This window comes from Protomyctophum parallelum, assembly GCF_964188405.1.
Source record: "Protomyctophum parallelum genome assembly, chromosome: 5".
In the NCBI taxonomy this organism is placed as follows: Eukaryota; Metazoa; Chordata; class Actinopteri; order Myctophiformes; family Myctophidae; genus Protomyctophum; species Protomyctophum parallelum.
In genome coordinates this window covers 51,997,669-52,058,616 of record NC_139702.1, presented here as the reverse complement: position 1 = coordinate 52,058,616, position 60,948 = coordinate 51,997,669, and the positions used below count along the sequence as shown (strand labels likewise).

Below are 60,948 nucleotides of genomic sequence, written 5' to 3'. Positions count from 1 at the left end.
ACTATGGCAGATGGACACACAAAACTAAACAATCTTTGACAGCTCACGTAACTCCTAGTTTGAATAGGAGTTACGTGAGCTTCCCTTGCCAAAATAAACATAACCCACTTTATAACGTTCATGGTCATGGTCATACTCTTGACCTCAGACCTACATTTTTTACTCAGCTCTGCTGTTACTGACGCAAAGGAGGAGTGGTGGACTACAAAACCCCGCCCAACGCTAGAAGAGTGACTTGCTATTGGCCACGTGCAAGCACTGTCTCTTTGGTGATTGGCTAACCTCCCATCGATCACACTTGTGAAAATGTGCCTTGTGGATGGAACGAATGAAGGAGGAAGCCACGTTGACACAGAAAGTGGTGGTTTGTTTCATCAGTCACAGACTGAACAGCGGTAGTAAACGGTAAATACTCCAAGTCGACCAGGAGGCACAAAGAGTTGGAACATCTGGGATCAGCCGAGCAGGTAAGGTAAGTTAATCACCTTTACGTAATTTACAATCTTAAAAAAATATGTGCTGTACTGAATTCAAGCTAGGTTAGCATGTCTGCCGGGTTGGTGGCATACTCTATGGTTGGTGGTCACTGGTGGTCAAAATTAGCTTAGCAAAGTGATTTAGTGATGCTAGCAAACTGCTAGCATCACTAAATCATTGCTTTTGATGTTCCATTTGCTGCAATCAAACTTAGGTTAAAATTCACGTTTTGTTTGCATAGCGGACATGTGGTTGACTCTTTGAAATGTATGAATGACAATGACCTAGTGTTTTTGAATTAGCATTGTAGGGGCAAATAAGTCACACATCCCAACAAGATGAGCGTCGGTTTCATCGGAGCTGGCCAGCTGGCTCACGCACTGGTGAAAGGGTTCACCGCTGCAGGTGAGTCAGTGATGACTGATCAGTGATCACTCACACCCCGCTGGAGAAATCCACCCATTTACCAAAATGAGAGATGAGATGTACTTTATTTATCCCCGCAGGGAAATGGATACGTACATATACACTCATACAGTACCACCAGCATCATGACAAATGACAATTACAATTTACAATTTAGCAGACTCTCTTAATCCAGAGCGATTTACATTAAGCAAGAACAAAAAAGCATGGGAATACGTCACATAAAAGCATTTATCATGAAACATGCGTAAGCTAAGAAAGTAACAGTGGAATATCTATATAATGAAACTATACATATAAACTATACATATATACTACTATGCTATACATATGTACTATGGCGTGCTATGACTACATACAATGCAATTATAGTGCTGTCTACATAACATGCTATAAGTCTGTATCAAATGCTACCTAAGTCTACAGAAATGCTATCTAAGGGGGTAGGGTAAGTGCTATGGGCCATGATGGAGTCTGAAAAGGTGGGTTTTCAGACTACGGCGGAAGATTGGGAGTGATGCTGCAGTTCTGACTGCAATGGGAAGTGCATTCCACAGTTTTGGAGCCAGAAGGGAGAAGAGTTTGGGACGTGTGGAGCGTTGTCCCGGCGTTTTTAGTGAGGGTACTTACAGCTTCCCTGCATTGGCTGATCTGAGTGCGCGGGAGGGTTTGTATAGGGTTCAATCATACTTGCAAGATATGGGGGAGCCATACCTTTGGTTGCTTTGAATGCCAGCATCAGAGTTTTGTATTCTGTGCGGGCAGCGACCGGGAGCCAGTGGAGGGAGCGGAGCAGGGGGGAGACATGTGAGAATTTTGGCTGGTTGAAGACCAAGCGAGCTGCGGCATTTTGGATCAGCTGCAGAGGCTTAAGTGCACATGCTGGTAGGCCAGTAAGGAGGGAGTTACAATAGTTGAGTTTTGACAAGACTGTTGTCTGGATTAGGAGCTGGGCTGATTCCTGGGTGAGGAACGGTCTAATTTGTCGTATGTTATAGAGTGTGAACCTACAGGATCGAGTGACAGCTGTGATGTGAGTTTTGAACGAGAGCTGACTGTCCAGGACAACACCAAGATTCCTGGCTGTTGGGACAGACGTTACCAGGGCGTTGTCTACGGAAATAGTTAGCTCCCGCATAGGGCAGGACTTCTCTGGGAAGAAGATAAGCTTAAGTCTTGTCTGGGTTCAGCTTGAGGTGTTTGGAGGACATCCACTGTGAGATGTCAGCCAGGCATGCGGTGATGCGCTCTTCCACCTGAGTGGCAGAGGGGGGGGAAGGATAGAAACAGTTGTGTGTCATCGGCGTAGCAGTGATAGGATATATTGTGAGCAGAGATGATAGTGCCAAGGGATTTAGTGTACAGTGAGAAAAGGAGGGGACCAAGTACAGATCCCTGTGGGACCCCAGTTTGGAGGGTTTGGGGGGCTGATAACAGACCTTTCCAGGAAACCTGGTAGGTCCGGTCGGTGAGGTAGGAGGAGAACCACTTTAGTGCCGTTCCACCGATGCCTAGATCCGCTAGGGTGTCTAGGAGCAGCTGGTGGTTCACTGTGTCAAAGTAGCGTCACGTGAATACAATTAAGACAGCAACAAAATAAAGGCTTATCATAAAATGTATGTATTGTGTTATTTTTATGCTATGTTGAATTGGATACATAGGATCACAATGGAAACCAGTCCCCATGTGTCTTATCCATTTAGCCTAATGTCTGACTGTACCATGTGCTGTTTGTTTACATTTCTGACAATAAAGTATCCAATCAATTACAAATATTTGCTTGCACCATTTGATTGGATACAGCACCCAACTTTAGCGCGCACACACACACACTTTGTCATGGCAGCATTCCTTAATAATCAAAGTCATTATTTTTTATCTTCCTCTCATCACACTTCACCTCACTCCAGGTGTCATAGCTACGAACAGGATCACAGCCAGCTCCCCAGACACAGACCTGCCTACTGTAGCTGGATTAAGGGTGAGAAGATAAATGTATGCAGGATGTGCGTGTTCTTTATCAGTCCATTTGTTTACTCCTTTCTTTGTTTTTATGGTTTATGCACCATATACCTGTGATTAGCCTATATTGGGGTGCATATTTACTAGTTTAGACTAGTCATTGTTTAGACATGGGTTTAGGTGTGCTGCCCCGTGGGAGGTGAGGGTTTGAGATAGGTTTTAGTTGTAGGACTAATGACTGGTCTAACCAATGACTAGTCTAAACCAAAAACTGTCTAAACTAAGTACTTCACCCGCCTATATTTTGATTTCATGGCCAGATGAACCAATCAACTTCATGAAAGATTTGCACTGCCACAGACCTGGCTTTTATTGCTCATTATCCTGAAAAACATGCGTTGGCAATGAAACTAATGCTGCAACATGTTGTTGAGAAATCATTACGCACACAGCCACAGACACAATCTGTGTTTGAGAAGCCTAAAGTAGATTAGATAATGAATCTTTTAGCAAGTTGAAGCTGTACATTTCTTTCCCCATAGCCTTCTCCTATACACCAGCTCAGTGACCTTGCGCTTAGTGTCCACCCTGAGCTTTGGGGTTTGATCCCCCAGGTCATAAAGGTCATCATTTCACAACAAAATGGGACCCAATGCCTCTCTGTTTGGCACTCAGCATCAAGGGTTGTATTGGGGGTCAGTCCCTGCGACATACTTGCGTCATGTCCAGCTGCCTCACGCTACAGTAAAGGGAGATAGGCTCCTGCCCTATAGGCTTTGTGGCCCGGCAAGGCTTATTCCTTTTAGATTCAAATCATTTTCAGTCTCACATTGGATACGCCTATGCACCTGCTTGTCATTCATGCATTGAAAATGATTGTCTGTTATTTTTTTATCAGACGCTATAAACTGTAACTGAATTGTAATTATTCCATGATGACCAGGAGTTTAAAACCTAGTGCAATCTCTGAGATAGATAAACTGTATCTGTGTTTTTCTTCTTGGTCTGTCTCATCGGAGCACACATCAAGACGTTATGATGTTTCTGTAGCTTGATGTGATCAGCCATGACGGAACTGAGTTTCCCAAATAAAGTGTCTGCTGCTGATTCTATGATACTCCTTCTGTCAACATGTGTAGAAAATGGGAGTGAACCTGACCACGAGTAACAAGGAGGCAGTCTGTAAGAGTGATGTGTTGTTCCTGGCTGTGAAGCCCCACATCATCCCCTTTGTCCTGGATGAAATCGGACCTGACATTGAGGACCGCCACCTCATAGTATCCTGTGCTGCAGGAGTCACCATCAGCTCCATAGAGAAGGTCAGCTTCAACTGTTACCATCTCTACTCTTGTCTTCACTTTCTCAGCCATTTTCTGGCTGAAGATTTTGTCTCCCCATTTCTCTCTCTCTGTCAGCAGCCTCTCTTTCTTAGTCCCTCACATACACTGCTGAAATATCACAAGTCTGGTGGCAGAGATATGAAGAAAATGATGCTTGGTGACTGTTGATCTTTGTTTGTATTTGTTAAGTCACCATTTCCACAATTGCTCAAAATTCTTTAGCAATTTGCATAATTACCCTATCTGTTGTTAGAGACTGAGCCACACAACAGCTCTTCCTGTTTCCTTTTCAGGCTTCTCCAACTCCCTATCGACATGTTTGTTTTCTCCCTTTCACTCTCTCTCGATATCATGTTCAGTTCAATTAAAATTGTATTGGCATGTGTCCAAGTGACGGCACTGTGCGGCAGTGTTCTGATTAGGCCCCATCTCGGTAGAGTAGAGGTACTCTCGGTTCTCATTCTTTGTCGTGTTTATCTACCCTGTTGTCATCTCACAGAAGCTACTCCAGTACCGTCCGAATCCTAAGGTGATGAGGTGTATGACTAATACTCCAGTGGTGGTGAGAGAGGGGGCTACTGTCTACGCCACAGGAACACATGCAGAGGTGTGGAGGGAGCGAGGGAGGGATGGATGCTGCAATCGGGGTAATGATGAATGATTCGAAAGACACTTTACTTGTGTCTGTCTCGGCAGCCAACCGATCACTTTATATAAGGGCTGTCCCGATCGGATCGGGTAATCGGAAATCGGTCGATTTTCAAATGATTGGGAGCCAAAAAACGTATTCAGGACAAACCTAGTATCAAAGTTATATATCCATATCATATTAGACTGGAAGTTGTCTGATTTGGGATATTGCACTATTGTGATATGACATAAACGTGTTCTATAAAATATAAATATCGGACAGGGAAAGATCAGCATCGGCAGATGCTCAAAATCGAATGATTGGAATCGGATCGGGAGCAAAGAAACGTGATCGGGACATCCCTAATTATTATTATTATTTTACCAAACTCATTGACGGGTCAGCTGGGAAATGATGCCTGAGGAAGGCTGTGTGTCACTGAAACGTTGCTTTAAATAAATTACCGGTATCCTACGTGTACTTTGCAAGTGACGGATTATGTTTTATTCACCGTTTCACTTAACACTTAACGCTTTTAGACGTTTAATCCAGTTGTGTGAGTCATGTGTCGACAGATGGGAAATGTTAAATGTGTTAACCAATCACATTGCATTGTGAAGGTCATTGTTATTGACCAACTCCGTTGGAATAAGAATATCGCAAGCTAATGTCCTTTTAGTGGAAGCCTCATAGGGTTATTATAACTATAATCATGAATAAAAAAGTAAGTAATTGAGAACCTACACATAAAGTCCCACAACATAATCCTCCTACGTATTCCCATATTCATATAATTATATAAATACACTTCCTGACACCCAAGTGCATCATGGTAAATGCACATATTGACCTTCAGTGGGCATGCGTTCAGAGCAGAGAAAATACTGTTCGTTTAGTTTTTTAAAGCAAATCTTGTAACCTTACCAATTGTTTTTGTCAATCAAATTTGACTGGGTTGTGTTAATTAGTTACACATTATTCTGTGGTGTGATGAACTGGGTTCATCACACCACATCAAGTACGAATTGCTTTGTATTGGGTGAGGGATTTCATCTACTGTAGGAATTGTTGATATCGTGATATGTGATGGTAGACTCATAAGGCACCATAGCAGTGGTGAATGAAAATGATTGAATTGTCACCTCGCAATCGGTCGAATCATGGGTAATACAAATGACAAAGAGGTTTTCCTGCTTTGTTAAATTGCTTGTCTCCCATCCTCTAGGTGGAAGATGGCAAGCTTCTGGAGCAGCTGATGTCCAGTGTGGGCTACTGCACTGAAGTAGAGGAGGACCTCATTGATGCCGTCACTGGACTGAGTGGCAGTGGACCCGCCTATGTAAGTGACTGTCTGTATGACAGAAACGGGGAATAGGGTCGCCTATGTCTTCACTGTCCTGTCTAATTAGAAATACTTCCCTGGTAATCCCCAAAATAAAGAGATTGTGGGACAGCCAGACCCAGAATCGAACGAAAGAGGGATAAATGCGTTATCTCCATGCCATGCTGGAGGCGGAGTTTATGTTTTTCACATATCTGTGTGTGCACAGCTCATATTTCAAACCGATGGAACACATCAGCATTTCATGCCCACTCCACCACAAATGTCTAAATGCATGGTGGTGGTGCTATACCGTGCTAAAACTGTAGGTCGTGCAATCAAAATGTTTCCCTGGATTCTTTGGATCATGACGCGTCTCCCCTTGTAGACCACTCCCGTTTCAGCCTTTCTAGATTTTCCACCGTTTTGCTCACCCAAATTGCTACACATTATCTCTATCATACTGATTTTCATTACATTCCAGTTAGATAATTGATTTTACATTGCCAATAACTTGCATTACCCAATCGACCCACAATTTGAATCACAAGGGGCCCGAGCTCTTCTTTTTTACAAGTTTGGTAGCTCTTTTCTTTTTATAAAAGTTTGCATTCCTGTGTTATACTCTGCAGCGGTTCTCAAACCCCTATTACCTCCTGACGTAGCTGTGTGTGTGTGGTCTCTGTCTGACTCACTATATTGTATACGTGCTGGCCAGGGGAGGGAACTTTGATACATTTCAATTAGGGATGGCAGCTTTTAACATTGGTCCAGTTGCTGTGGCAACACCCCGTCACCATCAGCTATGGGACGTAAAATCTGATCACCGTTTAAATCGGTTACAAGCAGGATTTTCAAACCTCCATAAGTCGGAGTCCAGGAGAGCTGTCCTTGGTGGATCTTCTGCCATCCAAAATTCGGATGTAATTTGTGCCTTCGTCGCTCCCGACAAATGCTTCTGGCAACAGGTAAACGGTGTGTGCTTCTTCCAATGATACTAAAGTGTGGGGGGGGGGCGGGCAAACTCCTTCTCTTAAAGTGAACGTGGATGGTGGCACTGGGAACTTCATAAATGCTAATAGCTAGCCGGCAAAGAGAGAATTAAGACAAACAAAAGCAACATTTAACAAGTAATTTGTTTAGGCTTAATCATCAATAAACAACGCATTGTGATCTGCACTGCACACGTGCATCTGCGAGTCCAAAACATACATTTAATTGTCCATTCCACATCTGAGCTACCTACCTATAAAGCCACTGGCCGCTTGGGCTAAGCCTTTGTTTTTATTAATACACAAATTAATAAATTGACCCAAGTGAAAGTCAAAAATATTTTCTTGCTTACGGTAATGAAAGTATTCCAAAGTTGGTCCTGCAGAGTGCATCAAGTCTCCTCGGAAACAAGGAAGTCAGTGTTTATCAAATGGAATCCATTTTCGTGTACTGCATCGTCTATTTCTCGCTTCAAATGTTTTCAAAAACATTCTTGAAACCATGTTTAGTTAAATGACATTGAGTGTTAGTATACATGGCTGTCACGTTGGGTACATCATAAAATCCAAACAGCACAGCGGCTGCACATCCGACACACCAAAGGTCCGAAGCGCGGGGACATGCGATGGTGCGACATGCGCTGCTCCCGTGCTTGTGCTTATGGTTAGGTTAGGTTAGGGATTGAGGTTTCGGATCAATAGTATGTCGGAACTAAAGCCTGTACCCGAGAAATGACACAGCTAATTTGGCGATTGACCAATCAGAATCAAGCATTCAGCCAAGCCGTGTAATAATCATTGTGTTGGTATATGTTGACAGGCTTTTACGGCTCTAGAAGCCCTTGCCGATGGAGGAGTGAAGATGGGCCTCCCCAGAAGACTGGCAATCAGACTTGGAGCTCAGGCCCTTCTGGTCAGTTTGTGTGTGTCTCTTGCTGTTTCTGTCTGCACTGTAAATATTAAATTCCATGCTACCAGTTTGTCAGGTGGTAATTGCTGGTATTTGGTCTGTAAGTAAGTCAGAGAGGCTTATTGTCTGTATCAACCGGGAGTCTATCCCCGTTTCAATGCGCTAGACCTCTGGGAGATGGAATAGAGGTGGATCGCAACACCTACCATCGTCTCTCAGTACTTTCCGCACAACTTAAAGCTGTGCTCCTCATACGCTGAGTTGACGGTGCCTGGAATCGAACCCATGACCGAAAGACTGAGCTACATGTACACAAATGTGGTCTGAAAATGTCAATTTAAACCCTTACTGTGTGTAAAATAAATTAATTTTTATTTGTGTCTGTGTCTGATGTATTTCTGACTCCTCTGAGATATGTGACTCAGTTAACCCATTCTGACCGGGCACGCATTTTGGTGTTATGCTTTAGCTATTGAAAAATAGCAGATCTACAAGCTCATATCGCGCCACCGAGTGGCGCGATACGAGCTTGTAGGTCTGCTATTTTTGAAAAATCGAAGACACTTTTAGAATCTGATCTCAGGTCAGAATGGGTTAATAATGAAAGTGTCAGGATGTAATAGACATTTTTAGAATCTGATCTCAGGTCAGAATGGGTTAAACTAACCTCTTCTTGTCCTATGGTTCACCCCACCCATTCCTTTTAAAGGGAGCAGCTAAGATGCTGCTGGACTCTGATCAGCACCCAGGCCAGCTGAAGGATAATGTGTGCTCCCCTGGGGGAGCCACCATCTTCGCCCTGCACACCCTGGAGAGTGGCGGCTTCCGTAGTCTGCTCATCAACGCCGTGGAAGCTTCGTGTATTAGGACACGGTGAGCTGGGATATTCACGTTATTTTGATTTGGACATTTAACCCATTCTGACCTGAGATCAGATTCATACGAGGTTTCCGCCGGACACACACTGGTCTGATGAACCCATTCTGACCTGAGATCAGATTCTAGAAATGTCAGTCGCTCTTCGATTTTTCAAAAAATAGCAGACCTACAAGCTCGTATCGCGCCACTCGGTGGCGCGATATGAGCTTGTAGATCTGCTATTTTTAAATAGCTAAAGCATAACATGATGCTAACACCAAAATGGGTTCCCGTTCCGTTCAGAATGGGTTAAGCATACGGACATTTGCACAGTGAGCTGAGAAATTCACGTTACTATGATTATGAAATTATACTGTATATCTTCTAAGAAGAACTTGGGTGTCAAGGCGAATCTGAAGAGGCAAAACTTGACATCGCAGATTTAAAATGCTATCTTGAGCTGACTAAGGTGCACCCAAAGTACTGTCTTGGTATCGGCAAAGTCATTTTCCTACAAACATCCTCAAGATGGGGCTGAAGAACCGAAGAGGTCAGCAGCCATATTTAAAAACCATTATCGTTGCTTGGACATGCCTGTAGTCCATTAACTTTTGAGCCAATCGGCGTACAAGTTTTGTGGGAGAGGAAGGTGTTGGGGCAACTCCATTTTCCGCATGAAACTTACCGGTAATGTGGTTGTGAATATAAGGGGCAACCCATCGGTGCATTGAGGGCACTTCATCTGAGAATTTATTTTGATCCTTTTTGAGACTTGGTCAATTCAGTTCCGTTTTATTTTGGTCTTAACCCATTCTGACCAGGCACCCATTTTGGTGTCGGCATCGTGTTATGCTTTAGCTATTTAAAAATAGCAGATCTACAAGCTCATATCGCGCCACCGAGTGGCGCGATACGAGCTTGTAGGTCTGCTATATTTTGAAAAATCTAAGAACGACTGACATTTTTAGAATCTGATCTCAGGTCAGAATGGGTTCATCAGGACCAGTGTGTGTCCGGCGGAAACCTCGTATGAATCTGATCTCAGGTCAGAATGGGTTAACAAGTAAAACTCATGGTAACTTCCTCAATCCTCACTTTCATTTTTATTTGCTTATTAGTGAGCTGCAGTTTCTGGCAGACCAGGAACGCATCTCCCCCGCAGCCATTAAGAAGACTACATTGGACAAGGTGATGCAGCAGCCTGGAGTCACTGTTTCTGACGCGGCTAATGGCAGGTCAGGCCTCAGCCTCTTCAACAACCGCAGCCCTGTGGCCAAGAAGAAGAACTAAAAGGACCAGGGAAAGCTTTAACACCACACTTTGAAAACTACAAACGACCGGAAAATATATACAAACCCAGAGTTGGGAAGAGACAGGCCGTGTTCTGAAATTGCATCAGAGAGCCCTACACCAAATACTGATTGTATTTGTATTATGTAAGTTGAAATTCAAATTGACCTGCGACCTTCCTCACAACACACACGCGCACACACACATGCGCACATATTTATATCCTTAAGGTGTGATGTTGGATTGTGCTGTCCACTCAATAGACGCACACTAGTGAGCAAAAAGGCATTTGCAAATCCTCTTGTCTACCTGTTTGGTATAAAGTATATGGCTCTGTGTGTTAACTATTCATTGATAATGGCCCAGTGAGACATCTTGGAATTCTGAGGCAGATGGTGACTGATACCATTTTTAAGGGTAGGTGTTTTTCATAAAAACAATATGAAGCCACAATTTGCTTTGTTTTGATTACACGCATGTTTTGATAGTATAATTTTCATTGGCCAACAGTATTGTGCCCTTAATGAAGAAAATTATATAGACTGAAAAACGTTATTGTTTTGATCTTTTCTTGCCATTATTCACGGTCAACACAAGTTTTATTACACTTTTGCCATTGGTTTCCTCAGGTCAGTTACTTCACTTATTAGACTGGACAGTCTTTGTCAGGACATTACTTGGGTCTTGGAGCTCATAACGGTACTCGAGTATGTAATCATTTTCTCTTGTTGTCTCAAAGTGCTGTATCATTTCTTGAAAGTGCTAGTAGAAAACAATCTATTATACCAAACACTTTTTGTTTGGTATAATACTATTGAAGTAGTCATCTCTATATTTTGGCACTTAAAATATTTATATCTGAGAAAAGCCCAGTCTGTCCTAATGATGTAATTTTGTATAAGTTGCTTATATTTCTACGTTCATAATGTTACATGTTGTGTATGTTGGCATAACCACTTCTGTGGTCATCTGTCTGTCAAGAATACGTCAATATTAAATGTGCTGCAGAATGAGAACATTCTGTTAAATACCCTTTTTTTTTCCTACCCCACACACACACACACACACACACACACTACCCACACACGAGTATTCAGTATAGCTCTGAATATGCAGTCTGGCTCTCTGGCTCTGAACAATCTGTCATGTCAAGAGATTAACTTGGGGCAAGAGCTATCTTGAAAAGACAGACCTGAAGATGGCACCCTGAAATCAAATGACGTTTAAGTATCAGTGTGACTTCTCTAATCTCTACATACCAACCTGAACCAGCTCGGCGTGTCTTAAAAACCATCCCTGAACTGATTTATATTATATAGGAGTAACTTCACTCAGAATAGATTCACAATCTGTGAATGTAATTAGCTTGTCATCACTGAACTAGACTAAATGGTGTAACGTTTCGCCTGTAAACGCCTTCAACTCATCCGCCCAAACTGCCTTGTTTTCCCCTGACCCGTGTCCCTCACAATTTCAGAACTTCAAAGAACTCACTTCCTCTGTTGTGCACATGGACTGATGCATGTAGGCCATAAATAGACATAAATATGTTATTCCTCATTGGTTAAGAGGAAACACGAGTCCAATTTTAGAATGTTTCTGTCAGCAGGACATATGACCAGAGAGTGAGGTCATGATTTGGTCTCTAGGTTCAGTTCAATCTCCAGTTCTCCACTCCTCCACACATTATTACTCCCATTTAGTCAGAAACATGAGATTGGTTTATGGGTATACTAATCTCTGATGGGTTCCCAGTACTTCCCAGTACTTGTGGGTATGCTGGATATCAGTCGTTTGGAAATGTGTTTGTGGTAATGAGGCAGAGTTTAAGTGCACCTCTATGAGATAGGATTATAAGGAAATTAGAAAAGTTGAAACCGTGAGTTTGAGACTGAAAACTATTACAATTCTACAGTAAATATTTTAGTCTGCACACTCACTCCTGGCTGCAACAGTTGGGGGGATTAACAGTGGCATATGGGTCCACTTTGTGGTAGAATGAGATATGGCTAGATATATATTCAAGCAACACACAGGCAAGCAGTAATAGTCTTGGAAAATGATGGCAAGAGTGTGAGTTTGTTAGGAGCCATGTCCTCATTATAATTGAACAATTTCCCACCGTTGTAGGATTAGTTTATTTGCGTTAAACAAATATACCAGTGTCCCTTGATTAAACCTCTGCAGGCATACTCCAAAAGCACTCTGAATGTTTATTTGTGCGTACAATGCAATGGTTTTTACCCCACTGCTGAAGTGACTAGGTAATCCCTCTTCGGTTATTTTAATAGGTTATTCTCTGCTAGCTCCAGTTGCTGCCTGATAAGATTAGTCCGTTCCTGGAGTTTTCCATTTGCCACTCATTATATGGCGTCATCAGCCGGGTGGCTTTCAGCACCCCTCTTTTCAAGTACTAGCGATGGGCACTGTCTATAAGGTGTCAGTTCAGTAGCAGCTGATCATCAAAGTTGGTGTGTGTGTGTGTGTGTGTGCGTGTGTGTGTGTGTTTCTCTGAAAGATCGAGAGGGACAGAGACTGTGTGGATGTTATGTGCCAACCCAGCACATAACATCCTAATATTTTTCTAAACTTGGAGAGTGGTGTGGGTGTGCGCACTGTGCAGGGAAGCCTGTATGTTTATCTGCTTTGACTGTGGTGCACGTTTCAGTGTGTGCTGTGTGTCTGATGCAGTTGATTGTGATTTCAGTGCTGATGTCTGGTCAAATAGCAACAGAGGAAGTTGGTTACCACACAGTGAGTGTGAAACTGAGTATGCAATACTGGCCTCCTTTTGGCGCTCGGACTAAAGTATATGTGTACTACAGACTGCCTGAGTTGAATTGTGTCCCTCAGCCAGTAGAATTAAACGGGGAAACGGTAGGTAGTGATTAGTGAAGCTAAATGGAGATCAGATAACATGGCCTATCTGAGGTGCATATTTTCATATAGGCCTACATGTATATGTTTATACACCACCCGTGTCTAATATGATTGTGTGGATCAACTTCCTAAATGGTGACTAGTTCTGTTGATTTTGGGTGCAACTCACCTGAAGGGCTACAAATTTTGTTTCTGCTTTAATATAGGCTAATCATGTTTACTAAGGGTGTCTGTCTGGCATTGGAACGGTTGCATTTTAAACCCCTATACTAGTTCCCCTCCCTATACCTTGAGTTAGTATAAAGCAGGTATGTTTATACTGGAGCCTACTACACACACACACACACACACACACACACACACACACACACACACACACACACACGGTACAATGCAGGTAACTAGTCTCAGTAGCCTTAACTGAAATGGCCAGTTCTGACATAAGGAAAATAACACAAGGCCGGGGTATAGTATGGTAGCCCTTGGGCACACTTTACAAAATGCCTATAGTGAATTAGTCATTGTTACCTACCTGCAATAAACAACCTATTACAATGTAGTCATTTGTAGTGTCTCGTAATATAGGCCTACGAGTCGTATATTAGCCTATCTCTTTAAATGCTTGTCGCGTAGATCCTTCATGAATGAAACCATGTGATCCAAACATCATCTGACGTCTGGCGCTTCCTACCATAGACTAAAACAAGCGAGGAAGGGGTGGATAGATCCGCGATCTGCAAGAAGGTGTGAACACCAACTGTCGCTCTGAGCGCCGGCTCGGCATTCAGCGGTAAATCAAAACCTTTGGCGGTGCGGTGGGCGCAGGAACCATCTCACTTTTGGTCGGGTAAGTTTGTACGGTTTAGTTAGTACTTGCAGTATAAATAAATCATTGCTGATCTGCTCTATATGAAATGCTGGATATAGATATATATTGTTTTGCTGACTGTGCACGCCACCACTGCCTGCCACGCCGCTGTCGCCGTCTCCCGTCCCGGTGCGGTGTGTGCGTGCGTGCCACTGCGTGGTGGTGGTGCCGTGCTGCTGTTATGTTATGCTGACTGGATCACAGCCCAAAACGAGCGACATCATACCAATGAGGCGCTGTTTAAAGGGCTAGCCTCCCCTGCTGAATCATCACCTTTGGGCAATTTGGGCCGTCAAACACAGCAGGGCAGCCTTGCCTTGCGCTCCAGCGGTCGCTGCTATCGCCACGCCGACCGACCGACCAACCGGAGCTTTCAGAATCATAGTAGACAGTATTGCCCGTAGACAAAGAGGGCGGCCGCTGTGTACACTTTCACTATAGTGTCCACTGTGCAGGCACAGTGCAGGCATGTCGGAATTGATCGGGGTAGAGTTTGAGGAGGACAAGTAGGTAGAGGTATGGAAAGAGTTGGGGATTCCCCAATTTTGAGTGTCTGTGTCAGACTCGATCATGTTATGTAGACAGGTGAAAGCAGTTTGGGAGCTGTTGAGAGACGTGAACCGGAGCGAAGATAATTGACCCGACTACTGTACTGGACAGTGGAGTGGACACAGCGAGCAGTTTGCACATTGATTATAATCTGTTGCTTCGTTCTGAGGTAAGGTGGCTATAATAGCTTGACTATCTAGTCAGCTGTTCGCAGATGTACTAATTAATGAAAATATAGTTTCCATATTTACTCACTCATGCATTTACTCCCCCTCCACCTGCTTTACTACTCGCATGTGGCATAATCAAACCCCTTAACGCAGCAACAAAAATAAACAGACCCCCTGACATTATCGCCTCTTTGCGTAACTAAAGCTGGCAAAGTGTCAAATATTTGCCATATGAGCCAAGAGGGTATAGGGTACAACTGTGGCAATACTATATTTATTTAGTATTGCCATTTAATGAAATTACACAATTTGCTTTGTGGCCTTCAATTGTCTCGTGGATTAATGGTCTGCATGACGTAAAGCCTGTTTTATTATATTTCCTCAGAGTCAGTCTGACTGGCCATAATAAGAGATGCTGATTCATCACAACGTTGTAGCCTATCTGAACGTTTGCGCGAGCAGAGCGGAGGCATGAGGGGAGCCATGGCAACATGAAGTTACACTGACATTGGTGGCACATTGAATTAAATTAAATGTATTCCCAATATTCCAGGTTTATTATTATTATTGCAGATTTAGCAGTTTTATCGCTGCCTGTCGAATTCGCTTGCTTTATTACGCGCAGCGCGTGCATGATTGGAAGGTCACCAAAATACTGGGGTTTGGTATAGGCAATTAGCCTGCCTATGTGTTACATTCACGTAGGATGCTGCATAATGATATGCTGTTTCATATGCTAAATTCCTAATTGCTATTATTGTTGATAACGGTGAGATTGGTTCTTGCTGTGTAATTTCAAATCAAGTAAATTACCTTGCCGAGATCGAGTTCTCGCGCTGGAGTCTCATGATTCGATAGGTTACTAAATTCGCTACAACAATATGGCACTGGCGGACAAAGGTCTGGGCGCGAGCGAATGAGATCTGTTTATTAGGCTAGTCTTTGAAATAAATATATGCTTGTAGCCTATGTATAATGTGACGGGTCCTATCATAGGACTAAGGACCCGTATACACAGGACTTCTCTCTGTGTGTGTGTGTGTGTGTGTGTGTGTGTGTGTGTGTGGACACGACTGTTTCAGCTGGACATTTAATTGCTTTTAGGGGAGCTTTTGTTATTTTGGTGAACACGTGAAATAAAGGTGGTAAAATGTCAGTTGAACAGCCTATTGCTGCTTGGTCTGCTTTTGGCTTAATTAGTCACCACCACTAGGACAATGAAAGTGATATTCCTGGCTGTTAAGGTGGCTAGGCGCACACACACACACACACACGCACACGCACACGCACACGCACACGCACACACACACTGACACACACACACCAGGCACCTTGGCTGGTACCTTGGCAGTGCCGCGGGTTCGACTCCCGATCCCGACGGCCCTTTACTGCATGTCTTCCCCCCATCTCTCTCCCCATTTCCTGTCAGCCTATACTGTCTGTCCCTCCATAAAAAAGGCGAAAGCCACAAAAAAAAACATTTCTATATATAGCCTATATATATATATATATATGGCAGTCCCATCAGAATACATTGTATTGTCACTTCCTTAATACATAGCCTACACATAGGTATATACAAGGGAGCAAAATACAGTTTTTCGCAACACATGGTTGGACACATTAAAAAGTAGAGAGACGGCAGACAACATTGGTAAAAAATAATAATTAAAAAAAAGTGCTGATGAATTTAAAGTGCAATACAGTATTATCCATGGCAGTTTCTGTTGAAAGGCCAGTGTTCATGAACTGTGTAGAAAAACCCCCCAAAACTAATACCAAATAGTACCAAAATGAAACGTAAACCTCACAAGGGTATGGTCTATACGCATTGATGCCCTTTAATTGATCTAGCTGAAGGGCCATTATCTTTTGGCTAGTAGCAACCTTGATGAACACCGTACATCTTAAACACTGAAGAGTAATAGGGAAGCAATATGGGCTGAAGAGAAACAGAAACTTCACCCTCTAATGACTCCATATCAGCAGCTTTCGTTGGAGTCAGCACTCTACTGAGTGTATCAAAAGTATGTAGTAAGCAAGTTGGCAAGTACTGTAATAGAGGGCCATAATGATGAAACACTTGTATCAGTATTGGAGAGAGGAGTGGCCTCTCTTTGCCTCTCTTCTTTCTCTCCCTCTGTCCCCCTTTTCTACTTCCCTCTCTTTCATACACACAAATGCTTTCACCATTTCCCCCCCTAGCACACCCATATAGACTACTTTTCCCATCAACTCCTCAAATGTTGTGCAATGCACACACACAGTCACATGTGCGCACTCACACACACACACACACACACACACACACATACACACACCCACACCAGCACACAACCTAGGGGCTAAGCTTTTTTTATACATGGTATCAGTATTTAATCAGTGCTTGAAGTGCATTTCTCTGTCAAGTACTTCCCCATCCCTCCCTGGTGTTCACGGTAATTGAACGCTGACCAATGCTTATGTGTGCAACTTTGCTGATGGTGGCAGTGCAGCGAGGCGCAGAGCGAGGGATGAAGGAAGAGGGAGAAGAATGAGAGATGGGATTTGTGGAGAGATTGAGAACAAGGACCCTTTTGTCTTCAAGGCATTCCCCCCAAAAATGCTGAGGCAAAGCAAATGCTCTTACGCTTGACAGATGGCGTTTTCACTTGTTACTTACCACAGCTACTTTCTTTGCATTGGTGTGTGTGTGTGCGTGCGCACGTGTGTGTGTGTGTGTGCATGCACATGAGAGAACGAAGAGAGAGAGAGAGAGAGCAAGTGTTATAGAACACACCTGCAAGATGCTAAGATCTAGAGGGGAGTAGACCTAGGATGTACTAGTTTGTATGTCCTATAATATGTCCTATAAGATCTAGAGGGGAGTAGACCTAGGATGTACTAGTTTGTATGTCCTATAATATTCAGTAAGCGTGTGTGTGTGTGTGTGTGTGTGTGTGTGTGTGTGTGTGTGTGTGTGTGTGTGTGTGTGTGTGTGTGTGTGTGTGTGTGTGTGTGTGTGTGTGTGTGTGTGTGTGTGTGTGTGTGTGTGTGTGTGTGTGTGTGTGTGTGTGTGCGCTCGCATTGCATGTGGCTGGCGTCTGGGAAATGATTTTACAATCTCCCTTACTTGGAAAATGTTGCAGTTGCCACATGAGACAGTTGGTCCAGTTGGTGCTTGCTGTGAGCAATACATATTGCATTACCCTCTTCTTCAGCATCAATGAAATAAAACATGATTATTGTGTGTGTGTGTGTGTGTGTGTGTGTGTGTGTGTGTGTGTAGTAATGAGTACTTATGTGCACCTACAATGTGATGAAACAGTATGCAAGAGCTCCACTAGGTATGTCAGATGATGATGAATCGGACAGGAGCTATTAAACCAAGAGGCGTTTGCGCCGATGAAACGAAGGGCTACACTGATGCAAGTACTATCAATTAGTTATTTCGGTTAATGTTTTATTTTCCATCGTGCTGTCTTTCCTATAGGCTTGTGATAGAGATTCTTTAAGTGCCCTGTGTGTGTATGCTCACCATCTTGTTTACAACTTGGAGATGTGTTTCAGAGACGTCTGTTGGGTTAACAAATGTCTCTGCAGAAATGTAAAAGCTTGGAGGGAGAGGGAGAAAGTGAGGAGTGAGGCTGACAGAAGGGAGGCTAGACAAAAAGCATAAAGGAAATTCAGGTAAAGGAGTAAGAGAGGGAAAATGGGGAAATCAGAAGAGGGAGAGAGTGGGGTAGATCAATATTTGAGTGTTTTTTTTTCTACAGTAATGATGAAATATGGTGTAAGCAGATCCGGTGCATAATCACTGCTGTGCTCCACTGTTCTTCTGCTTCCTTGTGTCTTTGACATGGTGGTCGCAGAGGGAACTCTGTGTGTGTGTGCGTGTGTGTGTGTGTGTGTGTGTGTGTGTGTGTGTGTGGGAGGGGTGGGGGGGATGCACAGTACATGCTTGGCTGTGTCTATAGTATGTGTGTGCGCATCTTTGTATCTGTGTACACATGTGGTCCCACATACAGTATGCTCCTTATTGACAAGATAATGAACAAAAATAGCCTACAAAGAGATCCCATTACAGTATAGCAATATTGCATCGTCATCAATAATGCAATTGACAGCGACTCTTAGTTTTATGCTAAGTTGCTCAAATTACTTTTAGGGGCTAACTTTGTCTTACTATGTTTCTCGTGGTATTTTGCTTCACACGGTTAACATGATCTCCATGCTTCTTTGCCATATCGATAGCCTCTCTTTTTGATCACCAGGCATGATGTCAAGCTCTCATATTTGGCCCCTCAGGACTCATCCAGCATACAAAAGTTTATTTGTGTTCTTTTTGAGAAGGCTTGAGTGTAGTAGAGGAGAGTACAGCACATGTAAGAGGACACTACCACATCACACACACACACACACACACACACACACACACACACACACACACACACACACACACACACACACACACACACACACACACACACACACACACACACACACACACACACACACACACACACACACACACACACATACAATACATAAGCCCCAATAGCAATGCTTTGTTTTTACATGATGTCTTGGGATACTAAGAGCGGGTTGTAGCTATAGATAAGCAAAGCTTCGGTAACCAGAGTATCCACGCCAGGGTTTGTCTTCCAGTTGCATCATCTTTATGTGCCAACTTGCCGCAGTTTTTAACTGCAGTGAGACGATCCGAGACTTGTGGTATGAATTTCCAGACCAGGAATCGCACACACCAAATATTACCTGTATTTGCAAAACGGATCCCATATTGCAGTGGTTCCCAAACGTTTTAGGTTTGCCCGGGACCCAAACTAGTGAAAATAGGAGATCTACAAGCTCACAATGCATCGGTTCGAGCCGCGTTGTGAGCTTGTAGATTGGCTATTTTCACTACTTCTTAAACATTTGTTTTCTAATTCATGGTATTGTAATGATTTTGTCTTTTATTATCTTCGTGAAATTACTGAAAAACATTCATTGAATTTGTCATTCTTGGCCAAGTACTTATTTGACTTATTTTTCACAAATAGCCTCCAGGCCAAAGACGTTTTTTACTTCTTTTTAAAGGGGCTTAAATTTATAACATTATAATCATGATTTAAGACAAATCTTCCAACTCTCGTTGGAAGATTTGTCTATATTGGCCTATATTGGCCTGTGCTGAACTATTGATACTGCCATTTAGCGGGAATCATTTTTGGAAGAAATTAAGAAATAATAATAATTAAAAACAAAATCTAGGAAACAAAAAATAAAGGGACCCATTAACATTTGTCCGCAACCCACAAATGGGTCTCGACCTACTGCTTGGGAAACAGTGCCATATCCAACCATAAGTCTTCAAGGTGTCCCCGGGCCGGAGCAGAGCTGGAGATTATTGTTTGGCCCTTGTGTGTCTGTCTGTGTTTCCGAAGCTAATCTTGCAAACTACAAGAGCAATCAGTGCCAAATGTCTGGACCATATTGAAAAGTTAAACCGTATGCCAGAAACACTGGCATACACTGGTTCCTGCAGCCTCCACTGGTCCTCCTGACGGCTGCAACCCATGACTTGCATCAGTGACTTGCAACACACACACATACACATACACATACACACATAGTACACACACACACACACACACACACACACACACACACACACACACACACACACACAGAGACACCTACTACGCTTGTGTGTGCACCCCACATAAAAAGATAGACATATTGTAATCATTACAGTGTAATGTACAGTATGTAACACATGTGTTCCCGCATATAAACAGAGTGAGATACAGTGACACCGCAGCTATGACTTGTGCATGACGTGTGCATGTGCTTGCGCAAATGCGCACTCGACAGTTAAGTTCAGTTTTTTGGTTTGACACACTATAGGGGTGACTAGGCACATAATCCCTGCCAATATCACTTCATGGGATACATCACTGAGGATACGTCCCAGGTCCATCCATGCAATGTATTTTTGTTTTAGTTATTCTATTTATGGTGACTCATAGGAATAGACTACGTGAAAACCAGGAATAGTCTGGTGACCACCGGAGAGACGGGTGGCAGCCGGAATGTAGACGGCACAGCCTGTGTCTTCCGTGAGGAAGAAGCCCAACAACCCACGGTGAGGCCTTTAGGAGGGCCATTCACGCCGCAAGTGGAGTCTGCGGCATCACCATGGGCCAGATGGAGCCTGCAGAACCATTGCGCCTCGAGAATCCACCACTCCTGAATGAAGTGCCTGGTGCTGGGAGTCTGGTGCAACGCACAGGGGCTGGACCTGGTGAGAGCAGGAGTGGACCTGGTGAGCCGTAGGAGGGGCTGGACAGGAGTCAACCCACAGAGCCTAGTCCTTCCACACGCCAGATTGATGCGATCCTCCCGCATACCCAGTCAAGGCAGAGTAGTTCAGGAGGAGCGGATTGTGTAGCCCTGGTTTTTCCCTAATGGGTCTGATCGAGGGTAGCTACTGGGACGTAAGTCGGGACTTGATCACCCCGGCTGGGTCACCTGAGTGAGGGGTATGATGTTGGGAGAGCCGAAACCCAGATGACCGTGGGATACATCACTTGCTAATGGCATGCCACCATTAGCAAGTACCTTGTATCTAGAAATCCAGAGGCCCTTTTAGTCGATCAGATTTGGATTTAGGCTGTTAGAGACATAATTTGATTAACCATTCCTATATCTCTCTCTTACTGATACAATGTTTGCTCTTTGCTGAGTTATTTCTACTCTCACAGATTAGATATCAAATCCCAATGCTGTTTTTTGGTTCGTCCAAAAACTGTGGATGTCCAAAAAATATGGACGAAGGCACCCATTGGTTTCTACAAATCCGTTTTGAAACCTCTAGTTCAGAAAATTCAAATCCACCATCTTTGATTTCCAGTTGCGAATGCAACCGTAAAATGAATGCGGGTGGGAAGAGGAGCGACCCGTTATAATCTATTTTACGCATGTCAGATCTCTGATTGTCTGGTCACACACATCAGTATTGATGTGTGCACTATACTCGTGTGAATGCGCGTGCATGAGTCACATAGCCAGTCATGCTATATATACCTACTATGAGTCACAGGAACTGTGCCTCCATAAAGAATAAAGATTGTCACCACCTGGAATATCTCCATGCCACTGACCACCGGTTACCATGGCATACAGACTGGTACCAGCCTACACATCACTAAACTCACTCTCGCTTCTCCATGGTATCTCCAGACTACAATACAAGGCCTGTCTATGGTTTCCTTTTTAATATGCACAAAATATGATGTCACTGCTTCGTTCTGGGCGAATAGATTGGTTACAAAAGTAGGACTTTTAATGTAACTTTAATCATTATTCCTCGTAGAGTCATCCTATATGCTCGCCTAATGGCACAACTAGATGCTGAGAGCAAGTCAGTTTTTGTTTGTTTCTCTACCTTTATTTTTTTTGCTGACCTGGGATGTACTAAGTCTAGGGGAAATAAACGACATGCTAGCTTAACTTATCACCGTCTCCCTTGCAGCTCTTTGTGTTCTCTCTCTCTCGCTCTCTCTCTCTCCCTCTCTCACACACACACACACACACACACACACACACACACACACACACACACACACACACACACACCTACAGAGAGAGAGAGAGAGGTGGTGGGGGGAAACCAAATTAACCTACAAGGTTTCTCTTCACTCAAAAAAGCCCTTACGAAATACAAAAAAGAAAAAGAAAAAAAAGAAGGAGCCAGCGCTCAATTGCCTGACGATGCTGTTTTTTTTTGCTTGTGTTGGGAAATTTGTCATCACACTTCGACTTACTACCTGGAATGGGAAAAACGTGTCGACGCCAGGACTTTTTCTGTTCTTTAATAACACACACAAACACTGTCATGTGCGCACTGAAACGATACACACAATAGATTTTTTTGTTACCCTGAGAAGAAATGTCTGAAGTGATAGTTTCTTTCTCCAAATTCTCTGCGCTCTCTCTTTTCTCTCTCTTGTTCTCTCTCTGTCTCTCTGTGTGTTTGTGTCTGTTAGCATGCTTATTTTACGCTCTGTGTACCTTCTAGTTAATAGCTTCCTACTCTCTCTCCACATGGAAAACTACAAACTCCTGCCTCCTCTTCTTTTACTTCCTACACTTTATATCAGTATCTCCCTCCCTTGATTTTCACACCCCTCTTTGATTGATTGATTGATTGATTTATTAACAGTTTTCAGAATTACAGTACATTTCAAGTGCAACTCAATACAAAAAACTGTTAACAAGCATTACACTTGTTTACAATACGGCATTTAGAGACGTACGAATATACACAACTACTGTATATAGTCAAAAATAAATCATCATAGGAGGTAAAAAGGGAAAAGAAATATATACAGTGAGGGGAAACAGAGGTGGGTGGGGGATTCAGATTTTACGGGGGCTGTTTCGAATTGCAGCCGTCCGTAGGTGCCCTTTGAGAGCAGTTTTGAAGGAGTCAAGGGATTTGCATGTCTTAATGACTGTTGGTAGGGAGTTCCACATTTTGGTGGCATAGGAGCGAATTTTTTTTTTCTTTTTTTTCAAACGTTTTTTTTTTTTTTTTTTTACACCAAATAATAATAAATGATCAAACACGAGTATAACATACGAATCAATGAAAACAAAAAAACAGAAGAAACAAAAAACATACCAAAAAAATTAATTTAATCCCTTGTTTGTACCGAATCTGGGTTGCACATGGTTTGTTGAACTCCCTCTGGTGTTGTGGGAGTGGACTTCGTTGACATTAAGGAAGTATTTAGACAGGTAAATACTATCTGTCTTTCTTTCTCTCTCATGACTTTTCCCACCCTGTCTCTCTCTCTCTCTCTGTCTCTCTCTCTGTCTGTCTCTCTCTCTTTGTCTGTCTCTCTCTCTCTCTCTCTCTCTCTCTCTCTCACACTCTCATATCTCTGCTGTGAGACTGTGAGGTTATCACTGATCAGATTCCTGATTCTCAATTAGCCACTGCACATGCACATTGCTCACCGTTAATTATTTACCGGCTCCCTTAACACCCCCAGCCCAACGCTGAATCAATGGGCACTGCTGGCTTTATTTTTACGCGGGCAGAGGAGCCAGGAATTGAGCGCTGTAGCGCTTCAAGGTTTAATTCTTTCTGTATTCGTGTCACTACATCTTTCTCTCCCTCTCCGTCATGCTCTATCTTCGTCCTAGCATTTTGTCCTCGCACTCACCGTTTCCTCCCACCCTGTGTCCACATTTCTCTTTGCCCGTCTTGTTTCATTTTCTCCAGTGGTATTACTGCATAGAGGTACTCAGAGGAGCCTTAATTGATAGTGTAACAGGGTATGCAGACGCTGGGCATGTATGGTTACACTGCAAAATATCACAGCTGACCATGGTTATCTTTTGGTGATTTGGATTTTTTTTTTTTTAGTTTTGTGAATCAATGTCACACTGTGCCATACCTAGTACCTACCAAAACACCCGGATAGAGATGGAGTCTAAGGTAGTATCTGCGATGCGCCACTGCTGTTGTATCCTACTAATTGTGCTCATATAGACACTTGACACAAGCCTGTGGTCGTTATGAAGGGCTATCGTGCGTGCGGGGCGTTTGCAAGCTATTAAGTAGGAAGTGTATTTCTAAGAAATTCCTCTCTGTGAGTTGGTAGAGGCGAGAGCAAAGGGTTCTCTCTCAAACGAGATTAATTAGAGCTGTGTCTGGAGCCACACACACACACACACACACACACACACACACACACACACACACACACACACACACACACACACACACACACACACACACACACACACACACACACATAATATTGATGGAAGCATGCTCTGTGTCATCTTTTGGTGACTATAATTTCCTTAAATCTACATGAGTATCTTCTTCTGTGATAAGTGAGTTCACCTATGACCCACACTACTTGACATCACCAGCTCTCTCTCTCTCTCTCTCTCTCTCTCTCTCTCTCTCTCACTACACCCTGAAAAATGCACAGGTTTTATTTAACAAGCAAACAAAAAAGATGGGTCCTAAGTCATCAACACTTTTTCAATGCGGTTGTGGTATAGTCGGCTCTTTCACTCGAATCCGACTTGTCCACAAGTGTGTGTGTGTGTGTGTGTGTGTGTGTGTGTGTGTGTGTGTGTGTGTGTGTGTGTGTGTGTTTGTGCGTGTGCGTGTGCATGTGTGTGCTTGCGTGCAAGAGTGAGGGGGAGCATTTAAAGAGAGAGAGTGAAGAGGGAGTCAGGGAGAGAGAGAGAGTGGCAGCAGTTTTGTTGCATCGGATCAACTCCAGAACTTTTTCTAATTGGAGGTTTTAGCCGTGGCCGTTGCTGAGTTCAGTAGATTTTTTCCCCTTCTACTCCCTCCTTTTCGACCCCAACCACCCCCCCCCCCCTATCCTTCCATCCCTCTATCCCTTCCTTTCTACCCCCCATACCCAACAGCTAAGCTCTTACAAATGTGTTGAGGATGCATTTTCACCCAAACACTCTCCCACCCCCTCATCCTCCTTCACTGCCCCCCCCCCCTCCCTCCCTCTATCCCTCCATTCCTCCTTCCCTCTCTCTCTCCCACCCTTCTTATTGCTCCTCATCAGCCTCCCTCTCCATCCTTCTCTCCCTGCACCTCTGTCCTCTCCTCCTCCTCCTCCTCTCTCACTAGCCTATGTCTTTTTTCTTCTATCCCTCTTTCTCCCCTGTCATTTGCCCCCTCCACACGACTCTGTCTTCCCTCCATACTCAGCGTTTTTCCCTCCGCTGTGGGTGTGATGTCTCCGCCGTAACGCCGCTAATCAGCTCTGGAGACGTCAGCAATTCTTTCAGCCCCCCCCCCCCCCCCCCCCTCACTATATTTTTTCTCTCACACCCCCCTCCTTCCCTTCTTCCTCCTTTTCTATTATTTAATTTTCTCATCTCGCTCTCTCTTTCTCCACTTCTGTATTTCCCACTTCTTCGCTATACCTCACCTCCTCCTTCTCCTCCATGCGTCCTGTCCTGTTGTGTGTGTGTGTGTGTGTGTGTGTGTGTGTGCGCGTGTGTGCGCGTGTCCGTGTGCTTGTGTGTTGTCTCTCCGCTGTAACAGTAAGCAGCTCTGCTCTTGAGTTGTCAGCGTTCTTTCAGTTTGCTCCATAAAAATACAGCCTGCCACAGCAAAAAAAGAGAAAAAAAAGTCTGTTGTAGCAACACAGTGGCTGTGTGGCAGTGACCACACTGTGACGGCCACGCATGGGGTGGCAAGGACACCTTTGGTGAAGCATGCGTCTGTGTATGTATATATGTGCCAGACCCATGATGAATGGACATGCCTTCGCTCAGCAGATGATCCTAAAACCTCGGCGGACTAGCCTGACACTTAAACACGCGGTCTCGGGTCATTGTGTGTACAAACATGTGTACGCACGCACGCACAGTGCAGTGATACTGCTGTGCCGCAATTAACTGAGTGCATTTGTGTTTAGAATGCGTAGCTCTACTGGGAAACAAAGCCCTAATGCTGTGAGTGTTAAAGTGCCATGTTCAATATACTGAGTTATACACGGTCACCTCACCTCACCGCCATGTTCTGCCTATTGATGGATTGGAACCGTTCCAGCATTGTTACTCTCTACCCAGAATAGTGCGTATACCGGTACGCGGTTATACCATGTTTATGTTTGTAACAAAGACAAACATGGTATAAGTGACTAACTCTGACGAAGAGCGCAAGTGATCCAATTAACACTCAGGAGTTTGCAGTGTTGTTCCAGTGTAATTTCCATGACATATTTACATGTTTCTTGTATGCTTCAATTATGTACTCCCATGTTTAATTTAATGACATTTACATTTCATAAAATTTGCACCCCAGGAGGTGCGGGAACGGGTCTGTGCATGTGTTTGTTTTCCTGCATGTTCGTTTGTTTGTTTTCGTGTGGAGATGGGGCATGAGGGGGGATGGGGTGATGCCTGGCAGGAATCCTCCTCTGTCTTTTCCCATCCCCCCCAGCCACCCTCGCTCTTTGAGCGCACCCCCATTCTCAGAAAGGGGTACACTGACTGCGCTCCAGATAGCAATACAGTATAGTAATGAACACATAGTGCTGGGCACTATATAGATTATTTTATCGTTTATTGTCTGTACGTCACATGTTATCCGTATTGTGTTTTTTCATTGCCTTGCGATACACAATGTTGTTGTCTAAACTACATTCATGATGAAAAGCAAACAGTAAGTCTGTTTCTTCAAAACATCTCTTCAAAATAGTCCATTGAAAATGATATGGTATCCCATGACCATGAGGTCCATTATGATGCCTCATCGATGAGATTGATTACAGTATGTGTTATTTGACATGTGAGCACACACTGTGATGTTCGTCAGTATTAGTATATATAAATAATAAATCATATTTTATTAAGGCCATATAATAGAGTTTCTCACATTGCCCAGCCCTAGAAGACATTGATATGGATCTGTGGTACAAGTAGGCATCTTCTTACTAAATGCAAAGTAAGAAAGACTTTTTCTTTTTGTTTTCATTGTAGTTGAACCCTCTCAACAAGCGCTTGAAGAATGGATGTAGGGTTTATTTAGTCATGGGTTGGTTTTGAACTGATGTTTTCTTTGTTTGAGTGGAAATGTTTTGGTTGTGTAAATTGTGATAATTACGAGTTAATAGAGTTTACATAGGTGAGAGTATTAAGAGGATTAAGTTTACACTTCATCCATCTCCTTTTTAAACATTGTTATTGTTTTTTCTGTTTTGTATTTTTTTAAATATTCAAAATAAACAAATAAATTCTTTGATTCATTGTTTCCGCCAGACGGAAGGCGTGGCTGATACTATGAAATTGTGCGCGCACACACACACACTCCCTGGAGGCCAGAGCAGAACCTTTGCCCCACATCGGCCTGTATTTCGTCACCAGGAGGCAGATTTTTGCAATTTCTTTATTTTTATTTGTATGATTACTCCTACAGATTTTTTCCAAACGTCACGCAAATTGGTACACATTATCTCTATAGTCATGCTCCTTCCGCCCAACACTCCCTGCTGACAGCCTAGGTGCCGCCCCAACCTGTAGGAATATGTGCAATGACAATTTTCACCCTCTCCCGAACACGGGCCAATTGTGTTCGTATACAGTAGACGCTCGACAAAGCCGGATGCACCACGGCAGATTGAAACCCACAACCTCCACGGTGGTGGCCAGAGCCAGTTGCACTACTGTACCTCACACTAGGTTCAAACTCATAGTTATAGCTTTAATTACTTTTAAGTTAAGACTTATGCATTACTAAAAGCCATACTAGGCTAAGTTAGAACTTGTGAGGCTGTGAGGTGGTGCAACCTAGAATGTTATGTCTGTGAGCAAGCTGAAGTCAAGTGTCTAGTCGCATCGTAGGATGTTGTTATTAAGAAGATTAGTTCTTGTGGAGTTGTGGGAAGTGACACCATCATATGGAATATAATTTAGACTTTAATGTTGTTTGGGGCTGCGCAGTGTCAGGGAGCTGCCATGTTTTAAAGTACCATAACAATAATAAACTGATGAATAGCCTAGCACTGCTCTTTTCCTTTATCCTTCACTTAATATGCATACATTTGATACATTTGTAGTAAAAGGATGCTGATGTCCTATGTGTTTGGTGTACATAGTGTGTGTGTGTGTGTGTGTGTGTGTGTGTGTGTGTGTGTGTGTGTGTGTGTGTGTGTGTGTGTGTGTGTGTGTGTGTGTGTGCGTGCGTGCGTGCGTGCGTGCGCGCGTGCGTAGCATAGCATCTCGCCCCATTGACTTGTGCTTGTCTTTGATCTAAGGCTATTTATAACTGTAGACATTGTGGCAGGAGACACACACACACACACACACACACACACACACACACACACTCACTCACTGAAAGAGTTGTATAGGGGAGACTGCACGCTAATTAGAAGCAGATACAGAAAGTATCTCCTCATCAGAAGAGGTCAACAAGAAGGCTCTTTCCCTTTTGTCAGTTAGCAAAACTTCACTGTTCACTGACAAAAATCTCTGAGTCATGCTAATCATATCATATTCATTCATTTCATATGAAATTTCATATGAAATCTGCTTGAGCCATCTGCTTCACCTAGCTGAAGGACCCCCTCGAAAACAAGGGTTTATCCTTTTAATATAGTTATACTATATATGATATAACTAAGCTCAGATGGTTATGACACTGATATATAGATCAGGTCGGGAGGTGAACTGGTGACCTTATTAATATCACCTCTCTATGGAGGGTGGCTGTAGTTTAGAATATAGTGTTTTGTTGGCTGGGCTCCTCCAATGAAAACAATTGGTTCGCAGCCAGGTGGAAATGTGGGTGGGGATCTGCCACCTCACCAGCAGCAACTCCTACATGTTGGTCTGAGCACCTGTTCAGCAGAGGTGTGGAACTCATTGTGATGCACTGTGAGCTTGTACATCTGCCATCTTCGCCAAGTATAAATTACGAATAACCTTTTCACGGTCCTGTAGCTATTTTTGGGCTAGTCTCTCACAGTTTAAATGGGGGTGTATAGGGAATATGGGGTTAAGAGGGGGTTCAGAAATGGGAGATGAAGAGTGATAAAGGAGAGCAGAAATGTGAGTGGAAGGGGAGGAGAGAGGGGTGAGTGAGATCAGGAATCTGCTGATTCATCATGACTGGTCTCATGATGATCGCTCAGCAGCAGCAGCAACAATAGTTGTCCTTCATCTAACGCGTGCACGCTCACTGTCGCACGCACGCACGCACACACACACACACACACACACACACACACACACACACACACACACACACACACACACACACACACACACACACGCACACACACACACAGACACACAAACACACTGATCTTAGCGATGAGAGTGAGACCAACAAGCAACATAAAGCATCCCATTGTGGAGTCTGCAGTGAAGATGCTCATCGGTAGGCTCGAAGTACTATATATTTTGCACTCTTCTTTGTTGACTTGTGATTAATTTTATTTCGTAGCCTCTCTTGTTTACTACTCGGTGGCAGGCATGCCTGCATATGGTTATGACATCTATAGTTTTATTTGATTAGAATGTAATAGAATAAAATAATGTGTGAGCGTGTTATGACTGTTAACAGTTGGTTTTCCCCTGGATTCCTTCCCTCTATTTCTACCACTTCCTCTTTTTCGGACTCACTGCTCTCCTATTGGTTGCGAGCCAACCAATAAGAGCTCTAGATATAATATTAAGCTAGTGGGCACTGTCAGCCTAACCACAAGGAAACAGGAAGTCAGAGACATTCTTAGAAAAGGTGTGTTTGCCTCACTTTCAGCCTTACGGAAGTTACACGTACTGCAGGATACATTGCAACATGATTATGTGAAACTGTGCTACTCGATAACTCCATGCAATGATGTGTATATCAGTCCTGGAAGGTGTCTGCCCACAGAGACCAAAGGTGACTTAACCACATGAACTCTAGCATCCCTATTCTGAGGCAAATATTTTGCGAAAATGGCCAATCTACAAGCTCACGACTCGGTGTGAGCTATTTTTGGCAAAGATATTTAGTGTAGAGGCAAAACAGGAGGGAGCATAGGATAGACCCTTTGTTGACTCCTGTCAACTAAGTATGTGGGGTTTAACTGGTTATAAAATGTTGTCTTCTGTTCAGACTTTTCAGCAAAAACTTGTCTTGCTGTCTGGTCAAATAGGCTGACTTGTTTGTTTCTCCTCCAAAGGTCTGTTCAGAAGAGCGAGGCTCTCGTGGCATGACGACCACTAACAAGGGGAATAAAGCCTTGAAGGTAAGAGGTACACTGCATTATTGTACTGTGAACTATCTGAACATATGTCTGATGCTTTAATGGTAATGAAGTCAAACCTTGCAGCCACTCACCGCCTTCACTGTAAGTTTGAACTGTATTCACCCTCACCTGCTATGCCAATGTCCTCTCTCTCTCTCTCTCTCTCTCTCTCTCTCTGTCTCCTTCCTTTCTCTACCCGTCTTTTTTCCTTCAACTCTTACATCCCTCTTTCTCCTCCTCCTCTCCCCTCTTAACCCCAGGTGAAGCGGGAGCCGGGGGAGAATGGCACCAGCCTGACAGACGACGAGCTGGTGACCATGTCAGTGCGGGAGCTCAACCAGCACCTGCGGGGTCTCACCAAGGAGGAGATCTTGCAGCTGAAGCAGCGGCGCCGCACGCTGAAGAACCGCGGCTACGCCGCCAGCTGCCGGGTGAAGCGCGTCACCCAGAAAGAGGAGCTGGAGAAGCAGAAGGCTCAGCTTCAGCAGGAGGTGGACAAGCTCGCCAACGAGAACGCCTCGATGCGCGTGGAGCTGGACGCGCTCAGGTCCAAGTACGAGGCCCTGCAGACCTTCGCCAGGACTGTGGCACGGAGCCCGGCAGTCGGGGTCCGGGCTGCCGGCGGAGGGGTAGGGGTGGCGTCCTCAGTCATCGGGCCGCTCATACCGGGGAAAGTGTCGACGGCAACGAGCGTCATCACGATAGTGAAGTCAAAAACGGATGCGCGGTCTTGAGGGGAGGAGGCAGATGGTTGGAAGTTGGTGGTTGGGCGTGGTGGGGATAGGGGGACGGGGCGCCGTTGCCTCTCTACGTCATCGTCTCTCCTCTATGTGCACTAATCTACAAAAGAGAGAGAGACAGGTGCAAGCTAATCAACCCCTCCTCAGCCATGTTGGCTGAGACCTGTCACCTCCCAGTACAGATATAGGAAAGGAAGGAAGTAGAGGAAGCTTCTTAGACTATGACGCAGTCCTTTGGTCAGTGCATGATCATTGAGCACAGGACAAATAGACAGGGTTCCTAGATGTTTTGTTTTCTAGGACTGGATTTATTTTATTTTATTTTAAATGTATATATATATATATATATATATATATATATATATATATAAACAATGCCAAAATTGTCAAGACTACTGGTAGATCTGTATGTAGAAGTAGATGATTAAGTAATTCAACTCTCTCTCCATGTTTGACACACCACTTTAAAAGTGTTAGTTTGTCCAAACCAAGGTGCGGTACACTGAAATCACATGAGAAAAACTATATATGTTCTTTTGGGAGATAATTTGTTATTGATTAGTCATGGAGTCTTGGGATTTTAAGTTACAAATAAGATGTAGGAACCCTGGTTTTATGTTTCCAAAAGGAGAGAGGTTTCAGGTGACACAAATTTCACTGTCTGCAAAGAAGGAAGAAGATTCCTTATAGTGCTCCACCAAGCAAAGAAAAACTGAACATTTTGAGAAAAATACTGTAGGAAAAAATATATCTTACTCAACGGTGGTAACTGTACTGTATTTCTACTGTTTTGTACTGTGTTGTCATTCACATGAGGTCCGAAGTGTATTCTCTGTGTGTGAATTGTTATGTATCAGGAATTCTGTGAAATTCTGTGGTGTGGTTTGTTTTGGTATTGCTATATTTAGTTGTCTTTTTCTACAGTATCTCACCTTTAACTCTTCACCCCCCCCTTCTTTCTCTCTATATTATTTTCAACCCCAACAGACTATTAAATGTATTCTACCTCTGCAGAAAGAGGAAACGATAGCAATTGATACTACTCAAAACGTTCACCACGGGATGGCACTTTTATCTGAAAGCAAGTTGACATTAGTTCATGGCACTTGTATTAGTATGAATATACTCTGGAAAGGATGTGTTGGTCTATTATGATATGTACTGAGAGAGAAAACAAGAAGAACTTCTGGAGAGATGTTTGAGATTCAACCCAGGTGTCTGTTGACATAATGCTTACAGACCTGTGCTTAGTGGAATGCACTGACCAATCAGGAATCAGGTTGTGAGTCTTGTGACGGCAATTCATCGACAACTATCGCTGTGTAGTGTTGTGAGAGCCGTGTAGTACATGTACAGTACTGTAGATATCAGGATAATAATAACACCCATTTATGTGACTTTGGCGTTTCTCCAGTCATCGACCACTGAAGAAGACACTTAGGCCTGCATTTAAAATGTTTTGAAGAACAGGGCTTTTTCCTCTTCTGTTACAAGCTACTTTGTGGCAAGGCAATGTAATCAGATTTTCAGTTGGAAATGGGTTCATGTTGCTTAACTTGCTACTTGCTTTCTGAATTATTGATTTAGTTCACTGGTGAATTTTATTGGCTAATGGTTCAGAAATGTAGGTTACATCGTTACATTTTATTTTATTTATTTAAACATGGAACCTAGTGGTTAGCCACTGGCTTTCCCCTGGTCTTTAACCGCTGAGCTCACTTGTGTAAATGTCAGTAATTTCAATATTAATGATTTTGAAAATATTTGACTGAGTTCCCAGTCACACAAATGGATGTCATTTACTCATGAGATTTTAACATGAATCCAGTATTATAATATAAGTGGTGTTATACCCAAAAGGATCTTTGTCTATGTATGGTAGGGTCTGGACTTTTATAAAGACACTCTTATCTTTGCATTGTTTATAAAAAGAAAACCCTTTGGGGAAAAAAGGTGTAACAAAAATTGTTTGATATCTCTCTCTCTATTTTGCAATTGTACCAAAAGTGGCTTAACTATTGAAGTCAATAGCTTTGTTTTTCTCTAGTAACTAGGCACGTGTGTGTAACCGTGGGCTAGCGTGTGATGTGCCGTGTTGGTATGTAAACGAGGTGTAACTGTATTGTTCACTATTTCATGGATGTGATGTTTGATCCCGTTTGATTTTGGACCAGAGCAGGTGATGAAACCATTGGTAATTGGACTCATCATGTATTCATAGAAAGCTCAGTTCTCTCAGCATTTAGCACTATAGTAGTGGCACAGATCTTAATTAAATAATTACCTTTAAATCTAAAGTCACTAATAATGATTTATAAGGCATCGTAAACTTATTTTATTAGATATCCATATCTCTGATCAGAGCATTGGCTCCTGCACTGCAGCATTTCATTCTGATATGACCAGGTATTAATTAAAGAAATCGGGATGAATAACTTTGTGAAGCCTGAGGATCTTGTGAGTTCAGGTAAACTGCAGGGTTGTGTAGCTGGGTAGAAGAATACCCACATATAAGGCCTCTGGCTGCATCATCTCTGCTCTTCCAGTAAGTTATTTTTGTGCTGTGTGTTTTAGATAACATTTAGTTTCTTCTGTGTATGTTTTCTATTGCTATGTATGTATATTTAATGCTGGTCGTATTTGTTTTTATTTATTTGCTTTTGTACTGTTCCGTAAATTACAGGAAAATGAAACCATTGTGTAACTGTCCGTGCTGTTTTTTATAAAATAGAAGAAGCAAAGGGTGGTTCATCAGTCATAGAATGAGCTTCATATCATTCATGAAGTTCAATCACCTCAATCACATTCTGCAACCTAAGAGGAGTGTGACTTCAAAAGAATGGTTTGTTGTAATAGAATCTACAAAGATAAAACAAACAGTACTCAGCTTCCCAAATTTGACTGGAGCTGCTACAGTACTTTTTGTTCATAAGAAATGTGTGGTTCGTCAGCCTACTGCTGTGCAGTTATTGAAAACAGTAGGGTATTTCTTAAGTTGTACCTCATAACAGCATCAAACTCATCCAGGTAGCAGGGACAAAAGCAGGGACAATGGGAGGTGGGGGGTAAGGAAAATGTTAATATACCACAAGTCTGTACTGATAAGTGATAACCAATTGCAGGTCCAATCAAGCATGAAACTAGAGAGCTACAAATGTCAAGTGGAAATGTCTCAAACCTTTCCTCCTGTCTCTCAATACATACCTGGCATTTAGCTGTGAGGAAACGCATTGGCACCACTTGCGCACATACATAAACACAATGTGTGTGTGTGTGTGTGTGTGTGTGTGTGTGTATATATAACATTTATTTTATTTTTTCCCTATCTAGGCTGCACAGAGCGCCTTTCTCTGATTGGTGGTCTGTGAAATTGCTCTGATGGAAGTTTTCCATGTAATCTCATACGAGCTTTATTGTCTCTCGCTTTCTGTGTTTTTTTGTTTGTTTGTTTTTGTTTTTTACATTTGCTTTCTAATTATGTTATTGTTCCGTCATTTGACTGGCAAGTTCTGCGGTATGGGGTTATATGTGATTAAAACAAAATCTTTAAAAAAGCTAACAAAAGAAAACATGGCTTTGGAAGGTACACAAACATGAAACAATGACGTGCTTGTCACACATGAATGACATGATGTGCCACCGTTCAGTTGCACCAATGTTATTGCTTAGTTTGAGATTATTATTATTTATTTGTTTACCCTTCCCCTGTTGTCTAGCAAGGATGACTAGTGAGTGAATACAGTATGTGTGTTGACTTCCTCTAATTATGCAAACTGTGTAGGGCCTCTGAAGGGGCAAAGTTAGAACACATGTACAGTACTCCATACAGGAGAAGTGATACTATAGATGTTGTCTGATGTTGTCGTCATCATTATAACTGCAGGTACAGTGAGAAGTGACGAGGTCAGTAGCTTTTTATACAGAGTATTATCTTTGGTTATCAAATGTCAGTTTATCTCCGCCTTTAAATGTGGAATATTGTGGAGGGACTTCCCTTACGTTTTCTAGTGTCGCAAATAGGGTTGGATTAAAAATGGAGAGACTCAATAATACTGTACTACTTTTTAATCCCCTGTTTTGAGTTGGGGAGAAGATTGGCTTTCATGTTTGACTCCCAGTCAACCCATAAGATTCCCATGGTTTTGTTCTTCCATGCTAAGATTTACTAACATGGTTTATTTCTGCATGTGATGGAAAGGGTTTCAACCCTGATTCCTCTATTCTGCAGACAGGATTCAGTGTGTAGTCATACTGTAGGTGCTACTGTATATCCATCAAAGGCCTGCTTTCTCTCACTGTCCACAGTACAGTAGGTGAATGATCACAGAAGTGTCTGTTATCCCATTCTGACCTGAGATCAGATTTAAAAAATGTCTATTACATCCTGACAGTTTAATTATTAACCCATTCTGACCTGAGATCAGATTTAAAAAATGTCAGTCGTTCTGAGATTTTTCAAAAATAGCAGACCTACAAGCTCGTAGCGCGCCACTCGGTGGCGCGCTATGAGCTTGTAGATCTGCTATTTTTCAATAGCTAAAGCATAATATGATGCCAACACCAAAATGGGTGCCCGTTCAGAATGGGTTATTATCTCTTAGCAGAAGTGGTCAACTGACAGTGATCAGTGGCATTCATGATTTATGTTTATCTGGAGTGGTTGGAGTCTTGAAAGCCTTTCCTTTTTTAGATGTGTATTGGACAAAATGACTGTCTAATACATTGGGTCAGTCATTTTGTCCGGTAGTCATGATACGTACAGACTAATACTATTAGTCTGTACGTATCATGATTATCGTAATAGAGATTACTCACTCATGCCCTCAGTATGAAAAGCTATTTTCATCATAAATCCTTTTGGCAACTTGTAAAGCGCCTAGCTGTTCAGAAATGATTTACAGTAGCTGGAAGGAGAGGTTAAGACATGCCTGATGATAGATCTTAAGTAATTTCCCACTCACTTTACACAAAAGTCCACGTTATAGGGACTGGTGTTAACTTTTCGACTACCTTGCCCTTCCCCAAACAATGTCTGGCAGTCTGCCTATTCTAGAAAACGCAAATCATTAACTCCTTATCTTGATGCTTGGCCAATCAGCCTCTAGTCATTGAGTTGTTTTTCTGTCTAGTGAATCACGCCACCAGATTCTAAAAGCCCTTTCACCCATCTCTAATGACGATCGATGAAAGTAAATGAACCGAGAGTTCCTTTGATCGTTTTTTGTTTGGTGTGTTCATCAATAACGCTGTTTATTTGTCTCCCTTCTCTGTCTTTCTGTACTCAACTCTCCCTTCACACGCAGGCACGCACAGTCTCTCTCTCTCTCTCTCTCTCTCACACACACACACACACACACACACACACACACACACACACACACACACACACACACACACACACACACACACCAACGCCCATGCACAGCCGCGCGCGCACACACACACACACACACACACACACACACACACACACACACACACACACACACACACACACACACACACACACACACACACACACACACACTCACACTCACATGCACACACACATACACACCCTGTAATGGAAGATATTAGTCAGCATTTAGGTGTCCGTGTCCTATCACAATTATTCATTCAGCTTTTTATTCTTTCCATATTTCTTTGCTTTTCATTCTTTTAATTTATTTTCCCTCCCCTTTTGGTAATAACTCCATCCACTCTCATCTCTTTCTGTTATACCCCCCACCAAACCACATGGCATCTAATGGTGAGCATGTGACAAGGTTCAGGTTGCTAATGGAGAGTTGGATATTTTTGTCTTTCTAAAGTATACAGTTAATGGTCAGTTAAAAGCTATAGAGAAGTAGTTTGTGTGGATCTGGCATATTCAAAAATGTGACCTTGTAATAAAAGATTCTGTGTTTTGTAATATTTCTGTATGGGGTGTAATAAGTTATTCTACCACACTACTTTATATTGGACAAAAATACTTAAAATGTGACAGTCTTTGTAAGTATTTATCATCAACTAAATTATTGTACTTTTTTCTGTTGCAATTTGTAGATATACGTAAGTGATGATGACAATGTTGGTAATCATACAATTAACTGTTTCATCACCAAGTCTGGCACATCTTTTAATTTATTGATGTATTGTATATACTGTATGTTTGTTGATAAACAGCTTACTTTATTTTGTATATGACCAATAAACCTGTTTTAAAACGGAGCTATAGTTCGTACTCTTGAGTGCAATACATAACTGATTGTTGAATGAAGTTGTTTAATTACATTGAAAATCAAGTGCTGAGCATTTTAAGATTAAGGACAACATATAGCCAATGGATAATAGATAAGTCAACATGTGTACTAATTTGTTACTGCATCAGACATTGATGCCTCTTTAAACACAAGGAATAAAGATCACAAGTGAGCTGGATGCAATCCTACCTGGAGGGGAGAGAACAGATGGTGGAGGTGAATGGAACACTGTCCCTCCCCCCTCCCAGTGAGCTGTGGTGTTCCACAAGGAAGCATACTAGGGCCTGTTCCTAATATAATATATTAGGAACAGGCCCTAGTATGCATGTAAACGACATGACATCAGCTTGTGACTGCAACTTGTTCCTGTTCGCAGATGACTCAGCACTGCTAATCTCGGACAGGAACAAACTGGAGGTTGAAAAGGCCCTCAGCTCTGAACTCGGTAGAATCTGCACCTGGCTCGCTGATAACAAACTATCTTTACACCTGAAAAACTGAATCCATTCTCTTTGGATCTAATAGTAATCTCAGCAAGGCAAATTACTTATTGGTTAGAGTGGGTGACAATGTTATCACACGTAAAGATGAAATTACCTACCTAGGTTTCATCCTTTCCGGTGATAAAACCTCCTGGTACCACAGCACCTCAAAGGCCCTTAAAACTAGGCTCCAGACTTCCCAAAACAAACTGGTCGGGCTCCTACTTGGCCTCACCCCCCGAACCCACCTCACCCCTGCCCACTTTGACAGGCTGGAATGGCTTAGGGTCGAAGACAGAGTACATATTTGATACACCACCAAGATACCCATGTACCTGTCTAGATACTTCGTTAAAGGACCACTTCACCACTTTTTAACCTATATCTTCATATAATAGGTCGTAACTAATAATCATTAAAAAAATAATCTACTCTGTCTGATTCATAGGAGGGCTGTGGGCAGTTCAGAAACCGTCTTCCAGTGACATCATCGATGGGGAATACAAGCTAATAAAAACTGCAGGCTTTCTAGTACTGAAAAGTTGCAATCCGAAAATGGAAGCCATCGTTCTCACGATAATGAAAATCTAAACATTTTTGCAAAAACATCTTGTTTAAAAAATAATCTGCCTAATGATGATGTCACTGGAAGACGGTTTCTAAACTGCCCACAGCCCTCCTATGAGACACAAACTGAGTCGAAACAAATCGTGCCATTTTACCATGATTATTAGTGAGGACCTATTATATGAAGATAGTTTGAAAAGTGGTGAAGTGGTCCTTTAATGTTAACGAAGTCCACACCCACAACACCAGAGGGAGTGCAACGAACCATGTACTGTACAACCCAGATTCGGCACAAACAAGGGACTAAATTATTATTACATTTATTTATTTATTTATTATTATTAAATTATCTGCAAACTGTTAATACATATTTCAATCAATCAATCAATCAGTCAGTCAATCAATCAATCAATCAATCAATCAATCAATCAATCAATCAATCAATCAATCAATCAATCAATCAATCAATCAATCAATCAATCAATCAAACATAGCTCGAGGGACGGTGCCGCTGGCTTTAGGTGGAAAGTCTGGTGACGCGGGGTTTAGTGCCGCTATTGGTTGACCGTTGCCAGGGAAACAAACAGCCAAAGGGTGGTAGTAGTAGTAGTAGTAGTGTTGTTGTTGTTAAAGTTAAAGTTAAAGTTCGCGCCAGGGGCCAGCGCCCCGCGGGCTCCCCATGATTGGGCGCGTTCGGAAATAGCGCACTGAACGCACTGTGCAAACTAATAGGCGAGTGCGCTCCGGTGCGCTAATATTGTATTCATAGGCGACCATTTCCAAGGGTGCGCTCGTTTTCTACTACGCGCCGAGTTGCCGTTGCCACGGTTGCCATGAACGCCTCACAGCGAACTAGCCAATGCCAGCTTGAGTGTCCATCCAGGCTATGGAATCTAGAATTTTGCTAACTGTCACACTCTCACATCACACAGGCGCGTAGTTGTAAACATTGGCGGCAGACGTACTGTGTTGGTAATGTAATAGGTATAATCTCTTAAATTAGACCATATATTTATATTATGCTATGATATTTGACCAGGCATCGCTGATTCATTATCGAATGTGTTGTTTCCCCGTTGCAGTAGTTTCATGAGTGCTCACTTGAGTCACTTAGCTTTTTTGTGGCCAGTTGTTGTTAGCTCTGTGTGGCTAGCTAACACTAACTAACACAAGAGTTTTCATATTGGCTATCAAGTGAAACCATTGCAGTAAACCCTGCACCGTGTTGAATTAGAAAACGGGTCGTCCTACCAGAATGGAAGATTATGAAGATTTTGTACAGCACCATCTCTCACAACTGAGACAATGTGAGGAAAACAGACCATCGAGAAGACCTGCTATGAGAAGTTGCAGTCGTCGGTCTCCTTCTCTTCTCAGCTTCTATGGTCAACCCATCCTTCCACCTTTGGTATGAAAGCAGCTAATTCATAATTACAGTTTGGTTTCTTTCTAGTTCCTAATGGTACCATACCAGCATAGAGGCTTGAAACACCAGCAGTCACAGTTGGTCCTAAATTCAATATCATTATAGACCCTGTTTGATGTGCTTAAACGTACTGAACACAGTTGTAGAAGAGTGTGATAAACAAATAATCTTAACATCATTCAGTATTATTCACCTAGCCCTGGTCCAGCACTTTGGTGAGACTCGCTATAAGCACTGGACCAGGGCTACTATTCAGTATTCACCCAGGGGGGACAAATTACTGTTGCTGAACAAACTCTGACTCACCACTGAAATCTTTTATGCTATGTATGTTATCTCAATAGCTGTCAGAGCAACAGAGAGAGGAGGTGCACAGAATTAGAGAGGCATTACAAAGGACCACTGACCAGAGAAAATCAAGAGCTCACGCAAGGGTGACCTATGTAGAAAACATTCTAAACAGTGTTCAGGTATGTCACCGTCAGTCATGACTCTTCATCTGCCCGTTGGGTGCTCAGTTAACGTATTACAACTGAGAAAGCATATGCGTTAGGGTTGGGTGACGGTGTGAATATATCACCATTATGCGTCACAACCTCCCAAAACAAACAAACAAACAAACAAACAAACAAACTAATTAGACTAATTCTCGGCCTGAGGCCCATGACCCACCTCTTTTTAACCTAGGTTGGCTCTGTGTAGAAGACAAAGTTGTGATTGTGTAAAAATATGGCTTTGAGCTCAGTACCCGCATACCTAACTAATTACCTAAGAAATGTGAGGGACAGCCACAATAATAGAGGGAGCGAGAATCTTTTTTTATCAGATATTTGCTTCTCGGGATTCCTGGCTGGAACAAAATATTTTGAAATGCGGGGTCCGCAGGCAAATACATTTCCTGCAGACCATTTTGGCGGTCCTTGACATAAGAACGTTTGAGCACTACTGATGCAGAAACATACTGTACGTCTTTCAGAACTTTTATTAGGATTTAGCTTTAGAAGACATTTAGGATACAAAAATGTATCCTAATGTAAATAGAAATCTTCTAAGCATATATAGCTTGCTGCTTAGCAGAAATTGAAATAAAAGATTAAGCTCTAAAGATATTTTAAAGCATATTTTTGTGAACGGAAATGTCTGCTTCCTTACTCGGATTGGTGTAGTTCCAGACTATATAGCATTCAGAGATTGTGGAATAGTTGTCTGGCTACGCGAGACTCGACAGACGGATGGATACACAGAGATTCTGTGAATTTATACATATTGCATAGCAGATTTACCAGAGAAGATCTGAACGTTTCCCTTACAAAACAAACAGTTTTTATCCTACTAGTATGAATGTAACACGTCTGTGTGTAGTAGGTCTGTAATCCATGTAACTCGAGAACCGTTCGCACCACCGACTTCAAATTTGACACACACGTTCCACACCACCACAGAGAGTGCAACTTACATCGTAACCGACTCTCATTAAATACACCACCAGCTACAGTATGTTCATAAAGACATGATATTGATTTCAGCATTATTATTTATTGCTATGTTCCATTGGCATTTGTCAAATGAGGAAAATAACGTTGACATTTATTGTTATCATTTCCTTATAGGCTTTGCCGCTGAGGAAAGCACCTACAGTGGACAAGTTCTTTAATGAAGAACAGGGCCTTATCGAATCACAATCTTCACCTTTCCACATCAACACCAATGTGTCAATGTCTCAGAGTGATGATGTCATAGAGACCAATGACAGTTTGACGACTTTGCCAACATCTAGCCTAACATGTGATGGCATGGGTGTTGTGCATGTTCTTCCTGTGGCATCATCCTTATGTAGTGCCTTTTCCCCACATAACCTCACACCACATCAACATTACCAGGAAGACTGTTCTGTTGATCACAACAAAAATAAACTGGTGTCAAAACTAGCTGCAGAACCCCTAATTGATATAAGCCATCAATCAATCTCTTCAGGGTATGTGAATGAAGGAAGTACTACCAGCCATTCTGGTGGACTTGAGAGAAGGGGAGAGAGCCATGGGTTCAGTTGTGAGGAGGAAGCCAATGGCTTTTTTCTTCACAATACTTCAAACACAATCACCAATATGCAAGATATAATCAGCCACCCTCCCATAGATGGAGAAGACTTAGAGAGGTGTGCCGAGGTATCCTCCGTTTATGATCGTTTGCTAAAGGGTGTTTGCAGCATCTCACCTTTTCACGATTCTATCACACATGCTCACTCAGCAGAGTTTGCTTCATCACAAGTACGAAGTTCTCCAACAGGAGTGTCTAAAAGCACTCTCATGTTAAGTCCAAAGTTGAAGGACATTGCTCTGTTTACCCAAAAGAACAAAAACCAGGATGGAGATGAATGCCCAGTCACTTCAGTAAAAACAAGCTCTCCGTTAGATAGTCCAGAATCTTCAGAGACGTTCGTCACTCACTGCCCTTCAACTGCACACCAACCTCGGGTTCAACAAATGGAAATGGAACCACAGGATGACCAAGTCAGTAAAGCAGAAACAACATCTCCAGAGGAACCCTGCCCTCCGAGCCTCCAGGTCCTGCTGAAGATATCTCAGGAGTATCGGCGGTGTCAGCGGATGCTAAGGAACCAGGCCAAGAATACCAAAACCCAGGAGAGATCCCAACAAGTGAGAAAAGGCGAGGAGAGAGATAGCCTCTCTGATAAGGAGAATGATGAGTTCCCCCACAAAGGAGCATTGGCCACAGAGGGAATACAAATAAGAGAGAAAGGGGGGAATAAGGGAAACCAAGTAAATGTTTCCTCATCACTAAAAACCTCACCAAAAGGCAAAGTAGGGGTTGTAACAGAATCTCAGGAACTAAGTGCAACATTTAAATTAGGCAATGTGCACTTGATTGGAGTTGAAGACACTGAGGTATTGAGTGGAGCACAGGAAGATGACACCTCTGGAAATACTCAGCTCCACTGCAGAGCTGAACAACCATGCAACACCTTCAGCATATCTACTGATAATGGTGTTGGAAAGTTTCAGACTGTCCCCATCCTTCAGTTCTGTATGAGTCCAGTTCACTGTAAAAGTAAAGCCCAAGTTGAAAGAGCGATTCATGAAACCACTGTTCCAAAGACAAAACCCCCAGCCTCTACAAGCCATAATGTAAATGATAATACTGAGCTGAAAGTAATTTTGGGACAGGAAAACTATGAAGCATTGGCACCTCCAACTTCTTCCATCTTGTATTTAGCAGAGGAAGGTGATGTAGAGCGAATGTTGTCATCCAGGAGAAGTTCAGATCGGGCACAGCAGATCGATCAGCTCGAGTTTAACCTCTCCAGCCTTAAACTGCTGATCACAGATCTGGAGGCCACGATTACAGAGAACATGGAGAACGGGTGTCAGATTCAAAATGGCAATTTTCTGGGTCACTTCATTGGTAAAGACATGGCGAACATTAACAAAGGCCAACTTGTTCGGGTTGGACAAAGTGATTATGACAGAAACTGTCAAGAGGAGAGGGATGGTGAGTGGCAAAGAAGACCATTAAAAGAGTTTAAACACAAAGATATGGAGCCTGAATCAAGCCCCAATGTAAGATGGCAAGAGACATTGAATGAGGGAGGGGGAAAGCTAATGAAGATCACAGCTACACAGAAACTGGAAGTCAGAGGAGAAGAACCTGCATCTGACCTGGCCCCTTGTAGAGTCCAGTTGTCTGATAGAGTACCGCTAGCTACCGACCTTTGCATGATCAGTTTTAGAAAGCACGAGACCTTCAAAAAACAGCAGCCATGCATCACCTCAAGGGCACAGAGGATGCATGTTCCTGATGTGTTCCGAAAGGTGCCTTCTGAAATCGAGGTTTCACATACAGGCTCAGTGCTACTGGACACCAGTAACCAGCAAATGGAAAGGAAAAGTGAGATGATGGTAGTACTAGAGGGGGAGGAATCATCTCACTCCTTGTCCCTCAACCAATCATACGATGTGGACACACCCTCCGGGCTTTGGTTGCAGCTGGGGTCTGGATCAGACTCACGATCAAAAGGTCACAATGTTCAAGGTAAGAATTTGACCCCAGACAGCGGAGGGGAAGGTCATGGAGGGATATCCAAGGCCAAACGGAGGCTCCTCATGCATGCGACAGAGGGAAGTGAGGACAGACCTAGAGATGGAAGCAGAGGAGCAGTATCTATTGTAAGAGCTCACTCCAGCACCTCTAAAGGTAGGACTGACTATGAGTATGTGCAAAATAACATTCAAAATAATATAGAAGATAAACAAACTACAGCTGATGATGAATCACAAGAGGTATTCTCAAATGACATGCAGTCAAACTGCTGGTTTGCAGAATACTACTTGATATATTTACAAAATAAATGATTGTCCACTCCTCAACCATAGCAAATCCAAACAGCATTTTGTTTTGCCTTGGTTTACTGTTTCCGGTATTATATTTTATTTGCTGACTGCTGAGCATTACATTGAGAGATGAGATGAGATGAGATATACTTTATTAATCCCTGAGGGGAAATTGAAGTGTTACAACAGCATAAAGTGCATAGAAACAAAAAAGCTAAAAACTACTGGACAGACAGAGCAACACAGAACAGACACAAATGACATATCACACAAGACCAGACAACCAAGGACCATATGCCATTGTCCAGGAACACCAGTATTATATCACATGTCCAGTTTTAATCAAAATCCATTTGTTGTCAATATTAAATTGCATCCGTAGTCGATCTTTCTACCAATATAAAGACTGCTGCTATTCTTGATAATTTTCTTGTGCCAAATCTGCCAATAATTTGTTTTCTCAAAATCTGTGCGGTGGCATGAAGGCCACAGTGGTCAAGAGGATGAGCAGCAGCTCAAACCAGCCTACGAAACACATGACCAGAGGAAACAGCTAGAGCTGCTACAGGTGAGATGTAATAAAACAATAGTGATAAATAATTACTCAATAACAGAAACCTTGCTAAATTAGTGTGAAATGTCACAACATTTTTAACAAATGCAAGGTGTAACCTTGACATGCACTTTAATATTTATACTTCCTCTGCCACCTTTTGCATAACACAGATACCCCATTATGTAAATGTGGTATATTTATATGTATATTATATTTGTGGACTCCATCCAAGGTCAGTAATAATAAAAACGCTTCTTGACCTTTTAACAGAGAAGATGATCTCAATTTAAGAACTTCCCAACTGATGATATTATTTTGACTGCAAATAGTGCCAGACCTTTGTAAAACACTGGCACTGCTGCCACGCACGCACAGAAACACATTTCCCCTACCTGTTATAGTGGGATTTTAGAGACCTGTGTGTGGAAAGACTACAGAAATGTGCTCATTATAACAGGACCTTCAAACTCTCCCCAGTAAAGAAGCCCAGGGATTCTACCATAAATGTTTCATTGCATCTCTAAGAGGCGAGCTGGCATCGTGGTCTTGTGTCTGTTCCTGTGTGTTTTCCCAAGGACACCCACTGTTCATTTGGCACCCAATCTTTGTTTCTTCCCGTGTGAGCACAGCACGTGTGTTGGCGCTTGTGTGTGTTTGTTCTTGGGCAGTGTCCTTGTCCTATTAATTACAGTCTCTTGTTTAATTTATGTGTCTCTAACAACAATATAATTAACATAGTACAGCGGCTAACAGCCATATTGTGAGAGAACCTTTCACTTGGTGATACAAGCGTGAAATTTGGCATGAACATGCCTCTGGGTCACCTCTTTAACTTTTTTAACCGAGCCAGCGAAAAATCCAATATGGCGGTCATACGGACTCGAGACCGGGCACTGCACTCCCTGTGGGTGTGTGGAACGTGTGTGTCGAATTTGAAGTCGGTGGGGCGAACGGTTCTTTATATTTATTTTTTAGTTTTTTGTCATTATTTTTAGTTTTCATACTGAAAATGGTAGCATGCTAATGCTACCATTTTCTAATGCTAATTAGCATGTTAGCATTATCATGTTAGCATGCTATGTTAGCATGCTAGCATATTACCATGTTAGCATTATTATGTTAGCATTAGCATGCTACCATGTTAGCATTAGCATGCTACCATTTTCAGTATGAAAACTAAAAATAACAAAAAAATAATATAAAGAATATATAAAAAAAAAAAAAAAAAAAAACATCTATCTATAATGGTGAAATTTGTCCTAAAATTTGTAAGAAATGTAGACATAGGCTAACAATTAGATGTGGCGGCCATCTTGAAATAGCACCGCCATATTGGATTCTTGGATGGCTCGGTTAAAAAAGTTAAAGAGTTGACCCAAAGGAAGGTTCATTACAAATGTCACGCTTGTATCACCAAGCGAACAACCGTTCCAATTATCTGCTATATTGCACGAATTTTGTGTGCGTGTGTACATCTGTAATCCACGTAACCCGAGAACCGTTCGCCCCACCGACTTAAAATTCGACACACACGTTCCACACACCCATAGGGAGTGCAGTGCCCGGTCTCGAGTCGGCCGCACCCATGGTTGTCCAGAACCGCCACAAAAGGCCTTTTTTATTTGGCGGCCATCTTGAAAAATGACCGCCATATTGGATTTTTTGTTGGCTCGGTTAAAAAAGTTAAAGAGGTGACCCAGAGGCATGTTCATGCCAAATTTCACGCTTGTATCACCAAGTGAAAGATCGTTCCTATTATCTGCTGTACTAACATAAGCTGTTTAATAATAGGACCTTTGTCATTTTTCTTTGCTGCCTGGCCTGCTCCATCTTGGGCAATGTGGCGAGGGTAAAAGGATGGACTGTTTGGAAGGGTAGAGGGGATGAGTGGAGTGAGAGAACAGACACAGAAAAGCAAACGATAATTTTGTTTAATTCATGAGCGTCGGTGGTTAAGTGCCAACTCGTCCCTCTATGCTCCACCACTAATGCCCCCCCTCTTTGTCTCCATGGTGTTCAGTCGTTTTCTGTCTTTCTTCGTTCTCCCCTTCCTCCATCCATCTCTCGTCTCATCCCCTTGCATCTGTGCCCCATCTCTCCTCCTCCTGTCTCTCTCTCCACCCTCAATTAATTTCTTCCTCCTGCCTCATTTGCCATCCTTTCCAATTCAGTATTTCCCAATGTCTCCCTCTCTCATCCCCATGGGTGTGTACTACAGTGTGTGCACGCACCACACACTCATGCACCCTCTTTTCTTTCATTTCTCCACCCTTAACGCCCTAGTGCTCTCTTTTTTCCCCTTTTTTCCCACTAGATCTTGCCATCGTGCTCTCCCTCTCCCTTCCCTCATCTCTTTCTTGCCTCTTCACGTTTTTCTGATCAACCCACAACCCTCCTCCCTCTCTCTCTCAGGCTTTGGCGGTGCGTTACCATCTCCTCCAGAGCGTGTCCTTCCCCTGCCCTCTCTCCAGCTCCCGTCTGGGGGACGTCTCCATCTCACCCTCCCTTCTCTCCAGCACCTTCTCTTCCCAGGTAAAGTTTGCCATGTTCACTTACTATTGTTGTAAGTTTGTTTTACCTTCCCTTCTCATTGAACATATGCCTTGAGTAATATTTTTATTACTCATTCTTTACTACCTGTATATATCCACCAATGTAGTATAATCACATCTTACTTGCTATAGCAGAGAACGGTCACACATTCGGGATAAGTTAGGGATTCAGTAAGGGTCAAGGACATTTCGACACTAACCCATGGGGAGCTGGGGTTCGAACCGCCATTTCCCAAGCGGCCATTTTCTGAGCCACTGCCGGATAGTTCTTAAATAAAGCCTCGCACATCTTAATGTGGTACTAGGTTCAGGAGAAAAATGGTTCACTTCAGTTAACTTTGCTAAATCATTGTGTCTGATGAGCCGGTTGATGCCTTCCTCCGCCGTCGGTGTGTGAATGTGTGTTTGAATGGATGAATGTAATGCATGAATAAAAGTGGTATAAATGCACCGTTTACCTAGTATCTTGCTATCGATACTAACTCAAGTTTGTACAGGAAGACCATGCTGTTATTTGACTCGGCAATAAGCAATAAGCTGGTGCACTCGGCCAAAAGGTACTCTGTGTGGAGTTTAATGCAGGAGCTAGCAAACTCTTGTCATCAGTACTGAGATTCCCAAGTATTGTGAGACAAAACCATCATCTGATGTGGGTGTGTCAGCAATATCCCACTGATTATGTGTAAAGACAGCGATATCCAACTGGCAAGCTGGAGAACCTTGTTGACTCAACTTGACTGGATGGGGGACACAAACTGTTTTCATTTGGTGTGTAATCTGTACCAAATCAGACTTACAATCCTTTGTATTGTGCTGCCTTTAATCAGCAAACTTGCTCTACTTTTTTTTTGTTTAATAAAATGTCTAGGCCTAACAGTTTGTCGTCAGTTAAATTGTGTTATTCCAACCTCTGTCATGTAACGCGTCAACGGCTGCAGTCGTATTACAACCTTTTACAATGACTGCCGACCACTAGGCACTAAAAGGATGCCCAACTTGAAAAAGACCTTGAAAATCCAGACGGGAAATGAATTGGTCGTCATTGATGGAATTGGTATTCTCCTCTCTTTCCCTGTTCTCATTACTCACAGCTCTCATCCCAGCAACCACCCCCCACCCCCCAGTCTCCCAGTTCTGTACCAGACTGCTACCGCCCCCTGGTGTTGGCAGCAGTTAAAGGGTTCCTGACTCGCCGGCTTCTGAAAACTGAGAGAGTGGCGCAGCTGCTGCGCACCATCAAGGTGAGCTGAGACAGCAATGTCATGTCTGCCTATGGCAGTACTCCCACTTTTCAGGCCTCAATAAAAGTGTGTGTGTGTGTGTGTGTGTGTGTGTGTGTGTGTGTGTCAGGACACTAGACAGTTCCTGTTGACCTTCCAGCCACAGACTAGCAGACAAGACATTTTGCTTCTTGAGAGAGTCACAGTGCAGGTACTGTATAAGCACATTTCTGAGTATTTCGGTTGACGCTCTCATTGTGAGGATTAATTTAAGTCTCCCCCTTTGCTCTGTTCTGCTTCAGCTGCGCTCTGCACATTACGAGCTCTATGACATATTCTTCAGCCTGTCTGCCAGGGAGAGGATGCAGCTCATCAGCTGGGACAGGGAGCTGGTCGGAGAGAGGGAGCGGCGACGACAGGTAGCCCTTTTTTTCAATATCTCAGTTACTTTTAAGTGCTGTGTCTGTATGGGATTCCCTGAAAACCAGGTGATTCACACAGGGACAACCCTGTGTTGTCGTGTGTCGTACGCGCTTTATTTTCTGCTCACATTGGGTTGTCTGTCTTGTCAAGCTATGCTAGCAGAACTGGTGACTTAAAAGGTTTATTAACCTAATTCCTCATGTGAAATTGTAACTTCAAACAGAGATGAGAGCGTCCATAGATGAATAGATAGAGAGCATGCCTGTGAAGTAGAAGTTCCCAGGTCCGAATCCCAGCCCTGGCAATATTTCCTGAGCAAGACAATAACTAACTTCTCCCTCCTGTTCCCCTCTGTGGACAGCTCTCAGATGTGTGAAGCTGAAAACTGAATTTTCCCCACCGGATCAAATATGTCTAATTATTATTTATTTAGTTTCTTTCAGTTTACAAAGATAACACTTAGGTTTTTGTGCCTTCTCCTTGTAATGTTAACGGTCATCAGAGAAAACATTAGCATAATATAGTAGATATGTTGAATGTGTTCTTCCAAGGCCTACTGGGGAGTGCGTGCAAAGTTTCACACCAATCTGTCCAGCGGTGCCCGAGACTGACAGACACACTGAAACACAATCCCTGTCCCTGGCCGCTCTGGCATGGCGAAGTTAATGAATTAACAAGAATAAAAGACTTGCTGGCCATCCTGATCCCAAATGTCATTCACTAAAGAAGGCTTAGTGATGGAATAGATTTTTCACTAGCTTGTTCCTGCTGTTGCTGAAGTACTATATTTCCTCTATTGATGTACTGCATTCATTTGTTTATGGATGCTTGTGTGTGTATTTGTAGTTGTTTGTGTGGTAAACTACTGGACTGGGTACATGTAAAGTGGCCAATAACAACATTATGCAATTGTTTATATGGTTGTGTGCAACTGTGCATGTGTGTTTTTAGAGTGGAGACGCAGTCAGTGCCAAGGGAAAGACTTCTTTGTCTCCTGCTACGCAAAAATCCTTGGAGAGGAAGAGGGGAGTGATGTGAGTATTAAAATCCCTTCTTTTAGGTCTAGTGATGAAAGCTGTTGACAGATAATAATCTGAGTGAGGCTATTCAAATAGCCAAAAAGACCAGATACCTCAACCTTATAAATCTTCACTGGAAAAGTGAGAACCCAAAGTATCAAAAACCCAAAAGAGGAACTCTAGTGAAACTTAGAGTAGTGCAAAAGACCTGTTCTTAAAGTAGTTCTCTTTAGTTAGTTTTTCTTCAGATCCAGAGCATGTACAAATGTAAAGAATAGCGGAGAGAGAATTCTCCTAAGTGCTCTGAATAAAAGTCACATCATTTTGCACAAACATATATACTGAAAAACATGTCATAGGTTCAGAATTCAGCTGTCACATTTCAATAGGTGGAAAGGTCCCATCAGAGTAAGGTGTCATCAAGCTGTCATGGGCGTCCGATCGCCTGAATCCTGTTTTTGACTTTAATCACGTTCTGTGATTAGGATTCTGTTGATGACTCTTTATCTCATGGGGTGAGAGTGTATGTTTAGCCTCATCTTTAAGACAACAGTTGTTGTCATGTTGTTGTCCATTTCATCTTATTTCCCTTTGGTACAACGGACAATCTGGAGTGGGTGACAGCTGATAGTGGAATTAATACACACGCATATATTGATATGACATCACTGGGTGACAGGGCAGTCCTGTGCACCAGATACAAGAAGATTTACAAGGTCTTTTTTAACATAGTAATAAGATGTGAACATAAAATATGAAGCAATAAATCATAATTAATAAAATACCCATCAGCTGTCACACAAGATTTTAACTCGGCAGCCACTCATTCACTGTGCCACTCATTCACTGTGAACGTATGATCGTCATTTTCTAGGAATAAAGTTCAGTTCTTTAAACCACACTATTTCGTTTGATTATGTGATGTCATAGTTACTATTGCAGGTTGCGGTTTTTTGGGCTTGTTTCTAAAGTGTAGTTGCTTATTCTTTATTTGTATAAAACAAAAGATATTTTGGAAAATATGAAAGCTGACACCAACGCATTGTGAGCTTGTAGATCTGCTATTCTCAAGTAGCTGCCGATGTGATCGTATTGAACTCATTGTATTATTTTCACTGGATGATTCCTCCATTGTTGCAGTCCAGTGTGTCTGTCCACTCGTCTCAGTCGGACTGAAGGACTTTTTCTCTCCGCCTACCTATTCTCCAGCTGTTAAACACAGCAGTGTTTGTATTATTTGTGTTTTGCGAGTTCTTCCACTGCTGTGTTTCAAAACAAACACAATGGTAGGAGCGCACACCAAGAGTAGGGAGGTGCTGAGTCTGACCACGGGAGACAAACTTTATAACAGAAAGGAGAGGTCGCACAACGATGCCAAGAAATACTTTTTATTTACCAACGATTCGACAAGCTAGTTGCCTTCTTCAGGGTATAACAAGTAGGTTGGGTAGTTGACTTGATTAGTGCTGTACTGAGCCAGTAATAGCACACTGTCTTTTAGGAAGTGTACATAGGAAGGAGAGCGGGTTCTGGTGGGATCCAATCATAGGTCAATATGGCTGTTTACAGCACCAGTGTTAAAAGCATGCAATCACTAGATGACTACAAGGCACAAATACAGATTTTAACTAACCCTCCGGGGTCCTCTGGTTATTTTGACCCCCTTTTCAATTTTCAACATCAAGGAAAAGTAGTATGTTAAAATTCTTCACTTATTGTGCTTGGCTTATTTACTGTACTAAACATGGGATTAGAAAATGGTACATTTGCAACCGCTTCATGCAGGAGTCCCATTGTCTTCATCAGCAACTAACATTCATTTTGTCTCCCTCCCTCAGGATCCAGAAGAAGGCAACAGGGAGCCACAGCGTGGCTGTGAATAGGGCCAGACACAAGACTGAGCGGCCATCAGAATCCAAGCGAGGACAGTTCAAAGCAAACCCTCAGAGGGTCCCCAAGACCACTTATTCCTGTCGACCCAGATGAAGCTTCTCTCCCATATGTCTTAACATAACTACTTGTAGCATTGAGTTTCTTGGGGTTTGAAATATAATATTGACACATAAGGTGATGTCTGTATAATAAGAGAGGGATAGGACAACATAACATTGTTTTCGATGTGTTAACCAAAATGACCATGCTAACTGTCCATGCTAATTAAATAAAGTCACCTTTTTAAGCTATTGATACAGTAACAATCAAGTAGCCTAATTAACACTGAGTCAAACTCAAGTCAAGGTCGCAGCAGCACCATAGTATTGAATGTATTAAATATACACAACTGTGATTGATTGTCATCTGGATGCACTGATGTGAAAAACCTTATTGAAAGTAAAAAATGCTGAGGTAGCAAAACACTTAAGTGTAACTTAAGTGATGCTTAATTAATGCTGGATTTAAGACTGAACATCTGCATTCCACTTCAAATGTGAGTCCAGGGGAGAATGGGGTCAATACATTCCTGTTGCTACCAATTTACAAATAGTTGCTTTTTTATTTTGGTTTTTACAATTTTTTATTTTTTATACAATAATTGAGCCTAACATTAGACCTCTATCTGACATTTCCAGTGGGGTTTTATATTGTTCACTTCAAATCTTGTCATTTTTCACTAGTTAGGCTATCGTATACTTAATTTATGCCAGTATATGGGATAACAAAGCCGCCAAACTATATTTAACATTTGTATCATTTATACATTTTCTATTTATTTCTACGTGTTTTGTAATAAATGCTTGTGTTAAAACCCGGGGTTGTGTTTTTCATAAATACATCGGTACACTAACCACAACAAGGGACAATTATTTTCGCTCCTTTGCCACCAAAATGTGGAACGCCCTACCAACAGTCATTAATGTATGCAAATCCATTGACTCCTTCAAAACCGCTCTTAATTGGGGACCTACGGACGGCTGCAATTCGAAACTGGCCCCGTAAAACCTGAATCCCTCCACCCACCCCTTTTCCCCCTCACTTATCTTTTCTTTGGCTAAATAGAAGAGTATATTTGTACGTCTCTAATTGTTATGAATTGAACATGGTGGGCCCTATTGTAAACAAGTGTAATACTTTATGGTCTCGTCTCGTCCACAGTTAACAGTTTTGTATTGAGTTCTGCTTGAAATGTACTGTAATTCTCCAATCTGTTAAATTCATCAGACAATCAAAACCAGGTAGGTCAGCAGGTGGCGCTGTTTGCTGGGCGGCTGTATTTTTAGCATCTGCATTCGCTGTCGTTGGCTCCAGTGCGTTTGTTTTCAATGTTTGGAACCGATTTTGGATCATAGCTGAGAATGGAAGAATGCACTGAGACCGGTGTATCTTCACGTGCGGAGAGAAAGGCGCTGGAGAAAGCTAAGATCCTACAAAGAGAAAAGGAGAGGAAGACATTTAAACAGGTAAGATAAGAAAGTCCAGTTCATTTGGAGCTTGTAGTAGACTTGTGTTGTGAACTCTCCTCTGAGTGACTGGCTAAGCTAGGTGCCGTGGCTATTTGGCAAAAGTTAAAACTTGTGAGACACCAAGGTTTGCGTAAGTCCGTAAGATGGTTATATGTGGGTAATGAACAGTTGTTACTACTTATGATTATCAATACAGTTAAGTTAAAACACGGTTCTTATCTGACTAGATCGCGAGGATCCTGAAGAAACCAAAAGATGAGAGGTCAGAAGAGGATACCTCGACGCTACTTCGGCATCAAGACACTGTGGAGGAGCTCGGCAAGAGACAAGTCCGCAGGAATGTTCTCAAGAGAAAGCAAGAAGAGGTAGGGGGTTAAACTGTAGAATATAAATAATATACTGTACTTTAGCTACTGTGTGAAACAAGCGTTTTTGTGGTCTTGAAAGCATTTTGTTCGCCTTGGGAAGCTTCTCCCTGTTGGTTTGTTTTTAGATCCACTACGCCTAGAACCGTTGATTGACTCAATAACACCGATCCGGTCAATGGCATGTCTCACATGAGCAGCACAAAAAACTGTACATGGAATTCACTAAAACGTCTTTATATTAATATTATATTAATGACTAAAGGTTTCTGATATTAAGTATAATTGATCGTATCCATAGAAAATGTAATGGGCTACTCAAAGATAGTGGAAGATCTGGGTATGCAACATTAAGTTTGATCATGTGTTGATCTGTGCAGATCTCTATCCTTATAGAAGAAAGAATGACACAATTAACGACTATTGATGCTAATAGATAAAAGGGAAAAGGATCGAAGACCAAATTAATGGATACATTACTAATTAAGGTAATTAATAATGGTAATTAGAAAGGACTGTATATTTTAACTTCGTTAGCAGAGCAAGAAACTCCTGAAATGTAAAAATACTTTTGAAAGTAATCATAGTACAAAAAGTACTCGGTACCAAAAGAATAGATGAGTCCACAAAAGAAAGGATTGTCCAGTCAGAGTCGGGAGAATATGTTTCAGCCAGTTCACTTTAGTTTGGAGAGCACAAAGAATGAATCCACATACAGCCAATTACAAAGTGTCTCTCTTCGTGTCACCAAATGGACACGGTTATTAATATAGCATTTTAATCAAGTCTGCCTTGCTACAGGGTCAAACAACAGTTTCTCACAGATACAAATGTAATCTGTGGCAAATGGGAGAAAAACAATTTTATCTACACGCTGGCTAAAATCAGTGGGACAGCGTGACATGAAGATATATAAAGGCACCTGATTAAGTCATAGGGCATATGATTACGACATCCACAAACAATTAATATCTTAATAATTCAAAATTATCCATCAGATGCAATAGTTGAATGAGAGGCCTTAACGGAAATGTCTGAAAAAGGTCTGTATGTGACATGTTGGTCATTTATTGATATTGCAGGTATTTGATGATGCTGTAGAGCTGAGGAACAAGGTTAGCCAGCTGGCTGAGGAAATGAAACGGGCACAACACCTGGTCGTTTACACTGGAGCTGGTATCAGCACGGTAGGCTGAAGTTGGAGATCTTTAGGTTTCATTATGTTTGTGCTGATCGTTGACTGGGCTAATGCATTGTATGCATTGTATTTCAGGCAGCATCTATCCCAGACTACAGGGGCCCGAATGGGATTTGGACGCAGCTACGGCAGGGCCGGGTTGTCAGGTTAGAGATGCTTTCTCATCTTGTGATGTTGGCTGCATTGTTGCACTAAGGGTTGCAACACATTTCATGTTGGGTGTGAGCACACAGGGATGGGGTAATAGCATTTTACGTATAAGTGGCTGTCTTTTGTTTAATTCCCAGTACATCTGACCTGAGTGATGCAGAACCAACCCTCACACACATGTGCATCAGAATGCTGCATAAAGAGAAGCTGGTATGTGAGGAATCCTTGGCTACGGCGTGTGTGTGTGTGTGTGTACACACACATACACACACGTATATATATATATCTCTTGGATAAACAAATTAAATACAAATCAACCTCCCCCTTTATAAACATTCAATCTAAGATATATATATATATATATGTATGTGTGTGTACACACACACACACACACACACACACACACACACACGTATATATATACTGTATATATCTCTTAGATTGAATGTTTATAAAGGGGGAGGTTGATTTGTATTTAATTTGTTTATCCATCTTCAAAGGTGCAGCATGTGGTGTCTCAAAACTGTGATGGACTTCATCTACGAAGTGGGCTTCCTAGACATGCCCTATCTGAGCTCCATGGAAACATGTTTATTGAGGTGAGGCAGAAACACATGAAATGTAAGGGCTCAGTCAGACAAGCAGCAGCTTCTCCATTCATTTTCAATATGGGAATATTGGAAATGAATATTTACGCGTGCTTATGGATACCACGACTTTTCTAGGGAGACCCACTGTGATTGGCCAGTAGTCGCTGTGATTGACAATTCAAATTTTTTGCAACTATGCCTAAACCTAGCCTTAATCCTAACCTCAGTCAAACTATGCCTAACCTTAACCTCAGTAAAACTATGCCCAACCGTAACCTCAATAAAAGTATGCCTGCCAGGGAGCCAACAGTTCGACAGTTAAGTTATAATGTTGGTGGAATCCATAATAACGTTATATTGACAGGTGTTTTGTTAAAATATATATCCAAAACCTCATACCCCCTTGTTAACATTAACATCACCTGGCCATTGTGGGTAAGTTATGTATTGTATGTATTGTAAACAACATCCTGCTTCCCCAGGTGTGTACATCCTGTTCCCCAACCAAGGAGTATGTACGTTTGTTTGATGTGACGGAGCGGACATCACGGCACCACCATGGGACAGGACGACGGTGTGCCTACTGCAGTGGTGAGCTCAGGGACACCATTGTACATTTCGGGGAGCGTGGAACTCTGGAGCAGCCTCTCAACTGGAAGGGAGCTGCTGAGGCAGCCGAGAAGGCAGATGTCATAATTTGCCTTGGATCCAGTCTGAAGGTAGGCTCCAAAAATCATGCTGTGGAGTGTGGACCTGTTCATGGGATAGTTTACATTTCAACAGAAAGGAGGAGAGGTTGCACAACTCGTAGTCATGATCCAACAAACTTTTATTTTAAGATGACCAATGTTTTGCCACAAAATGCCTTCTTCAGGGTATGGCATTTTGTGCCGAAACGTTGGTAATAAATGTTTCTTGCATCGTGACTACGAGTTGTGTGACCTCTCCTCCTTTCTGTTCCAAGTTTGTCTCCTGTGGTCACTGGTCAGCACCTCCCCACTATTAGTGTGCACTCCTACCTCTTTGTTTGTTCTAGTTTACATTTCAAACATTATGTATGAATGAACACAGTAAAACACATTGAATGCTAAAACTGGAATAAGTACCCATTTTCGTCCAAAGATGAAGGAATGACAAAGTGTTGATAATTTATTAAGAAGATTCAGCAGAGAAACAATATACAGAGAGTCGGCCCAGGCCGTAGCGTAACGGTCTGGGCACCGGACTGGTGATCCAGTCGCGGTGTGCCGCGGGTTCGACTCCCGGACCCGACACGGCCTTTACCGCATGTCATCCCCCCATCTCTCTCCCGTTTCCTGTCAGCCTACTTTCTATCCCTTAAAAATCAATAAAGGCGTAAGCCGCAAAAAAATATCTTAAAAAAAATATATATACAGAGAGTCAGGAACAGGCCTCCTTGCCTGTTCCAGCAGCCCCACCGGGCGCAAGTCCCCTCAACCCCATTCTCAGACAGTTCTTATAGTCTTGTTCTAACAGAGATGCTATACTAACTGGTCATATAAGGATCTGTTCTAAACATAAGGGCAACACACAAATAAGTATACCTTTGCTGACAGCGTGGAAGAGTCAAGTCAGCTGTTAGATTGACAGCTGCATGAATTAGACTGAGCACATTGGTGAACAAAGAGACTTAATGGAAGGAAGATAAATACACAATAATGCAAATATCTGGCACTGTAGTTGGCATTCTAAAATTCCCATTACAATTTGCACATATGTAAATAATAACAACAATATGGTAAAATAAAATAAATACAGAAAGCAAATATTTCAATAGGAAACAAGATTAGTTACATACATGATGTGCTGGAAGTGCCAAAAAAACCCAAAGGGGCTTATCGAGTGGCCATCCTATAGAAGCTACCAGTTGAGCTTAAATAACAGAAATTAAGATATGAATAATATTGGTAAACCTAAGGATTATAAATAATAATAATTAAAAAAATATATATTCAAATAAAAAATATAAAATAATAACGTGACTAGCGCGTGTTGCCCAAGCTTGTTAATAAAAATTGCAGTAATTGTCTCTTAAAAGAGCAGAGACTAGTACAGACTCTGATATGAGACGGTAAGTTATTCCAAAAGTGTGGTCCTCTGAACTTGATGGACAATTGGGCCGATGTTGTCCTAAAGAAAGCGGAATGAAGATCAATGGATGCTCTGGTGTAATGATTATGGATTTCGTTATTAAAATGGAATACATTTTGAAAACAGACTGGGAGTAGTTTATGAATTGATTTGGAATAAAAAAAATGCATATTTGAAGTTTGTTTATATAAAAAATGGGAAGAATTTTCAAAGATGCATTATGGTGACACATAAGATGAATATTAAATGTAAGTAAGTAGTTTCACAAACTGGAATGGAATTAAATTAAATCAGTGAATGAATTGGTCGATAAATTGGCTGTGGGAATTAAAGCTGCTATAAGCAATATGTTGGTTGGGGGGGGGGGGGTTGGTATTCAGACAGCCAGCAATGGGTAGAACGCTCCCAAAAAACATTTAGTCTCTGACACATCTAGGGGCCGCAATCTGCATTCAAAGATGTTCCTAGAAACTTTGTCATTGGTCGGGGGGAAAAACGCGGTTGCAATGACTAACCAATCAGGAAGCAGACAGGTAAATCGACCAATGACAAAGCTTCTAGACAAATATTTGAATGCAGATTGAGGCCCCTAGATGTGTCACAGAGACTACATTTTTTGAATACCAAAAAAGGTCATTATTAATATTATTGCTTATAGCAGCTTTAAAGCTATTTCTCAATTGACGTCCTATGGTGCTATTACTGCTTATTTATGCTATATGTATTCATTATAGCTAGCTACTTAATTGGATGGTTGGTTGTCACTTGTCAGCTGTAAGTTGTTGTCTATCACTCCTGTAGGTGTTGAAAAAATATGCTTGCCTATGGTTCATGAACAGACCAGCCAGCAAAAGACCCAAACTCTACATTGTTAACCTGCAGGTGAGCTAGAGCAAAATCATTTAAAGAAGATAAATACATACTGTCTGTACTTCAGTGGTGGATCATGTAATTATTTATCTGTTTCAGTGGACACCAAAAGATGACCATGCCACATTGAAGATTCATGCCAAGTGTGATGATGTAATGCGTATTTTGATGGAGGACCTCAACATTAAACTTTCTGGATATAACAAGTAAGGGCCACACACACACAAACATGCACCACATGGTCCTAGACTTAGGTCACATTCTCACCTAATACTTCGGTAGACTCAATGCGTATGGGCGGAGAATTTGGGATTCTTGCATATTTAATTTGCTGCCGTTTGCCTTCACACTGTCATCCGCAGCAATTGGAAACGCAGCAGGGGGACCTTTATCAATGTGTTCCATTCATAAACTAGCCTACAAAGTGAAATCTATGGTGATAAAATTATACTCATAACGTGCATATGTGTCGTGCCGTCTGGGACTGGACCCCCTCTCTCTCTCTCGCTCTCTCACTATACGCACGCAGCCACACACTGTTCATTTGGGCATGGAGGCACAGCGCTGAGCGCACTGATATAACAGACATGAGCAGAGCAAAATGTTTACATGTTTATTGAGATGAAAGTTCCTACTCCCCACTAGTCCCCACACAGTGACAGCACTCCATGTTTACGGCACGCACAGACAGACAGAATATTCTGTAGGCTATAATACTATTACACTGCACTGTTTATGTGTTTTCTTAAGCAATTGATTAATGTACTCGTCCTCATTTCGATCAGGGCTTCAGTCTCCTCATTCGACCACGTCTATCCACGGTAACGGGACATCTTTGCGCTGCGTAAAATATGCATTCTCCGTCTCCAACTGTGTTCAGCTCCTCACCCGCCACATTGTTTGCTTCATTTCCTTTATTTACTGCAGATTGCATTCACACCTGCACCGAATCGTAATCAAGTGCGATTGGAAGCGAAGCGAAACCCCCGTTTTTACTCGGAGTATAATGCGGTTCTTTGATATGCATTACGATTCGAATGAGTCTTCACACCTGCCAAACGAAGTGCACTTTCTGAAAATGCGCAGCAGGATTCGTTTTAATCGCAGCAAAGCTCTCTGGTATGAATGTGACCTTAGATTGTCCTTGCTTTATCTACCCTATGATAGGGGAGGATTACAGTGTCCTAACTTGCTGTGGTATTTTTGGGCAGCTCAATTGAGAACACTAATGTTCTACTTTACAACGGATGCGGCGGCGGCATGGAAAGATGTGGAATCAAGCTCCTTGAAGTTACCACTCCCCCTTTATATTTACTCAGATACTTACCTAAAAATTATTACAAGCAATCCTATAGTTAAAACAATGATTGAAGTCTGGCATGAGGTCAATATATTTTTGGGAGAACATCCACTTCTCTCTCGCTTCAGCCCAATATGGGGTAATACTCAATTTGTGCCAGGTAGAGCTGATGGGGGGGGGGGGGGGTTAAATTATGGGCTGATAGGGGAATAGGTCAATTAAGGGATGTATTTGAGAGGGGAGTATGCTCTCGTTTGAGGAACTGGTCATTAAATATGATATCCCTCGCAAACACTTCTTTAACATGCACCACATGGCAAACCTCTGCATGAATTCTTTCACACATTTCCCTCATTGTGTCATCAGGGCAGAGGACCCCATCTTCAGCCTGGCTACCCAGTTGAGGTCAGAAGAGGAGAACAGCCATACTCGTAAAGTTATAGCTCCCCCTGCTGAGCAAGAAGACTGTTTACCTGATAACCAGGGTCAGGCTAGTAGGGACACTGCAGTGCAGGGAGGCTGGTTCGGACGAGGCTATTCCAAAGGAGGAAGGAAGAAGAAAAAACATTTATAGTAGCTCTTACCTTTGTCTAGTTTGCTGTCAAGTATATTGTGTTGTTCAGTGACTGCAGAACAACCTAGTAACTAACTAACATCTGTGATGCAAGCCGTGTTGGACTAGAATTGGACTAGAATACAGAGATTTGGAGGCCAGCTTCATTGAAAAGTCTGACTCAAGATAACAATATTAAGCCGTACCAGTAACATTTTATTAGGCACTGATCAAATCAAATCAAATTCAAACTTTATTTATGAAGCACATTTACAAAGACCAAAGGTCAACCAAAGTGCACTATAAGATCCTTAGAGTATATATTAATAGAGACGGCACCGGATTTCTACTCTCATCCACTTGCATTAAATTGCTCA

General features: G+C 42.4%; 4 protein-coding genes across 9 annotated transcripts in view; all 4 read left to right on the top strand.

The window, feature by feature from the left end:
- Window positions 1-316: 316 nt before the first annotated feature.
- pycr1b (pyrroline-5-carboxylate reductase 1b) lies at window positions 317-11,217 on the top strand. 3 transcript variants are annotated; one of them, XM_083766161.1, is made up of 9 exons: window positions 317-467; window positions 780-882; window positions 2,814-2,884; window positions 4,005-4,184; window positions 4,705-4,812; window positions 6,062-6,175; window positions 7,970-8,062; window positions 8,769-8,932; window positions 10,036-11,217. In XM_083766161.1, exons 2-9 carry the CDS (start codon window positions 816-818, stop codon window positions 10,205-10,207), a joined length of 969 nt encoding a protein of 322 aa, XP_083622287.1. In that variant the 5' UTR covers window positions 317-467; window positions 780-815; the 3' UTR covers window positions 10,208-11,217. The 3 variants fall into 3 exon arrangements, with proteins under 3 accessions (XP_083622287.1, XP_083622286.1, XP_083622288.1); XM_083766160.1 differs by having other exon boundaries at window positions 317-472; XM_083766162.1 differs by having other exon boundaries at window positions 317-473; window positions 790-882.
- Window positions 11,218-13,831: 2,614 nt separating this feature from the next.
- mafgb (v-maf avian musculoaponeurotic fibrosarcoma oncogene homolog Gb) lies at window positions 13,832-31,194 on the top strand. 2 transcript variants are annotated; one of them, XM_083765213.1, is made up of 3 exons: window positions 13,832-13,934; window positions 30,391-30,456; window positions 30,717-31,194. In XM_083765213.1, exons 2-3 carry the CDS (start codon window positions 30,421-30,423, stop codon window positions 31,188-31,190), a joined length of 510 nt encoding a protein of 169 aa, XP_083621339.1. In that variant the 5' UTR covers window positions 13,832-13,934; window positions 30,391-30,420; the 3' UTR covers window positions 31,191-31,194. The 2 variants fall into 2 exon arrangements, with proteins under 2 accessions (XP_083621339.1, XP_083621340.1); XM_083765214.1 differs by lacking the exon at window positions 13,832-13,934 and adding an exon at window positions 14,327-14,673.
- Window positions 31,195-39,432: 8,238 nt separating this feature from the next.
- Window positions 39,433-52,772, top strand: cp110 (centriolar coiled-coil protein 110). Of its 2 annotated transcripts, XM_083765950.1 has the most exons (10): window positions 39,433-39,895; window positions 40,258-40,383; window positions 41,524-44,125; window positions 44,748-44,830; window positions 47,231-47,350; window positions 48,462-48,611; window positions 48,721-48,801; window positions 48,893-49,009; window positions 49,965-50,047; window positions 51,871-52,772. In XM_083765950.1, the coding sequence occupies exons 1-10, from the start codon at window positions 39,743-39,745 to the stop codon at window positions 52,016-52,018; spliced, it is 3,663 nt and encodes a 1,220-aa protein (XP_083622076.1). In that variant the 5' UTR covers window positions 39,433-39,742; the 3' UTR covers window positions 52,019-52,772. The 2 variants fall into 2 exon arrangements, with proteins under 2 accessions (XP_083622076.1, XP_083622077.1); XM_083765951.1 differs by lacking the exon at window positions 40,258-40,383.
- A 530-nt stretch (window positions 52,773-53,302) lies between these two features.
- Window positions 53,303-60,948, top strand: part of sirt7 (sirtuin 7) — a 7,922-nt gene continuing 276 nt past the window's right edge. The window contains exons 1-10 of one of the 2 annotated variants that reach the window (XM_083765942.1): window positions 53,303-53,430; window positions 53,661-53,798; window positions 54,881-54,985; window positions 55,072-55,142; window positions 55,284-55,356; window positions 55,653-55,745; window positions 56,219-56,455; window positions 58,650-58,730; window positions 58,818-58,924; window positions 60,385-60,948. The exon at window positions 60,385-60,948 is cut by the window's right edge and continues 276 nt beyond it. In XM_083765942.1, the coding sequence (XP_083622068.1) occupies window positions 53,326-53,430; window positions 53,661-53,798; window positions 54,881-54,985; window positions 55,072-55,142; window positions 55,284-55,356; window positions 55,653-55,745; window positions 56,219-56,455; window positions 58,650-58,730; window positions 58,818-58,924; window positions 60,385-60,592 (1,218 nt within the window). In that variant the 5' untranslated portion in view covers window positions 53,303-53,325 and the 3' untranslated portion in view covers window positions 60,593-60,948. Of the gene's footprint in view, window positions 53,431-53,660; window positions 53,799-54,880; window positions 54,986-55,071; window positions 55,143-55,283; window positions 55,357-55,646; window positions 55,746-56,218; window positions 56,456-58,649; window positions 58,731-58,817; window positions 58,925-60,384 lie in introns of both variants that reach the window. The other variant, XM_083765941.1, reaches the window with a different exon arrangement.

Bases quoted from the DNA above. Each gene is read 5' to 3' on its own strand.
- pycr1b (XM_083766161.1), top strand. From the start codon at position 816: ATGAGCGTCGGTTTCATCGGAGCTGGCCAGCTGGCTCACGCACTGGTG. The intron at 4,813-6,061 runs GTGTGGAGGGAG...CCCATCCTCTAG, and splicing joins CCACAGGAACACATGCAGAG to GTGGAAGATGGCAAGCTTCT. The intron at 8,933-10,035 runs GTGAGCTGGGAT...TTTGCTTATTAG, and splicing joins GCTTCGTGTATTAGGACACG to TGAGCTGCAGTTTCTGGCAG.
- mafgb (XM_083765213.1), top strand. From the start codon at position 30,421: ATGACGACCACTAACAAGGGGAATAAAGCCTTGAAG. The intron at 30,457-30,716 runs GTAAGAGGTACA...TCTTAACCCCAG, and splicing joins AGGGGAATAAAGCCTTGAAG to GTGAAGCGGGAGCCGGGGGA.
- cp110 (XM_083765950.1), top strand. From the start codon at position 39,743: ATGGAAGATTATGAAGATTTTGTACAGCACCATCTCTCACAACTGAGA. The intron at 39,896-40,257 runs GTATGAAAGCAG...TTATCTCAATAG, and splicing joins AACCCATCCTTCCACCTTTG to CTGTCAGAGCAACAGAGAGA. The intron at 40,384-41,523 runs GTATGTCACCGT...ATTTCCTTATAG, and splicing joins ACATTCTAAACAGTGTTCAG to GCTTTGCCGCTGAGGAAAGC.